Here is a 72089-nt window from a genome sequence, read left to right on the forward strand (position 1 = left end):
CTCCTTTCAACACAGACACAAACTGTTTTTACATTACAAAAGTGAAAATAATTTTACAATAGGGTCAAATAATATACAAGTATATACGCTGGAGGCCCCGGGTGGCTCAGTTGGTTAAGCGTCTGCCTTCGTCTCAGGTCAGGATCTCAGAGTCCTGAGATCCAGCCCGGCATGGGGCTCCCTGCTCAGCTGGAGTCTGCTTCTCCCTCTTCACCTGCTTGTGTTCTCTCCCCTTCTCACTCTGTCAAATAAATAAATAAATAAATAAATAAAAGTATATAAACTAAAAAAACTAAGTATATAAACTAAATATAAACTATGAACTATAAATATAAACTATTATAAACTAAAAAGTGTTCTTCTGTTCCCCCTTCAATTCCTAGCCTTTAGAACTGTTTGATGTGGACCTGGCCAGATTTCTGTGTACTTGTGTATGTACACACACATATAACTAGTCTCGTACTGTTGGTTTTGTTTCGCAACTCCTTTTAATTCTCAACGTTATACTGTGAACAAAGTAATTTAGAGCTACCTCATTTTGTTTTTTGAGCTACCGCATTTTGTAAGTGGATACATAGTGTTCTGATATTACATGGACTAGAATTTATTCAAATATATTCTTATTGATAGGCATTTGGGTCGTTGCAATTTTTTGCTGATACAAGCAATTCTGTTGTGTTGCTGTTATTTCTGTAGGACAGGTTCCTGGAAATGTGAGAACTGGGTCAGAGTGCAGGTACATTTAGAATCTTGACGAATTAGCAGTACTCATCTCTACTCTCATAGTGTAAGGGAATACCTATTTCCCCAGTTTTTCCTACATTGGATATGATCAATATTTTATCTTAATTTATATTTTATTATACTGCCATTCTTAGTGATTCATCATTTTATATACTTATCTATATTTTCATCTTAATCAGTCCATGAATTGCGCATTGAATCGCCCATTCATTTCCTTTTCTCATTATTATATTGAGCTGTTTTCTTTTTATGAGTTTGAAGTAGCTTTTTTTTTTTTAAAGATTTTATTTATTTATTTGCGAGAGAGAGACAGTGAGAGAGAGCATGAGAGGGGAGAAGGTCAGAGAGCGAAGCAGACTCCCCATGGAGCTGGGAGCCTGATGTGGGACTCGATCCCGGGACTCCAGGATCACGCCCTGAGCCGAAGGCAGTCGTCCAACCAACTGAGCCACCCAGGCGTCCCTGAAGTAGCTTTTTTAAAAAATTTTATTACCAGGTGGTGGGTATTATAGAGGGCACAGCTTGCATGGAGCACTGGGTGTGGTGAAAAAATAATGAATACTGTTTTTCTGAAAATAAATAAATTGGAAAAAAAATTTTATTTATTTATTTGACACACAGAGAGAGAAATCACAAGTAGGCAGAGAGGAGGAAGCAGGCTCCCCACTCAGCAGAGAGCCCGATACAGAACTCGATCACAGGACGCTGAGATCATGACCTGAGCCAAAGGCAGAGACTTAACCCACTGAGCCACCCAGGCGCCCCTACTTTTCACGTTTGAGACAATTTAAAACTCATAAAGGCAGTGGAGAAAATAGGACCGAATTCTGGTATACCTTTCATCAGACTTCTCCGAACATTAACACTTTCTTTAACTACAGTACATTGACCAAAACCAGGAAATGAACATCAGTTCACTGCTATTAACCAATCTGTAGAATTATCCGAGTGTTTCAGCAAGCGTGCCAACCGGTGTCCTTTTTCTAGGCCCTAGTCCGATCCAGGAAACAGATGTTTCCCTGCCTCCTTAGTCTCCCCCAACCTGGGTCCAATCGCTTAGTCTGTCTTTCATGAACTTGGCACATCGGAAGCTCCTGGCTAGTTACCAGATGACTCCCTTTTAAGTCTGGCTTGGTCAGAATTGGGTAACCTGTTGTCCTGTCATTGTGTGGTACTGATCTGGTCTGTTAGCATGTTTTAGAACACTGTGTTTCCAAGGGTGCCTGGGTGGCTCAGAAGGTTAGGTGTCTCCCTTTGGCTCAAGTCACGTTCCCCAGGGGTCCTGGGATCCAGTCCCGCACCAGGCTCCCTGCTCCTTGGGGAGCCTGCTTCTCCCTCTGCCTCTCCTTCTGTCTCTCGTGAATAAATAAATAAAATCTTTTTAAAAATAAAACAAAACACTGTGTTTCCGATCAGGACATAACCAGGCCATATGCTTTCATCTCCCAGGAGAAGCAGAACTGCATATTTTTATGACATTTGGCAAATTAATCTTTTTGGGACATGCCATTGAATCCTGTTACTGCTTGTTTTCTGGGGGGTGACCGCTGGTTGGATAAGTGCGGGACCTCCTTCTCCATGGAGCCCCAGGTTCCAAGGACCGTTTCCTGTTTTTGCCATGGCTCCTACTTTTTCTCAGGACCTCTCCACTTCCACATAGTTTCCTTTATGTATTCTTTCCTGCTTCCTGAAAGAAGCACATCTGTATTGTTATACACAGATCTAATGAATACAAGAAATCAAACACGCTTTATTCCTGACATTAAGATAAAGATGAAACGTATCGTATTATAACCTCTGTTCTTTGGCATTACAGAGGTCTTTGTTCACACCCGATACTAACTTTGTGTTTTGGGGGATTGTTACAAACTTTGAGGCTTTTATAGAGTCCACTTGTTGGACCTGTCAAAGTCATGTGGCTCAAATTGCCAACTTGACCAATGGGGACAACTCTTCCTCCTTTAAGAGTTTAAAGGATATTTTTTTAAAAGGATATATTTTTTTTAATTTTCTTTATTTGTCAGACAGACATCACAGGTAGCCAGAGCATCAGGCAGCTCTCTAGAGAAAGAGGAGGAAGCAGGCTCCCTGCCCAGCAGAGAACTCCATGCAGTGCTTGATCCCAGGACCCTGAGATTGTGACCTGAGCCGAAGGCAGAGGCTTAACCCACTGAGCCACCCAGGCGCCCCAAAATATGCCTTTTTAAAACACATTTTTTGGGGCACCTGGGTGGCTCAGATTGTTAGGCATCGGCCTTGGTCTCAGGTCATGATCTCCAGGTACTGGGATCGAGCCTGCACCAGGCTCCCAGCTCAGCAGGGAGTCTGTTTCTCTTTATCCCTCTGCCTTTCACCCTCCTTGGCTCTCACTATCTTTCTCTCTCTTAAATGAATAAAAACAAGGGGCGCCTGGGTGGCTCAGTGGGTTAAGCCGCTGCCTTCGGCTCGGGTCATGATCTCAGGGTCCTGGGATCGAGTCCTGCATCGGGCTCTCTGCTCAGCGGGGAGCCTGCTTCCCTCTCTCTCTCTCTGCCTGCCTCTCTGCCTACTTGTGATCTCTCTCTCTCTCTGTCAAATAAATAAATAAAATCTTTTTTTTTTAATAAATAAAATCTTAAAAAAAATGAATAAAAACAAAAAAACCACATTTTTTGAGGTATTATTGATATACAACGTAGCCTAGTTGTACATGTACAAGATAATGATTTGACATACACCTATATTGTGAAATGAAGAGTATGGTTAGCATCCATCACCTCACATAGTTACAAAATTCTCTTTTTTTTTTTTTTAGATTTTATTATTTATTTGACAGGAAGAGATCACAAGTAGGCAGAGAGGCAGGCAGAGAGAGGGGGAAGCAGGCTCCCCGCTGAGCAGAGAGCCCGTCCAGGCTCCATTGCAGGACCCCTGGATCATGACCCCAGCCGAAGGCAGAGGCTTTAACCCACTGAGCCAGCCATGCACACCTCCCCCACACCGTTTTCATTTTTAAAGCGAAGTTTGGTTCTCAGACGCAAGCATAGCTCACAGCCATGTTTCTCAAAGTGTGATTTCCCCACCAGTAGCGTCAGCACCATCCAGAATTTCTTAGAAATGTAAATTCTGGGGCTCCCAGCCTGGATTTAGGTATCAGAAACTCTGGGGACCGGGTGAAGCAGTCTGGTTTATTAAGGCCTCGAGGCGATTCTGAAGCCCCCGCGAAGTGTGAGAACCACGGTTCGCATCTCTCTCTCCCTAACCGGCTCTGCTCGTCAACTGCCAGCCACTGGGTTTCCAACTTTTCTGTGCTTGTCTCCGTCCTCCCCCTCGTGCATCATAAAACACGTCGAGCCAAGGCCCTTGTGTTCCACCTGCTTCTTTCAAAGTAAAAGGGCCATTTGAAAGCCTGGAGATTGACGGACTTCTCGGGAGCAGAAACTTTGCCAATTGACTTTTAAACGCTGCATGAAGGAGAAATGATGATAAAATGTGAGTTTCCCCTGCTTTCCCGGATAACAGTACTTGGATAGTTCTTCACATTGTAAGGTGTCCTTCAAATGCATCCCTTCACTTGACCCTGACTCTCACCCACGAGCTAAGCAGTAGTATGGGCTCCATTTTGCAGAACGGGTGCAGCAAGGGAATTACTGAGGGGCGAGTCGCTGGCTGCAGCACAGCCTGGTTTCACCCCACACCCTCCTACTCTGGCCCCCCAGCCCTTTCCCGACTTCTGCTGGCTGAGCCAGGCAGGTGGCCGTGGGTGTGGTCCTGGATAGGGCAGCGGAACTGGGTAGGGTGAAGCAGCCCTGCTCCCTGGGGCTCTCCAAACGGTGCGAGACAGTGGGAAAGGGAAGTAGAGACTGAGGCCATATGGGAAGACCGTCTAATTGGAATCCTGAAGAACACAGGGCAGAAAGGACAGCCAGGGGACTGGCACACAGTCTACAGGCTGCTGGCAGCCTGGATATCTGAGAAATCTCCAGGTGGACCTCTCAGCCCCAAAGCCTCTTTCAGTACCAGTGGTGCTAGTTCCCCATCATTGGCTTATCCCCTCTGGTCACCTTGCAGGTAAGATGCCGTGTGTGTGTGTGTGTGTGTGCGTGTGTGTGTGTGTGTGTGTGTGTTGGTAGTGAGTGGAATGCAGAGGCAGCAGAAAGAAATTCCATGCTCACCTAATTTCATTAATTAGTCCTCATAGGACAGCACCCTGCGGGGTGGGGATTATGTATCTTCTACAGATAAGAAAACAGGGGCTCAGGGAAGCATGAGTACCTCGTTCAAGGTCACACAGCTAGTAAGGAGCAGCAATGGGGTTCCAGCCAGTCTCTCTGACTCCCAGGTTTGTGCTCCCCCACAGGGACACCACTGGCCCTCAGCTAATCAAGGCTGAGCTGGATGGGCAAAACCGCTTTGATGTATGTCAGCCTCACTGATTAATTTGGACCTTCAAAACCAGCCACTTGGGGCGCCTGGGTGGCTCAGTGGGTTAGGCCCTTGCCTTCAGCTCAGGTCATGGTCTCAGGGTCCTGGGATCGAGCCCGGCATCGGGTTCTCTGCTCGGCGGGGAGCTTGCTTCCCCCCCTCTCTCTGCCTGCCTCTCTGCCTACTTGTGATCTCTGTCAAATAAATAAATAAAATCTTAAAAAACCCAGCCACGTTAGGGGCGCCTCTGGGGCTCAGTCAGTTAAGCATCTCGCTCCTGATTTCAGCTCAGTTCATGATCTCAGGGTTCTGAGATTGAGCCCCACATCAGGCTCCCTGCTGGGCGTGTGGGAACTCTTTCCTCCTGGCCACCCTCCCCAAGAGTTGAGTTTGTTTATTTCTTTATTTAGTAAAGATTTTATTTATTTATTTGACAGAAAGAGAGATCACAAGTAGGCAGAGAGGCAGGCAGAGAGGGGGAAGCAGGCTCCCCACTGAGCAGAGAGCCTGATGTGGGGCTCGATCCCAGGATCCTGGGACAATGACCTTAGCCGAAGGCAGAGGCTTAACCCACTGAGCCACCCAGGTACCCCTCCCCAGGAGTTTAGAAGCTAACCCACCTTCACCTTTTCTCCAGATACTGATTCAGGCAGAAGAGACCAACCTGTTAGAACTGATCTCCTTTCCAGCCTGATTCCTGTCCCCAGCCCCGACCCTTGTAGGAGACTGCCTTTGCCACCGAGCCAGGCAATGATATCCTATACCTTTCTCTAACTGTGCCTGGTCTCCAGACGTGGGCACCAGAAATGCTCAGTTACACCAAACATTTTGGCGTAATCTAGGGAAATCATTACATCGACAAGAGCAGTGACAACTGGTCTCACACATCTGATCTCATCCTAGAGGGAAGCTGTAATTTTTTAAAATTTTTATTTATTTGACACAGGGAGAGAGAGATCACAAGTAGGCAGAGAGATAGGGAAGCAGGCTCCCTGCTGAGCAGAGAGCCAGATGTGGGGGTCGATCCTAGGGGCCATGACCTGAGCCTAAAGCAGAGGCTTAACCCTCTAAGCCACCCAGGTGCCCCCAGGAAGAGAGAGCATCTTAAGCAGGCTCCCAAACAGAGCTTGATCTCATGACCCTGAGACCATGATCGGAGCCCAAAACAAGAGTCAGACACTTAACTGACTGAGCCACTCAGGTGTCCCGCGTGTCTGTCATCTTTAACCTCAGGTTCCCAAGTTTTGTCTTCATCATTCTAGTGTTTTTTCTTCTTTTCTGTTCTATTTCACTCTCTAAAAATGCCCTGTACACATAAAGCTCTGTAATAAAGCAATTAGTTATCAAAATTGTGGAAATACCTTGAGATCAACGAATGTAGATATAACTAATTTTAAAAATCACTCTCATGCTGTTCCACAGAATGGTTATATCACCATTTATTCAACCATTCCATTAATGATCATTCACTTTGTCTCCACTTGGTTTTCTACTTTGCCTCTACAAACAATAGTTCAACAAAACTCCTTAATTGTATTTTTATGCATTGAAGATGTTACTTCTGTGGGGGCAGATTCCCAACATGAGACTGCTAGGTCAAAGTATTTTTATTTTAAAAATTTAAAAACTTACATATTGCTGAATTGCTGGTGGAAATATAAGTTGATATATAACCTTTTTGTAAAAGTAGATGGTTTCCCAAAACGCACTAGCAAAAGATCTCTTAATTTTTGCCAACTACACGAAGTCAAAGTGATAGCTCATTGGTTGGGGTTTTTTTGTGTGGTTTTTTTTGTTTTTCATTGGTTGTTTTAATTCACATTTCCCTGAGAACTTCTTAGATTCATTAACACTTTCAGAGATTAATCGCCATTTGCTCTTCTATGATTAGCGATCTAGTCCAGATGGATTAAAGACTTTAATGTAAAAAATAATCAAAATTTCAGAAACAAATTAGGGATTAAGGAGACCATTTTAACTTTTTAAAAGAGTAAAGTAACAATCTAAAAAGGAGAATATATAAATATCTTACTGTGAAAAATTAAAATGTTCTTGTAGTATATAAAAAAGCATAAAGACAATCACTAGATTAAAAAATTTGTAACACACATGAAAAAAGACTAATATTTCAAACATATAAAGAGCACCTCCAGATTTATAAGAAAGACAAACCAATACAAAAATAGGCAAAAAATATATAGGCAATTCACTGAATATGATTTGTTGAGTACAGTATGAAATCTGGATGAATATTTTCATTTGTCCATTATTTTTCTCTATTGTGAATTTTCTTAGAACTTCTAAGATTTAATATGATGGTATGCTTTAACACATTCTTATGTTTCTAAAGTACCTCTCTCTTTTTAAAAGACTTTATTTGAGAGAGAGCATGAGAGAGCAAGAGCAGGGGGAGGGGCAGAGGGAGAAGCAGACTCCCTGCTGAGCAGGGAGCCTGATGTGGGGCTCGATCCCCAGAGCCCAGAATCATGACCTGAGTGAAGGTAGATGCTTAGCCAACTGAGCCACCCAGACAGCCCCTCTAAAGTATCTCTTAAGTGTGTATTTTCTCTGGTGAATTGTCCATAAAAGACACAGCTGGATTCCTCTTGTGGTGCCAGCATCTGGATGAATGCTTTATTAATCTTTATATTAGCTGAGTTTCTCTTTGATGGATTCTTTGATGTACAGTAAGGCTGGAGCTACTCCTAAAGGCTTTCCCACACTCATTACATTTATAGGGTTTTTCTCCAGTATGCTTCCTCAGATGTACAGTAAAGTCCGAGTTGGTTCTGAAGGCTTTTCCACATTCCTCACATTTATAGGGCCTTTCCCCAGTATGAATTCTCTGATGGAGAGTTAGCTGCGATAGAGTGATACAACCTTTTCCACATTCCTTACATGTATAGGGTTTTTCTCCAGTATGTGTTCGCCAATGCACTGTAAGGTATGAACCTCTCCTAAAGGCTTTTCCACAGACATCACATTTATAGGGTTTCTCTCCGCTATGGATTTTCTGATGTTCTGTGACATGTACCATCTGGCTAAATGCTTTCCCACAGTCATTACACTTAAATGGTTTCTCTCCAGTATGTGTTCTTTGATGGGTATTAAAGCCTGAGTTACTTGTGAAAACCTTCCCACACTCATTACATTTATAGGGTTTTTCTCCAGTGTGCCTTCTTTGATGTACAGTAAGTTGTGACGTATTAGTGAAAGCTTTCTCACATTCAGTACACTTATATGGTTTTTCTCCAGTATGGGTCCTTTGATGTACAATAAGATATGACTTAGTCCTGAACGACTTTTCACAATCACAGCATTTATAAGGTTTCACTCCAGTATGAATTTTCTGATGCTCTTTGAGATTTACCATTTTGGTAAATGCCCTCTCACAGTCGGTGCACTTATATGGTTTCTCTCCAGTATGAATCCTCTGATGTACAGTTAGGTGTGATTTTATTCTGAAAGATTCCCCACACTCATTACATAGGTAAGGTTTCTCTTCAGTATGAATCCTCTGATGTATAATTAGGGATGAAGAACGCATGAAGGCCTTTCCACATTCATTACATTTATAAGGTTTCTCTCCTGTATGCATTCTGTGGTGTACAGTAAGGCATGAATAATTAATGAATGCTTTCCCACATTCATTACATTTATAGGGTTTTTCTCCTGTATGAATTCTTTGATGTTCTGTGAAATTTGCTATACGATTGAATGCTTTCCCACATTCATTACATTCATAGGGTTTTTCCCCAGTATGAGTTCTTATATGTACAATAAGGCTTGAATTACTTCTGTAGGCTTTCCCACATTCATTACATCTAAAGGGTTTCTCTCCAGTATGAATTCTCTGATGGACATTAAAAATTGTGGTATTCTTGAAAGATTTCCCACATTCATTGCATTTATATGGTTTCTCTTCAGTATGGGTTTTCTGATGTACACTAAGATATGACTTATTCCTAAAGGCTTTCCCACAATCATTACATTTGTAGGGTTTCTCTCTATTGTGAGTTTCCAGATGTCTTGCAAGTTTTGATTTATCACTGAATGCTTTCCCACATTCACTACATTTATAAGGTTTCTCTCCGGTTTGAATTCTCTGGTGTTGATTAAGGCGAGCACACTGGCTAAAAGACTTTCCACAGACATTGCACTGATAAGGTTTCTCCTTAGTATGAATTCTCTGATGTACCATAAGTGATGAAGAAGCAATGAAGGCCTTTCCACATTCATTGCATTTATAGGGTTTTTCTCCTGTGTGAATTTTTTTATGTTGACTGAGATATGAAGGCTGGCTAAACATTTTCCCACATTCATTACATTCATAAGGTTTTTCTTTAGTGTGAGTTCTCTGATGTTGAATGAGCAATGACCTATAACGAAAGGACTTTTCACATGTACTACATTTATAGGGCTTTTCTTTATTATTGTACTTGTCCCCTATGGTAAGTTCTGAAGTAGGCCTTATGGCTTTGCTGCCTTCTGTATCCTTGCAAAGTTTCTTCCCCAGATGGGTATCTGTAATCAAATCTAAATTCTCAGTGAAATTCTCATGTGTTTGACATTTGCTGTGGGGTTCTTCTGTGATAATGCCTGCTTCAGGAAAAAGAAGAGATCCAAATCTAAATCTTCTTTGACCAGAGGGAATTTTCTTGTGAGTAACTATTTTTTGATTCAAATGATTTTCCTGACTGTTTTGCAATTTTAATTTCCTTTCACTCCATTTCCATAATCCTCCCATTCTTGAGTTCCATAGACCATTCTCTGTGAGTTTATCTATTATGGTCTCTTGTGATACATCTTCAGAAACATCCTCTGTTGATACAGCATTCTTGGTTGCAGGTTTGGTCTCCAACTCTGGGGAAAGAAAAAGATAAATCAAATGACTCCTATTTCTGAACTTAGGAAGATCTCAGTAAACAAAAAAATAAAATGGAAACCTTAGCTGATAATGAATGTAAAGTTTTAACTGCTTGCAAACTGGCCTTGTTTTTAAGAAGAAAGACATATGTTTGAAGGAGGCCAGTTGAGCCAAGAACCATAGCAGCAAATTCACTTTTCCCCTACAAAAAAAATTCATTCATGGTAACCCTCCTAGAATCTAGGTATCTCAAATCCTTCTCTTTTCATCCCCTTTATAATAAACTTTTTTTTTCCCAGACCATTCTTCATAGGTTGTCATTATTTTTTTGATTCCCATTTACTCTACAAACCAGACGTTGCTCCCAACCATACTTTCTATTTATTCTCACTCATTTGCTAGCTTTTTTTTTTTTTTTTTAGATTTTATTTGTTTATTTGACAGACAGAGATTACAAGTAGACAGAGAGGCAGGCAGAGAGAGAGAGAGGAGGAAGCAGGCTCCCCGCCGAGCAGAGAGCCCGATGTGGGGCTCGATCCCAGGACCCTGGGATCATGACCCGAGCCGAAGGCAGAGGCTTTAACCCACTGAGCCACCCAGGTGCCCCTCTTTTTATGTAGTTTTTAATAAAATGTTAATGGAAAACAGCACTTTGATTTTTCAGAAAGTAGGCTGAACAGTAAATTAGTCAAAATTAATGTTTATAGTTATTATTATTTCAAACAGTGATAATAATTATGAAGGGTAGTTTTGCAACCTTCTTATGTCTTAAGATCATGCCTAAAAGCCTGTCCAAAAAAAACTGGATAAAAACAACTTACACACTGAATTTTAAAGCCATGAAGCATTCCACTATCCACAAAAGGTTTTGATTTAATTATTTTTTAAACATTTAGAAATAATTGCCTGAAAATTAACTAGAAATTTAAAAGAAGTATAAAAATACAGAGCACCTGAGTGGCTCTGTACTGACTCTTGATCTCAGCTCGGGTTTTCTCAGGGTTGTGAGTTCAAGCCCCACGCTGCATTCAATGTGGAGCCTACTTAAAAAAACAGAAAGTATAAAACTGTTCTAAAAGTAAACTATTGGGGGGCCGGGGTGGCACAGTTAGTTAAGTGTCCAGCTCTTAATTTAAGCTCAGGTTGTGATCTCAGAATTGTGAGATCGAGCCCCAGGTTGGGCTCTGTGCTGTGTGGAGTTTGCTTTAGATTCTCTCTCCCTCTCCTGCTTCTGCTTGTGTTCACTCTCAAATAAATCCTTTAAAAAAAGGTAAAATATTGGGGCATGTGGGTGGCTCAGTTGGTGAGTGTCCAACTCTTGGTTTGGCTCAGGTCATGATCTCATGGATTGTGAGACTGAGCCTTGCAATGGGCTCCACACTCAGCAGAGGGTCTGCCTGAGGATTCTCTCCCTCTGCCCCTTCCCCCACGTGTGCACGCACGCATGTTCAGTCTCCCTCAGATAAATAAATTTTTCGAAAAGAGTAAACTTTTAAATTGTATATACAAGCAAGTTTTAAGACGACCATCCCACAGTGTAACCTTTTTTAAAAAGACCAAGATTTGAGGGCGCCTGGCTGGCTCAGTTGGTAGACAGTGCAACTCTTGATCTCAGGGTTTTAAGATTGAGCCCCATGTTGGGTGCAGAGATTACTTAAAAATAAAACCTTAAAAAAATAAAAAGGACAAAGATTTGAATTCAAAGACACCAAAGAGGAGAACCCTAGAACCCAGTTCACTTAAATGTCTAATTCAATTAAGGTAACTGGGGATGGTTACAGCCTTTACCCTAGCAGCCCACCAAAGCAAACAATTCTCTATGGAAAAAAGGTTACACAATCCAGAACTTCAAACTATTTTTACAGGTTCTCATATCAATGCTTGATAATGAAAAATAATAAATATATAAGAAGATAAAAGTCTTGTTTCTCTTGACATGTCAAGTCTCTCGACAATAAAGTCAAGAGAGGGGCACCTGGGTGCTGCAGTTGGTGAGTGTCCAACTCCTGGTTTCGGCTTGGAGGGTTGTGAGATCAAGCCCTGCACTGGGCTCTTTGGTGAGCCAAAGAGTCTGCTTAAGTCTCTCTCTCTCCCTCCCCACCCCCATTCTCTTTCTCTCTCAAATAAATATTTAAAAAAAGAGAGAGAGAGAAAAGAAAAAAGTCAAGAGAAAAAAACAGATGATACAAACAGATTTAAAAGGTATCCAGACAATTGAGGTTTCAGACATAAACTTAAAATAATCATGATTATACATTTAAGAAAATAAGACAAGACCCATAATTTCACCAAATAATTGGAAAGTTTAAAATAAGAATCAACTGGCAATTCTAGAACTGGACAATAAGAACTCAAAGACTAAAAGCACAGTAGATATGACACATGAGCGTGTTAACAAAATGGAAAATAGGTCAATAGACAATATGCATATTGAAGTACAGCATGATGAAAAACTTGAAAAAATTATTTTAAAAAATTATAGAGACATAGAGGATAGTGTGAAAAGGTCGATCACAGATGTCCCAGAAGACTAGAAAGGTGAGTGAGACAGAATGAGATGAAATCAAATTCAAAGACATTAACACCAAAGCATTTTCCAAAACATTTAAAAAATATCAAGCCATAGATATTAGAAGCCAAATGAATCCCATGTAGGAGAAATACAAAGGAAATATAATATATTATGAATCATTTAAATTATATGAATTTCAAATTTCAGTGTCCATAAATAAGATTTTAGTGGAATATAACCATATTCCTTGGTTAACACTTTGTCTTTGGGTGCTTTTGTGCTTTTAATTGCTAAATGGTGTAGTTGCAACAGAGCTATCATATTCCCCAAATGCCTAAAATATCTATTGTCTTACCTTTTACAGAAAAGGTTTGCTGAGTCCTGAATTAAACAGATGGTTTACTTGTCAACAGGTATGATATAAGACAGAAAAAAAATGGAATGATACCTTCATAATACCTCCGCCCTCTGTTCCTCCCCATTCATGCCCATAAGAATTCAACACAAACCTAGAAGTCTAAACTTACCAAAAATATCATCCAAAAATGAAGATTAAATGAAGATAAAAAGAAAAATGGAGGGAATATGATACTGGCAGGTGAATAAAATTAAAGATTAGAGGGTATTCTTTAAGCAGAAGAAAAATAATCACAGGTATATAAGTTTAGAAATGAGGAAAAATAAAAAGAGAAAGTATAGGCAAAATTATAGGTAAATCTAAATGAATACTGACTGCATAGAACATAGTCTTATGAGATTTGACATATAAACAGGATTAAAATACATAATTTGAACAACATAGAAATTAGGTTAAGTAAGTTATTCTAAGATCCCTGTGTTGTTTGGTAAGAGAGAAAATCTAATCTAAGAGAGAAAATCTAAAATGAATCACTGATGCATGCTTTAATCTCTAAGTTAACCACCACAAAAATAATTCTAGAAATTTATAATTACCAAGTGATTAGGGAGGAAAAAGAAAAATAAAAGTTAATGAACCTGAAGGCATAAATGGGGAAAAAGAGAATATAGAACAGGAAAGAGACTTTCATAGTCAGATGACAGATTTAAACACTATGTAATTGCATTACGTAAATATAAACTAAATACTCCAAAAGATATGGACATTCCCTCAGGTTATTTAGAGGTAATTTTGTACCATCTGCCTTAAAAACAAAATCTGGTTAAAACAAAAATCTAATATGCTACTTATAAGAGAAACAAAATACAAGGATATACAAAAGATAACAGTGAAAGAATTAAAATGAGGCACCATATACACAATAACTGAAAGAAAGATGCTACTGTGATGTGAGTATGAGACAAAATAGACTTTAAGGCAAAAACCATTATAGAGATAGAGAAGACACTTCAGAAGAATAAAAGGTCCAATTTAACTGAAAGAACAGTTGTAACTTTGTATTTGCCTAATAACACTGCCATAAAATACATAAACCAAAAATTAAAGTAACTAAAATAAGAAACAGAGAAATCTACAGTCTTACTGGGAAACATTAAAAATCTCTCTCAGTACCTGACAGATAAAGCTGACAATCCGTAAGTACATAGATTTTAGCAACATAAATAATTTGATATCGCTGGGGTGCCTGCGTGGCTCAGGCAGCCAAGCCTCTGACTCTCGGTGTCAGCTCAGGTCCTGATCTCAGGGTCGTGAGACTGATTAGGAGCCACAGTTGGCGCAGAGTCTGCTTGGGATTCTTTCCCCCTTTTCCTGCCTCCGCCCTCTGTTCCTCCCCATTCATGTGCTCTCTCAAAAAACAAATGAATAAAATTTAAAACAAAAACTTGTATCTAAAACTGCACTTAATACCTACAGACTACTCATTTTCCAAGTGCACACAAAATGTTCTCAAAATTGTCCATGTGGTGAAGAAAATTTTAATAAATTTGTAAAGACTGAATTCATACACAGTATCTCTGATCACAGGAAAAATTAAGGTAGCAAAATTACCAAAAAATCCCCAGATGGTACAACATTAAGAAAAATATTTCTGAATAACTTGAAGGACTAAGACATCACAATGGAAATTATCAAATGCTTTAAATTCAGTAATTATGAAGTTGCTAATCTAAAAAAGGTGTGACATATGGGTTTTTACTTGTTAATTTTTTTTTGTCTTTTTTGGGATGTGATCTAGATAGCCTTAAATAAGTTATAAAAAAAAGAATGTCTGAAAATCAATGATACAAGTATCCAACTCAGAACTTAGACAAGATCAGCCAATTAAATGCTAAAAAGGTTAAAAACAATAAAGAGAAGAAAGTAATGATAATAGAAGTCAAACATACAAAAAAGATTCTTTAAAAGCCAAATAAGATTGATTAAACCCTAGGCACGACCTTGATAAAAGAGAGAAAACAAAGAAACAAAAAATTAATGTCAGGAATGAAAAGGGAGACATCACTTTAGATCCATACCTACATTTAAGAGAAGATAATATGCCAATAAATTTAAATTTTAGATAAAATGGATCCATTGCCAGATAAACATGACTTATTAAACTGAAACAAAAAGAACCAAGACATATCAATATTTCTATAACTACAGAAGGAATAGAAGCTATAAATACCTTCCATAATAAAAGCATCAGGCCAACATGGCTTCCCTAATGAAATCTATGTGTCTTAAAATATCTATCGTTCCCTCTCTCACAGCTCTTTCTTTACTCCTCACCATAAGCTGATGGTCTTGCTTCTTATTTTTCTATCAATTCAGAATCTATTATAATAGAATGCCTTGATCTTCCTATCACGGGTTGACCTATCATCTGCACCTGCCTTCTCCATCCTTCCAAGTGTTACAACCAAAGAGGCGGCCTCTGCCTATAAATGGTAAAACCCTCCTTTTCCTTTCTTGAGTTTATGCACTTTAACCTTCTCACACACTTTAGTTTTCATTCTTCACTGAGTCCCATCTTGGTCTTGCAACATCAATTTCGCCCTCTCTACTATGGCATTATTCTTATCAGCACTCAAATATGCCATAAAAACTCCCATCTCAAATATAAGACAAAAGAGTTTTGTTCTTCATTCCGTACTTTCCTGTAGCTACTGCCCCATTTCTCTTTCCCTCTTCATGGTGGTGGGGGGTATCTTCTCTAAAGAGTCATCTAAACTATCTCTAATGTCTACTTTTCATTCACTCTTTTACTGCAGCATTTTTTACAATAGTCAAGCTATGGAAGCCACCCAAGTGTCCACTGACAGAGGAATGGATAAAGGCGATGTGGTGTGTACATACAATAGAATATTACTTGGCTACGATAAAGAATGAAATCTTGCCATTTGCAACAACATAGATGGACCTAGAGGGTATTATGCTAAGTGAAATAAGTCAGTCAGAGTTTAATACAGGAAACAAAACAATGAACAATGAAAAAAGAGATTAAAGAAAACCCCAGACTCTCGAATACAGAGAACAAACTGGTGGCCAGCAGAGGGGAGGCAGGTGGGGAATAGGTGAAATAGGTGAAGGGGAATTACTGAATCATTACATTGTATACCTGAAACTCATTTAAACTATGTTAATTATACTTGACTAAAAAAATCTGTAATATTGATACATGAAAAGAATATGTGTAATACCTACTGAGTTACCGATGGCATCACGATAAAATTCTCAAGGGAACTAGAATCCAACTCGTGGATTCCATCTCCACTATCAGCTTAACCCAAGATACAATCTCTGCCTAGACTATCGTAACAACCTCATTACCTGGTTTAATGTCCTCAAGCTCGATTTCCACACACACAGTTACTTCCGAAAAATCCTTGATTAAAGTCCTTCAATGCCTTCACAACTTGCTTTGATTAAAATCCAAATGGTTACTATCACCTACAAAGCTCTGAGTAGGCAGGCGGTTGTCTACGCAGTCTCCTGCTTACTTAGGCTTCATTCATAGCAGCCTCCTTTTCATTTTGAGAACACATTTCATTCCTTTACTTTTTAAAAAAGATTTTATTTATTTGACAGAGAGAGACACAGCAAGAGGGGGAACACAAGCAGAGGGAGTGGGAGAGGGAGAAGCAGGCTTTTTGCTGAGCAGGGAGCCTGACATGGGGCTTGATCCCAGGACCCTGGGATCATGATCATGCCTCTCCGAAGGCAGAGGCCCAATGACTGAGCCACCCAGACGCCCCTCATTCTTTTCTGTGTCCAGTCCTTTGCCTGGAATGCTTCTTTCCCCTTCCCTTGGCTGGTTGCTTCTGAATCTTCAAGGCAGATGTCGCCCCTCAAAAGCCTTCCTTGACCAGGGAGGAGGCACCCTCATCCCCATCCCAGTCACTCTTTTATACCCCCCAATTTATCTCATAAATGAAGACTTACAGCCATTATTTAGCTTCTTTTTATTTCTATACTTGTTAATTTCTCAAAATTTAATCTTCATGATGGCAGGGACCTGGTCCATCTTACTCATTGCTCTAGAACTAGTAACTAACCCACTACGCAGAATACAGATATCCAATAAATATTCATTAAATACATAAATACTGTATTTTTGACTTTCCACTGGTTCCTTGTTTGTATTTTCAATTAGCAAAGAATCTGGAGGAGAAGAGGAGCGTGCCCCCAGAATTGCAGCAGGCTTACAGGTGAAGAAAGTTAAATAATGAGTAAGTAGGTCTGGCTTAAACGGAAAGAGTGGGGACCCTTAGGAAAGCGTTTTCAGGAAAAGTAATGAAGGAAGAGATGTCAGAAAATGGTTAAACAAATGAGAAAAGTGTAAAGTTAGAGTTAACTTAAGAGACAGAACTGAAAAGGGTGCTTCCTGCATGTCTGAATGAAGGACTAATTACGAAGATCATGTCCTCAAGATAGTAAAGTAGGATGGGAATCAAAAGTAGAGAGGAGACCAACAGGACAGGGAAAAGGAAAGTGAGCACGGGAGGGAGAGACTCTTTTCTTCTGAGATCGTTTTGAGCAAGGATACTGCCCAAAATATTTCAGAGGTTCTGCTCCATCCATAACCCATGAACTTGAAAGAAATCCAGTCCTCCTGGTTCTCATGCACTCACCTGGGTAGGGGGTTCTTGCAATTTCTCTCACTACCACCCATGGTCCTTTTCCAGCCTCCAAATGAGATATCATGTCTGGTTTGGAAACTGCAAGCCCTGTTCAGAGAAAAAGGAATAGGACTTGACTGTGTCTAGGAGTAAGAACTACTGCCAAATTTAGTCTCAGCTCTTAATCTTCAGTGCAGAGTAGTTATTATGGAAAGTTCTAGAGATGCACTGCCCAATACAGTTGTCAACAGCCACAGGTGGCTATTTAAATTTAAGTTAGTTAAAACTATATAAAATTTAAAATTCAGTTATTCCATTGGACTAGCCAGATTTCAAGTTCTCAGTAGCCCCAAATATCTAGTACCTCTCATACTGGACAGCACAGACACAGAACATTCTATTGTATGGTGGTGTTACAGATGATTACAAAGGAGCCCAACACTATGATCCTAGGTTTTCTGGGATTATAGATCATGGGAATAATCTGCATTTGGAAAGAAAACGAACACATCTGTTCCTTTCTTTCTGGAGGTACTGATAACTCCCATTTATAAAAAATGATCAGAAAAAACTTCAGTCTTAAATCTGGGGAGCTGTCAACAACCTCCCAAGATGCCAATGAAATATGTATTTCTTACTCTACAATGGGTGGACCACTTAATTAAGAGCAAGGGATAGCATGATCCCAACAATATCCCCCTAATATGAGATTTTAATGCCTAAACTCTAACCCCAGTTCAGTTAAGTACTTTAGAGGCTCTGTATCTTCAGCATACCTGATCAAGTGGGTAGGTATGGGAACTGGAAGTTATTCTTACCCAGGGAGACAAGATTCCTATAATTCTCTAGCATCACATCCTTGTGTAGGTTCCTCTGTGAAGGGTCCATCAACCTCCACTCTTCTAACGTGAAGTCTATAGCCACATCTTTAAACGTCACGGGATCCTAAAATAAATACACTGTGATCACCCAGGCACTACACAGGGAGACCTGTTGGGCAGAATGATACATATAAAACTGGAGGAATACTCCAGAAATCAGAATCACCAAATGACCACTGAAGTCAACCAGTTCAACCCTCAGAGCCTGAGGGAATCTCTCCAGCGATAAGAACTTAAAACCACAAGACGAAGCCCATTCGATTTCCTGAGTTTGACTTGAAGCAGGATTTTCTTTTCAGACTAATTAAAATCTGGCTTTCTCTAATTTTGAAATATTGGTCTTACTATATTATCTGGAGTAAAACAGCATGGTTTCCTCCTTCCCTAGAAAGTCCTAACATCTGATAACAGCTAGTAGTTTCTACCCAAATCATCCTTTTTCCCTCAAAACTCTGGCTTAGATATCTATACTATCTGCTCTTCCTCAGTACCAAATCTACATAATATGACTTAATAAAACATACAGTTTATCATTCAGATTGTAGATACAGAATATCATAAGCTCTGTCTTTGAGCAAGAAAAAAAAATAAGAAATCATGGGCACTGTGGAGAACTTCTTTGGTCAGGATATGAATTATACATGTGCTTGTATAAAAAAATGCAAGAATGAGCCATAAAATTTTTTTAGTGGTTACCTGTTAGAAGAAGAAGGGAACAGAGAGAGTGCAGAGGACTGGAATTAGAAGCTAGACTCTTTTGAATATTTCTTGTTTTGTAGACCATGTCAGTGTATTATGAAAAAAATTAAAATCTCCAAAAATTAAAAGGAAAATGAAACCAGTTTGAAGCACAGACATTCATCAAAGATGAAATATTTTAAGTGTCTTTAAAACAACAATTTTTTATATATCCTTTGTGAAATATATCCCGAGAAGAAAAAGAACGGCAAAAAGCAAAAACTGTTTTGTTTTGTTTTGTTTTTGGTTTTGGCCAAACTTTTTTAGTATTCTGTAGTTGCTTAACACACACTTAAATGGTCTTATTGGTGGGGGGGGGGGGAAGGGGAGGTTCTTGTAGATTCCCAAGGAAATGTCAGAAAGATAAAATATGGCCAGCATTATCCATTCAGTTTTTTGGGTTTACTGGGTGAATAGCACTTTCCTTACATAAGCATCTGATCTCAGGTTTTTCATACTGAGAACATTGAGATTTCAGTTTGAAAACCCTCTGAAATCCTACGAGTAGCATACTCCGACCACCCTCTAACAGCTAGCTTGTTTGTATAGGCAGAAGGATTCACCTCTCCATTTTAGATGGCTAGATGTTTATGGAAGGTCTTAGAATTGCTTTGCCTCACTTACTGGGAAAAATCGAACATAGGAAGTGGCCTTTAGGGACACTTTTAACTTGAAAAATTACAATACTAGTACACAAGTCAAGTCTTACCACATTTAATATTTACTTATTGAAAGCAACGTCATAAGGTCAAATAAGATTAAACAGGTTTTACTTTTTTTCCCTCACAAGAACATAAAAATTATCAAAAACTATGTTTTCAATAAATAATCATACTATTGGTGGTAGTGAAGAAAAGGCTATTTTGTAACTGCTGTGTGCATAGTGTTCGCTAAAGCAAATTAGTATATTGACGCCAATGAGAACCAATAAAATTAGCATGATAGAAAGAAGATATATGATATTGGTGAGATGATGTAATAACTCCATAGATCCAAATTTGAATTGGAAGTATCAGTATAAACTCATGAATTATTTTAGTTTTAAGGAAGAAAATAAAATATATTTCTTAGTTTCATCCATGGAAAAGGCCTAAAAATACAAACAATAACTAATAAGGTAACATGATACAAGCTAGAATGTGGCCTCTAAATATTACTTATCACTAAAAGGAACAAAGGCCGGGAACATTCTGTGATACCAAAGGCAAGGCAGCTATCAAAGACTACTAAGATCATATCTAAGATGCAGGAGAAACTTGAAGAGACTCCCACTACTTAATAATAATGGGATAATTTTAATATCAGTGAGGATAATAAATATAATGGGTTTCAAAAACACATTTAAATTCACGATTCCATATACTACTATAAAAATACTCAATATTTTTGGAGGATGCCTGGAAACTGATAAATAGAATTAACCTTTTGTCCATTTCTTATGGAAAATATTTATGGCTTGCATAGTAATCAATTGTGATCACACAGTTGGTGAGGAGAGATTTCTCTTTATGGAAGGTTTCCAGCTAATACATGAAAAGGAACAAAGAAAATTCAAATATCATCATTTTGCAAGCTCTAATAAATTAAAGGGTCATCAGTGACTGCTAATATACCAAAGAGGCCTCAACTAGGCATTATGTGCCTTCTGGGGGTATATACCAGGTATCTGCCAAAAACATTTTGAAAACAATCATATCAGAATCTGATTAAGCCTCCAGATCCAACTAACAATATCCGGGGACAGAGAAACATCTTAAGTAACCCTTATTTAACAATCAATAAAATCCATGTTGTATGAAATGCTAAATCAATACTGTCCAATAGGAGTATACTGTCCAATAGAAATGTATTGCAAGTCACATACATAATTTAAGGTTTCTAGCAGACCCATTAAAATAAAAGGAAAACAACTGAAATTTTCAATATTACTCAGCCTAATATATATGCAATATTATAATCTCAACACACAAAGTAAAAATTATTAATGAGACACTATCTTTGGTACTAAGACTTTGAAATATGACACACATTTTATTTATTTTTATTTTTATTTTTTTAAGATTTTTTTTTATTCGACAGAGAAAGATCACAAGTAGGCAGAGAGGCAGGCAGAGAGAGAGAGAGGGAAGCAGGCTCCCCACTGTGCAAAGAGCCCGATGTGGAGCTCAATCCCAGGACCGTGAGATCATGACCAGAGCTGAAGGCAGAGGCTCCCAGGTGCCACTGAGCCACCCAGGTGCCCCATGACACGCATTTTAAATTTACAGGGCATCCCAATTTGGACTAGTTACATTTCAGGTGCTCAATAGCCATATGTAAGTACATAAGTAAGTACAAATAACAGTACAAAGAAAGCACAAATAACGTGGGTTTCTTCAACAAATTATTACAAGGAGAAAAAAGAGGGAAGCGGGAAATTCTAGCCTAAAAGTGACCTAGGAGACAATATTAACCAATCATAACATATGAATCAACCAGGGAAACAAATACCAAGTCAACATTTGAAAATATTAAGGCTTTTTGCTGATTTTTCGCTGAAACCATGGTAATATACTTAACATTAAAAGACATGTTAAAAATATATGACAAGATATTTGTTGATGAAATTATATAACGTATATGCTTAAAAATAATTAATGAGAGAGGGTAAGATTACAAATGAAATATGATTATCCAGTGGCTGATCATTGTTGAACACAAGCATTAGGTACAAAGGGATTCATGAAACCACTCTCTCTTCTTTTGTATAGATACAGTGCATAATATTTGTCAGGTACTGATCTAAGGCCTTGTTATATAATGACTAAATCTTCCAATAACAAAGGTGCTAATAAGAAAAGTGAAGCATGAAAAGGTTCCATATCTTGTCCAAGTTCTCATAAAGGTAAAGTCTAGATTCAAATTCAGGCAGTTTGACTTCAGAATTCAAACTCATAATCCCTAACTCTATGATCTAATAAACTAAAGATCCTGATTAGCTGATTAGCCAAAAGCCTCAAGTTAGATTTTATTTGTCTATGATTCGCTCTATATCAGAAGAAACAGATTTCCTCTGGGGTGTTTTACCACTGTATAGATCTGTATACTTGTCAACTGTTTAACCCCTTTATTTATTTGTACCTGAAAGTCCATGAAACAAACTTTTCATTCTGCTAATAATAAACGATAGCTAATATGGGAGAGAATGACAGTACATAAACTTTACTGTTAAACACTTCACATGTCACTCAAAGTGTAATGAACTTACTGGGCTTTATTTTCTTTTCCCACCAAGAGCTAAGCCCCAAATTAGGAAGGCCCTTAGCTCTCACCTTTGGCTTACCCTGAGGTTTTGTGAAAGCAAGAGTTGTAAACTCCTACTTAAGACTAGGAAGAGAAGGTATGCCCAGCACATACAAAAATCTTCTGACAAGTGCTAGAAGACTTGCTGGTTTAAGACGTTTAAGGAAATCTGTGTTCAGTCATTAATTACTATGTCAACCAAGCAGATATTTCAAAGACTGCACATGACAAAGAATACAAACTTTACTGAATTAGTCCAGAAAAGTCACAAAACAGAACAGTGTAGCAGCAGCAGCAGCAACAACAAACCCTGGGGACCAGAGAATCTGATTTCTAGAGTTGCTGCATCATTTTATTTAAATATGTGTTTTGAGGGACACCTGGGTGGCTCAGTGGGTTAAGGCCTATGCCTTCAGCTCAGGTGATGATCGCAGGGTTCTGGGATTGAGCCCTACATTGGGCTCTCTGCTTAGCAGAGAGTCGGCTTCCTCCCCTCTCTCTCTCTCTCTGCCTGCCTCTCTTCCTACTTGTGATGTCACTCTCTGTCAAATAATTTTTTTAAAAAATATGTGTTTTGAATAAGAATTATAAAATACAAAGAAACTGGGGCACCTGGGTGGCTCACTGGGTTAAAGCCTCTGCCTTCGGCTAAGGTCATGATCCCAGGGTCCTGGGATCGAGCCCCACATCAGGCTCTCTGCTCAGCAGGGAACCTGCTTCCTCCTCTCTGCTTGCTTCTCTGCCTACTTGTGATCTCTGTCTGTCAAATAAATAAAATCTTTAAAAAAAAAAAAAAGATACAAAAGAAACAAGAAAGCATGGGCCAAGCTTTAAAAAAAGTCAACGGAAAATGTCCTTAAGGAAGCCAAGAAATTATACTTACCAAATAAAGATATTAAATGAATATTAAAAGTATACTCAGGGGAACCTGGGTGGCTCAGTGGGTTAAAGCCTCTGCCTTTGGCTCAGGTCATGATCCCAGGGTCCAGGGATCGAGTCCCGCATCAGGCTCTCTGCTCAGCAGGGAGCCTGCTTCCCTTCCTCCCTCTCTGCCTGCCTCTCTGCCTACTTGTGATCTCTCTCTCTGTCAAATAAATAAATAAAATCTTTTTTAAAAGTATATCCAAAGATCTAAAAAACTCATCTAAAGAATTAAAGGAAATTATGAAAATGGTATCTCACAAAATAGAAATTCTGTAGTTGAAAAACATAATAACTGAAATAAAAAATTCACTAGAGAGGTTTCCTGAAAGGAAAGAGCAAATTGAGCAGCAGTAGAGTGTGAACGTTTGTGTCTCCTTCTCCTTCCCCACTTTCATGTGTCAAAATCATAATGCCCAGTGTGATGACATTAGGAAGTCTGGCCTTTGGGAGATACTTAAGTCATGAAGGTGGAACCCTCATGAATGGAAGTAATGCCTTAGTAAAGTAGCTCCAGACAGATCCCTAGCTCCTTCTGCGACGTGAGAGTACAGTGAGAAGACTGTGACCCAGAAGAGAGCCTTCATCTGAACATGCTGGCACACTGACATCAGACATCCAGCCTTCGACTGTGATGAATAGGTTTCTATTCTCTATAAGCCACCCAGTCTTTTGTCTATAGAAGCCCAAACAGACTAAAATACGCAGGCAAAAAAAGAGAGAGAGACTCTCTCTCTCTCCCTCTCTGCCTGCCTCTCTGTCTACTTGTGATCTCTCTGTCAAATAAATCTTTAAAAAAAAAAAGAGAGAGAGAGAGAGAGAGAGAGAGAGAATTGGTAACTTGAAAAAAGATAAAATGACATTATTTAGACTGAGGAACAGAGCAAAAAAGAATGAAAAAAGTAAACAGAACTTCAGAGACTTGTGGAACAATGAGCATACCATTATATGCATGATGGGAGTCCATGAAGGAGAGGGGGAAAAGAGGCAGAAAAAATATTCAAATAAATAATGGTTGGGGCACCTACAGGCTCAATGGGTTGAACATCTGCCTTCTGCTCAGATTGTGATCCCAGGGTCCTGGGATAGAGTCCTGCATTGGGCTTCCTGCTCAGTGGGGAGCCTGCTTCTCCCTCTCCCTCTGTCCCCCTCTCATGCGCTCTCTCTCTCATTGTAAAAAAAAACAAACAAAAAAACAAAACAAAAAAAAAAACAACTCCCCAAATTTGGTGAACATTAATCTGTACATACAAGAAGCTCAAAGAACACAAAGTAGGATAAAATCAGAGACCCATGCCTACATATGTCATAGTCAAACTGATGAAAAGATTAGGAGAGAATCTTGAAAAAAGCAAAACAGAAGGGACTCCTTATGTGCAAGGGATCTTCAGTAACGATGTCAGTTGATTTCTAAGCAGAAATCAGTGAAAGTAGAAGGCTGTGTTACAACATTCAGAATGCTGGAAGAAAAAAAGTCAACAAAGAATTCTACAACCAGAAAAATTATCCTTCAAAATTGATATATAAAAAATGAGAGAATTCACTGCTAACACATCTGGCCTGCACTAAATTCATTTCAGGTAAAATGAAAGGACACTAGACAGTAACACAAGTCCACATAAAGAAATAGTAAACATAACTCTACAGATAACAATATAAACATATTTTCATTTGTAAATTTTTCATTTCTTATTTTCTGTTATTTTTTATTTTTCAAAGATTTATTTATTTGTGGGGCGCCTGGGTGGCTCAGTGGGTTAAAGACTCTGCCTTCAGCTAAGGTCATGATCTTGGGGTCCTCAGATTGGGCCCCACATCAGGCTCTCTGCCTGGCAGGGAGCCTGCTTCACCCTCCTTCTTTGCCTGCCTCTCTGCCTACTTGTGATCTTTCACTCTCTGTTAAATAAATAAATAAAACCTTTTTAAAAAATTGTTATTAGAAGCAAAGAAAGCTATTTTGTAATGATAAACTGGTTAATTTATTAGTAAGACATAAAAAATTTAAACATATATTCCCTTAAAGGAATCTCAAAAAACAAGAAACAAAATTCACTGAATTGAAGAAACAAAAACATTATCCAACAATAGACTTCAATGCCCCATTTCCAAAAACAGTACAAGTCAAAAGATCAACAAGGAAACAGTCGTCTTGAACAGACATCTGTAGAACACGGAGGCATCCAGTTATTGCGGAACATACATTCTTCTCAAGTGTACGTGGAATATTCTCCAAGACTGACCATATGTTAGGACACAAAAGCAACTCTCAAAATTTAAAAAGACTGAAATCGTACAAAGTATCACTTCTGATTACAATGAAATGAAACTTCAAATCAATAAGAAAAAAACTAGGAAATTCAAAAGCACGTAAGAATTAAATAACTCTTAGTTATTTAACTAATAACTTAGTTATTTAGCTCAGGTCATAATCCCAGGGTCCTGGGATTGAGCCCCACATCAGGCTCTCTGCTCAGCAGGGAGCCTGCTTCCTCCTCTCTCTCTGCCTGCTTCTCTGCTTACTTGTGATCTCTGTCAAGTAAATAAACAAAATCTTTAAAAAAAAAAAAAAAAAACCTAACGAGTCAAAGAAAAAAATCACAATAGAATTTAGAAAATAATTTGAGAAAAATGAAAATGAATTCCGTTCTATCAAAACTTGTGGGATAAGTGCAAGAAGTGTGTAGTTGGAAGAAGATGCAGTCTAAGAAGTGTGTAGTTGGAAATGTATAGCTGTGAATGCCTACATTAAAAAAAGAAAGATATCAAATCAACACTCTAAACTCATACCTTATGGAAATAGGTACTATGCAGACCCGTACTCTGAAAACTATAAAATGCTGATGAAAAAAAACTGAAGACAACACAAAGAAATGGAAAGATATTCCATGTTCATGGACTGTAAGAACAAACATTGTTAAAATGTCTATACTAACAAAAGCAATGTACAGATTAAACGCAACCCCATTGAAAATACCAGCAGCATTTTTAACAGAACTAGAACAAACAATTCTAAAATTTGTATGGAACCACAATAGACCCTAAATAGCCAAAGAACTCTTGAAAAAGAAAAGTGGAACAAGGTATCAAAATTCCAGACTTCAAATTATGTTACAAAGCTGTAGTAACCAAAGTACTATAGGACTGGCATAAATACAGACACATAGATCAATGGAACAGAATAGAAAACCTAGATGTAAAACCATAATTACATGGTCAACTAATCTTCAACAAAAGAAGAAAGAATATACAATGGAAGAAAGACAGTGTCCTCAGCAAAAGGGATTGGTAAAACTGGACAGCTACCTGCAAATGAATGAAACTGGAAGACTTTCTTATACCATACAGAAAAAATAAACTCAAAATGTACTAAAGGCCAAAATGTGAGAACTGAAACCGTAAAAATCCTAGAAGACCACACGGATAGTCATTTCCTGACAACAGCCATAGCAAAATTTTAAGATATGTCTCCTGAGGCAAGGGAAAGAAAAGCAAAAATAAACTACTGGGACTACTTCAAAACCAAAAGCTTCTGCACAGAGAAGGAAAGAACCAACAATCCAAAAACAATGTATTGAATGGGAGAAGATATTTGCAAATGACATATCCGATAAAGCACTAGTATTCAAAATATATACAGAACTGATACAACTCAATAAAAACACAAATAATCCAATCAAAAAATGGACAAGAGGGGCGCCTGGGTGGCTCAGTAGGTTAAAGCCTCTGTCTTCAGCTCGGGTCATGATCCCAGGATCCTGGGATCGAGCCTCACATAGGGCTCTCTGCTCAGCAGAGAGCCTGCTTCCCCCCGTCTCACTCTTATGCCTCTCTACCTACTTGTAATCTCTCTCTCTGTCAAATAAATAAATAAAATCTTTTAAAATTAAAAAAAAAATGGACAAGAAGACTTTAACAGACATTTCTCTAAAGAAGACATTTGGCCAACAGACACAGGAAAAGATGCTCAACATCACTCATTAGGGAAATGCAAATCAAAACTACAATGAGATACCACCTCACACCTGTTAGAATGGCTAAAATCAAAAATCCAAAAAGAACTGCTGGTGAAGTTGTGAAGAAAAGAAACACTCAAGCACTATTGGTGGGAATGCATCCTGGTGCAGCCACTGTGGAAAACAGTATGGAGCTTCTTCAAAAAGTTAAAAATAGAACTACCCTATGATCCAGGAATTGTATTTCTGGTTATTTATCTAAAAATATGAAAACTAATTCGGAAAGATATATGCACCCCTATGATTACTGCAGCATTATTTACAACAGGCAAATTATGGAAGCAACCCAAGTTGTCCACCGATAGATGAATAGATAAAGAAGATGTGATATACATGTGTGTATACATAATGGAATATTATTCATTCATCAAAAATGAAACCTTGCCACTTATAACAACATAAATGGATCTAGAGAGTACAATCCTAGGTGAAATAAGTCAGTCAGAGAAGGACAAATATCATATGATTTCACTCATATGTGCAATTTAAGAAACAAAACAAATGATTAAAGGAAAACAGAGAGAGACAAACCAAGAAACAGATTTTTAACTATAGAGAACAAACTGATGGTTACCAGGGGTGAGCTGGGTGGAGAGATGAAGGAAATGGGTGATACGGATTAAGAGTACACTTACCACGATAAACACTGAGTAATGTACAGATCTGTTGAATTAGTCAGTATATTGTACACCTGAAACTAATACAACACTGTATGTAACTATATTGGAATTAAAACTAAAAATTAATACAAAATAAATTTATACCTTAAGGAACTAGAAAAGGAACTAAATTTTTCTTTAAAGCAGAAGAAAATAATGAATATCTAAATGGAGATAAACAAGATAGAGAATAAAAAAGGAGAGAGAAAATCAACAAATGCATAAGTTGGTTCTTTGAAAAGATTACAAACCCTTAGCTAGACGAAGAGATAAGATTCAAACTGCTAAAATCAGGAATGAAAAAGGAGACATTACTACTGACCTTACAGAAATAAAAAGGATTATAAGAGAATACTAGGAACAACTCTATGCCAACAAATTAGAAAACCTAGATAAAATGGGCAGATTCCTAGAAACACACAAACTACAAGAAGAACTGACTCAAGATGACAGAGAAAATACAAATAGGTCTATAATAATTAAACTTCCCACAATAAAAGCCCAGGTTCAAGTGGCTTCCCTGAATTCCAACAAACATTTCAAGAAGAATTAATACCAATCTTACACTAACTCTTCCAAAAAACTGACCTCAACTCACTCTATGAGGTCAGTGTTAATAAAACAAGACAGATGCAAAATTTAAGGAAGAACCAGGCAGAATTAATTTAGTCTGATTCAGTTTGAATCCTGCAACAAAGAAAACAAAATATATGCCATGGCAAATGTGATTTACCCCAGGAATACAAAATTCATTTAATATCTTAAAATCAACCAACATAACACATAATATTAGCAGAATAAAAAACAAAACCCACACAATTATCTTAACAGAATCAAAAAATTATGTGACAAAACCCAACAAGCCAGAAATAGAAGCAAGCTTCATCAACGCAATAAAGACCATCTATGAAAGCACGAATCTATCATCATACTTAACAGTGAATGGCCATATGCGTTCCCCCTGGGATTACAAATTTCACAAAGATGTCCTCTCTCCTCACTTCTATTCAACACTGTACTATATGTTTAAGCAAGAAAAACTTGAGAAGAAAAAGAAATAGAAGTTATCCAGACTCAAAAGGAAAAAGTAAATTTCTATTTGGAAATGACATAATCTCTGCTTACAGATGGTATTATCTTGCATACAGAAAACCCTAAGGATTTCACACTCATGCACATGCACATACAAACAAACAAAAACTCTTTTCCTATGAAAAAAACTAGATTAGCAAGGTTCAGGACACAAGATCAATATACATAAGTCAACTGTTCCTATACATTACCATTGAACATTTCAAATAAGAAATTAAGAAAAAAATCCATTTAAAAGAACAAAAAGAATAAAACACTTAGGAATGAATTTAACAAAAGATGTGCAAGACCCATACATTAAAAATACAAAATATCACTAAAAGAGACTGAAGGACACTTAAATAAATGAGAGGACATTCCATATTCTTCTTACTAGAACGCAGTATTTACACAGGAATATTTCCCAAATTGATTAACACTTTCAACACAAGCCCTAAGAAAAGTCTATCTGCCTTTCTTGGAGCTATAGAAATGTTAAAAAGTATCATCGAAATACTGGTTCTACTCAAATTAAAATTAAAACTAGGGGCACCTGGGTGGCTCAGTCAGTTAAATGTCTGACTCATGATCTCAGCTCACATCTTGATCTCAGGGTTTTGAGTTCAAGCCTCAAACTGGGCTCCATGGTAGGCGTGGAGCCTACTTAAAAAAAAATATTAAACAAAACTAAGCTCAGTACTTATAAACAGGATGCAGAATTTAAGAAAGAGTCAGACAGGGGGGTGCCTGGCTCAGTGGGTTAAAGCCTCAGCTTTCCGCTCAGGTCATGATTCAAGGGCCCTGGGATAGAGCCCCACATCCAGCTCTCTGCCCAGCAGGGAGCCTGCTTTCCTTCCTCTCTCTGCCTGCCACTCTGCCTACTTGTGATCTCTGTCCCTCAAATAAATTTAAAAAAAAAAAAAAAAAAAAGGAAAGAAAGAGCCGGACAGAATTAACCTTCTCCCAAGGACTCCCCGTCAGAACAAAAATAAACCCCATGAATTTTTCACCATGTCGAAAATAATGGTATTTTCCGACAGTTCATGGTTCAAAGCCTGAAACTATTAATATTTTCGCCTTAAAAATTTTTAAGTCTAAACTGTCATATGTTCAAGGACAAATTTAAGAAGGATTGGCCCAGTATTAAATTTCAAAAAGACTATATAAAAATTATGTGTAAGAGTCTCAGAATGTATGTTGTCACAAAAGCAAAAAGAAAAGCCCAGTTTCCCATAAAATATTCTTAGAATAAAGCCAAATTCTAAAGTGTAATTATGTAAAAACTTAAAAACATAATTCTGGGGGGAAAAAAAGGAGCTGAACTTCAACATACTCTTTTTTTTAAAACCATAATTATCTATAAGAGAGGAAGTAAGAAGATAAATGTGGAAAAGACAGTCTCTTCAATAAACGGGTGTGGGGAAAGCTTGACAGCTATATGGAAAAGAATGAAGCTGGACAACCTTCTTATACCCCACACAAAAATAAGGTAACAACGAATTAAAGACCTAAATGTAAGACCTGAAACCATAAAACATCTAAAAGAAAACAAGGACAGTAAACTCCTGGACACTGGCCTTAGCAACAGTTTTCTGGATCTGTCTCCTCAGGCAAGGGAAATAAAAGCAAAAGCAAACAACTGGGACCATGTCAAACTTAAAAGCTTTTGCACAGAGGAAGAAACCACCAACACAAAAATGGAAAAAGGTATTTGCAAACGATATATCTGATAAGGAGTTAATATCCAAACTATAAAAAATGCATACAACTCAGCAAAACCCCAAGTAACCCAATTAAAATTCCGCAGGGGACCTGAACAGATATTTTATCAAAGAGGACATACATATAGATGGCCATCAGACACATGAAAGGATGCTTAACATCATTAATTACCAAAGAAATGCAAATCAAAACCATGATGACAAAATACAGCTGTCAGAATGGCTAAAATAAAAAAGACAAAAAATAACAAGAATTCGCAAGGGTGTTGAGAAAAGGGGCCACTTGGGCACTGTGGGTGGGGATGCAAGCAGGTGCAGCAGCTATAGAACAGTATGGAGGTTCCTCAAAAAATTAAAAATAGAATGACCATATATGATCCAGTAATTCCACTGCTACTTACCCGAAGAAAATGAAAACACTAATTCAAAAAGACATGTGCACCCTTATGATTATTGTAGCATTATTTCCAATAGCTAAGATACAGAAGGAATCCAAGTGTCTACCAAAAGATAAATGGATAAAGATGTGAGATATATATACACAATTCAGCCATAAAAAGGAAAAAAATTTTGTCACTTGTAACACCGATGAACCTAGAGGGTATTAAACTAAGTGAAATAAATCAAAGACAAACACCATATGACTACACTTACATAAGAAATCTAAAAAAACAAAACAAAACAAAATGAACAAACAAAAACCAGAAATAAGCTCCAAAATATAGAGAACAAACCAGTGGTTCCTAGGAGGGGAGGGTAAAGAGTGAAAGAGGTGAAGGGGATTAGGAGGTACAAACTTCCAGTTATAAAATAAATAAGTCACAGAGAAGAAAAGTACAGTATAGAGAGTACAGGTAATAATACTGTCACAACTTTTTATGGTAACAGATGGTAACTACAGCTACTTCGGTGAGCACTGTGTAATGTATAGAGTCGTCCGATCACTAGGCTAGACAACTGAAACTAATAAACTTTGTACATCAACTAGACTTCCAACAAAAAATTTTTAAAAAATTCAAACCCCACAATTCTAAAATCAAAAGAAGCCAAAGATTAATGTAAGTCATTAATCAGAGATCAGCTGCTTGACAAATCTGGTTCAAAGTGGATACAAAAACAGGTGTCTACTGACAGCAGAAAAAAGAATGCTAAAATAAGACATGTCTAATATGACACTGAAAGGGTACACATTAATTTTTTGTCTTATTTCTTATTTATAAGTTTTAGATAATTTTTCTTAAATAATTCATAAATTTCGGACTTCGTTATTTTTTGAAAAAGTCGGGTGGATTCTGTACTCACAAATAAGAAAGCAAGCATATGATAATGAAAGAAAAAATCTAAACTAAGTTAAACACATCTTAAGAATGTTTCCACTCACATTGATGCATTCTTGTTTTTGTATTTTTTCTTATGTTTATTTATTTATTTGAGAGAGACAGAGTGTGAGAGACAGGAGGGGAGGGGGCAGAGGGAGAAGGAGAAACGGACTCCTGGCTGAGCAGGGAGCCAGATTCCAGGCTTGATCCCAACACCCTGGGATCATGACCAGGGCAAAGGCAGATGCTTAACAGACCGATCCACCCAGGTGCCCATTCTTGGTATCTTTAATGACATTGAGTCTCACAATGCAAATCGAGAATCAGAGAATGTCATAAAGAATACTTCATCAATTAGCAATGACAATGTGACCATCTGCCACATTAGGGCTGCCACCACTGACAGAAATGAAATCTGCCAAATGGATGGGACCAGCCCTGGGGTTACCACACCTATCAAGCGAGATGGTGTTCACTGTAAACTTGCAATGAACTAGGAACATTAAGAACCAGGGGCAGTAAAAGAGACCCTTCTCCATCCCCTTACATACATGTTAAGTTATTACCTTTACCAGCTCTGGCTCTTCTGGCTGAAGGTGAGGATCGTTACCTGCCTGCGAATCTTCAGGATTCTGAGGGGATACAGCATAAGATCTTTCAGTGACAGGCTGCCTATGACCCTTAGTAGAGCCAACAAGCAACATCCGTCCACGGTGGATATGGCATATACAGGATAACCTCTTTTGTTGTTTTATTTAGGGCTGAAATTAATGTCCTGGCGTAACATCCAATTATAATTTTCTGTGACTTTGTTTAAGACAAGGACAAACATAAGACTGAGACAGATACAGGGGTGTCTGGGTGGCTCAGTGCGTTAAGCCTCTGCCGTTGGCTTGGGTCATGATCTTGGGGTCGTAGAATGAAGCCCCACATCGGGCTCTCTGCTCTGCAGGGAGCCTGCTTCCCCCTCTCTCTCTGCCTGCCTCTCTGCCTACTTGTGACCTCTGTCTGTCAAATAAATAAATAAAAGCTTAAAAAAAAAAAAGACTGAGACAGATATAACTGCATAGTTTCTAAAGCAGGCTTCCAACAAAGAACCTACCACAACAAAAATAAATTTACAAAAAGAGGCCTTCAGATGCTACACAATTTTCCCTTTAGATGTAGGGTTGAAATGTATTTCTCAGAAACAATCTCTCTCACTCAAGAAAAGTACTCAATACCTGTCAACACTACGTATTTTTCACAGCTGAAAATCATTACAGTGTTGTCGGGGGTCCAGGGGACCATCTCATTCAGGAAATATTTCAGGGACTCTCACTATATTGTTTTCTTCCAAACCTTATAAACTGTATCCCCATGAGGGCCTGATTTTATAGATGAAATGATCTTTTATTGTATCTTTCCATTAGCACTTAACAATTTTAGGTTTTATGTGTGCCATTTTAAAAAGTATGGGTAATATAACTATCCAAAGTCCATTGAGAAAAAAATGTTATCTTTCTCCCCTCCAAGTTCTTATCTAAAAAACGTAAACCTCAACATCTGGTAATTAGGGATGGGTTTGACCATGTCAATACTAGACAAATGCTTTGGATCTACTGATCAAATGCAATATTTTGCTTTTTATTTATCTTTTCGCTTTTTCAAAAAAAAGGATCCATGTGGAGGACCTGAACGCAGGACCTGAACCCAAGACCCTAGATCAAGATCTGAGCTGAAATCAAGAGTCAAACACTTGAGGCACCTGAGTGGCTCAGTTGGTTAAGTGTATGCCTTCAGCTCAGGTCGGTATCCCAGAGTCCGGGGATCCCACCCTGCATCAGGCTCCCTGCTCAGCTGGAAGCCTGCTTCCCCCTCTCCCTCTGACTGCTGCTTCCCCTGCTTGTGCTTTCTCCCTCTCTCTGTCAAATAAATAAATAAAATCTTACGAAAAAAAAAAATAATCAGACGGGCGCCTGGGTGGCTCAGTGGGTTAAAGCCTCTGCCTTTGGCTCAGGTCATGATCCTAGGGTCCTGGGATCGAGCCCCGCATCACATCGGGCTCTCTGCTCAGCAGGGAGCCTGCTTCCTCCTCTCTCTCTGCCTGCCTCTCAGCCCACTTGTGATCTCTGTCTGTCAAATAAATATACAAAATCCTAAAAAAAAAAAAAAAATCAGATGTTCAACCAACTAAAGCACCCAGGTGTCCCTCACTTACCTTTCAAGGGTATGTTTTAAGGACTATTTTCACTGTACATCCGAACAACAAAGAATAAAAGATCACATATGCAGGTTACTGTGGATTATTACTAGAACAAATTATATTTGTTGGTATCATCTTTCTTCGGGATCTCCTATATCAGAAAGTCATGCTAAAATATAGCTTTTATCACATTAATACCTATCTCAAACACATTCACACACACATACATACGTACACTTAAATGTCTTCAGGGAAACATTAAAAGATTCAGCTTTAATATCTAACTCCCAGGCTTCTTTTTCATAACTTTCCCACTGGAATCACTAGCTCACTGCACTGTTCTCTGCCACAGAGCCTTGCCCTTGAACTCCCTTCTCACCTAAAGTACCTTCACAAACACTTCAAGACTATTTAAATCATTGAATCATTGTCTGGGTACCACCTTAAGTCTCATTGCCCTCATGAGCTTTATCATAGACCAATTTTGCCCGTACTCATGTCCCATTTCTTTTCTTTCTTTTTTTTTTTTTTTTAATATTTTATTTATTTATTTATCTGTCAGAGAGAGGGAGAGAGAGAGAGACCGAGCACAAGCAGGCAGAAGGGGAGAGAGAAGCAGACTCCTATGCAGGACTCAATCCCAGGACCCTGGGAACACGACCCGAGCCAAAGGCACCAGCCTAACTGACTGTGCCATTCGTGGGGTCCCCATTTCTTTTCTTTTATAGCAATCATCTCTTTATCATATGGCTAAGCAACTACCATTCACCTAAATAAATTATAGAACTATTTCTTTTATATGCCTTACTCAATGAGACTATAGTTCCCTACAGCCAAGCACTGTGTCTTAAACATTTTCTTTCTCTCCATGTCATCTATTAAGCTCGATCACTTCTTAATGGGTAGAAAGAGGAGATCACTGAGAGTGGTGGGCACAAGCAGAATGGTCCCTCTTAATTAAGATGGTGTGTGGGTGTGTCTGTGTGTGTACATATTTTTCCAAAATTTCCTAAACAAAATTTCCAATTTAAAATATTCCATTCTTTGGGGCACCTGGGTGGCTCAGTGGGTTAAAGCCTCTGCCTTCAGCTCAGGTCATGATCTCAGGGTCCTGGGACTGAGCCTTGCACCGGGCTCTCTGCTCAGCAGGGAGCCTGCTTCCTCCTCTCTCTTTGCCTGCCTCTCTGCCTACTTGTGATTTCTGTCTGTCAATTAAATAAATAAAATCTTTAAAAAAATAAAATAAAATATTCCATTCTTCTATCCCATAAATATCTGAAATTTCCTGGGAACTATACAAACTGAACATCAAAAGTAAATTTCCTAGGCTCTCTATCAAAACTAGCAAAAGTATTTTTTGAAAGCTCATGTACCTTGATAATTGGTTCAATATGTATAATGAATCTTTTTACAGAGTCCAAGCTTTACTATAATGAACCCAATATCCATGGGTGAAACAATTTGATTCAGTTACCAGAAGGGATGTGGGTAAGGTAGAGAAGTCACAGACTTCAACAAAAACCAACATGCTCTCAACCCACGAGGCCGGTTAGGACCCGAAAAAATCCCAACTTACCAAAGGTCCAACTGAAAAAACCATGGCAGCCATAATCTCTTCCTCTGTGTTCCCCTCTCTGGCAAGAGTGGAGTCCTGCAGGGGCATACCTGAGAAAGAGAAATAAGCCATGAAAACCCATGCTGCCTTGGAAATCATAAACTTACCCAGCTGGAACCCTGACATTACAAGAAAGCAATGACTTCCCTAAAGAACACAAGATTAACCCTCCAAAACCAGCGAGAAAAAATGATCCTTGATCCTGGCGATCTTGTCATTTTAATGCCCTTAAATGTAGTCATGGCTAGCAGGCCAGACATTGTACAAGGTTCTTTTAATTTGAACTTCACATCAGTCCAATGGGAATTATATTGCCATTCCACTGATCCGGAAAATGAAGCTTAGAGAAATAATACTATTTATCCAAGGCAATGCATGACCCCAAATCAGTCTAACTCCAATGCACAATTTTTCCATTAAATCAGCTTGCTACGTGATGTGGAAGAAAACAATATAATCTTTCTTTGCCACAATCACCTATTCATTTAAAAATGAAACATTCGGGGCGCCTGGGTGGCTCAGTGGGTTAAGCCTCTGCCTTCAGCTCAGGTCATGATCTCAGGGTCCTGGGGTCGAGCCCTGCATCATGCTCTCTGCTCAGCAGGGAACCTGCTTCTCTCTCTCTGCCTGCTTGTGATCTCTGTCAAATAAATAATTAAAATCTTTAAAAAAAATAAAAATAAATAAAAATGAAACATTCTAAGAATCTCTTCTTCCTATCTTTCATGTGATGATTAATTTGCTAACATTTTCAGAGATTTCAGCTACAAATTCCAAATTTAAAAGAAGCCCTGATATGTTTCTCTCAATCTCATATTCAAACAGATCTTTATCTAGTCATTCTGTATCAGGCAAACCCAAATAAGAAGGAAGCAGAGGGGGGAAAAATAAAATAAAGAATATGACCCAGCTAATGCTGAGTTTGGTTGCAAAACGAGAGTCTGCAAACTCTTACAAAAATGTTTATAAATGTTTGTAAACATTCTCTTAATTAAAGGGCAAAGTTTCAGGATGATGCTGTAAGACATATAAAAGGGCAGTGGTGCAATAAGAATAAAGCTCCCCAGATTTTGTGAAATTCATTTTAATGAAGTTTCCCAGGAAGTTTGATGCTCTCACCATGCAGTAGGGCTTGTGGGGCCCAAGGGAATCTATGCAGAATCATGCTGAATCTGTCCCTGCTTTACAGAGTCCATTTGTCTCCATTAAGAATTCATATCCAAGACCTTTGTATTCAAAAGCGTAGTCCAAAGAACAGCAGAATAAATATTATTGGAGAGCTTGTGAAAATGTAAAATTTGAGGTCCAACTCCAGAACCGATTAAATCAAGAATCAACTTTTTAATAAGATCTCTAGCTGATTCATGTGCACACATCAAAGTTTAAGACAATATGGATCTAATAAAGATCATGCCAACAGGGGGGACAAGATGGCGGGGTACTAGGAAGAGGCGTCTTTTCAGCTGGTACCCCAAAGTGAGCTGATTACCTACCAAAGAACTCTGATCACCCATGAAATCAGCCTGGGATCAGAATTATACACGTCTGGATCTCTACAGGGGCAGAAGACGCCAGTGAGCAGGTAAAGCGGAATGGGAACAGCGGACTGATATCGGAAGATAAACAAAAGGGGGAGGGAGCCACCAGAGGCGACCGGTGCGAAAGTAATACCCCCATACGAGCGAGAGTGTCCTGCGTCTGGGGACCAGCATTAACTTGGAGACTGGTTGAAAGCACTCCAAAAGAGCAAAGGATCGCAGGGTCAAATTGTGGGAATCGGGGCAGCTAGGGACAGGGGCTTAAGTCCCCGGTCCCAGACGGCCTCCCCGGCGCGGAGGCAGAGAGAGTGCGGCGGAGAAACCGGCTCCTGGTCCCTAAGCCGCCAGCGCGCCCCAGAGCGCGGGGGTTCCGGCTCCTGTGAGGGGATGGGAGCTGCGCTGGTCTGCAGAACGCGCGCTAGCCCTACCACAAAGCTTGAGATGCGCGCGCACGTCTCTCCAGCTCTCCTGGGTTTCTAAGGCCCTGGGGCGCTTCTTGACCCGGGCCATTGTTTCAAAGTCTAAGCCGGGCGCGCGCGAAACTCTTCCCCCGACAGAGGCGCGCAAAAGCCCAGCCCGCGGCTTACGGACCAGCGCCCCGTTCTCAGTGCCCCAGACGCGCGCCCGACCCACAGCTGCCTCTGAAAAGAGGTGCGCGCAAGCCGGGCACTCCCAGCCCCCGCCGGCGGCAAAATCTCAGTGTGTGATCGCTGCTTGGAACCTCTCTGGTGGTCAGGAGCTCCCAGACAGCCGCCACTGCCTTGGCTTTGGGGACAAGCAAAAGATCCTGCGCCCCCAGGGTCTTTAACTTGGAACCTGCACTGCCAGCGTCCAAGGGGGAATTTATTCAGCTTCTGCACCCAGACTGAGGCTCCTCTCTGAGACGGAGATCAGGAAGTGTTCCAGGGTGCACCTTGACTGCACCAGAGTTGATACATCCAGCTACATCTGTTCAGTCTTCTCCCACCAAAATGACTAGGAGGAGGAATGCCCAACAGAAGAAAAATACAGAGGATGGACCTTCTGCAACAGAGCTAACGGCTATCAACATAGACAATATGTCAGAAAGAGAATTCAGGCTAACAATTATCCAGGCAATAGCTAGGTTGGAGAAAGCCATGGATGACCAAACAGAATTGATTAGGGCCGAACTGAAAGCGACCAGACAGGATGTTCACAATGTTAGGGCAGAGCTTAAAGCTACCAGGGAGGAGGTCCACAATGCTCTCAATGAGTTCCAATCCAATCTAAACTCTCTCAAAGCTAGGGTAACTGAGACAGAAGATAGAATTAGTGATCTGGAAGACAAACAGATAGAGAGAAAGGATCAGGAGGAAGCCTGGAACAAACAGCTTAGATCCCACGAAAGCAGAATTAGGGAAATAAGTGATGCCATGAAGCGTTCCAACGTCAGAATTATTGGAATTCCTGAAGGGGAGGAGAAAGAAAGAAGTCTAGAAGATGTCGTGGAACAAGTCCTTCATGAAAATTTTCCGAATCTCGCGAATGAAACCAGCGTTCATGTACTAGAGGCTGAACGGTCTCCACCCAAGATTATACACTCCAAAAAAACATCACGACACCTGATAGTCAAATTGAGAAATTATAATTGTAGGTATAATCTCTTGAAAGCTGCCAGGGCAAAGAGGCTCCTTACTTACAGAGGGAAGCCCATCAGAATAACGTCAGACCTGTCCACAGAGACCTGGCAAGCCAGAAGAGGCTGGCAAGATATATTCAGGGCACTAAATGAGAAGAACATGCAGCCAAGAATACTTTATCCAGCAAGACTGACATTCAAAATGGATGGAGAGATAAAGAGTTTCCAAGACCGGCAAGGCTTAAAAGACTATGCAACCACCAAGCCGATACTGCAGGAAACATTAAGGGGGGTGCTATAAAAGAGGAAAAATCCAAAGAATAGCATTGAACAGAAATATAGAGACAGTCTACAGAAAGAAAGACTTCAAAGGTAACTCGATGTCAATAAAAACGTATCTATCAATAATCACTCTCAATGTGAATGGCCTAAATGCACCCATAAAACGGCACAGGGTTGCAGATTGGATAAAACGACAGGACCCATCCATATGCTGTCTACAAGAGACCCATTTTGAACCTAAAGATACACGCAGACTGAAAGTGAAGGGGTGGAGAAGCATCTTTCATGCCAATGGGACTCAAAAGAAGGCTGGGGTAGCGATTCTCATATCAGATAAATTAGACTTCAAACTAAAGACTGTACTCAGAGATACAGAAGGACACTACATAATCCTTAAAGGGACTATCCACCAAGATGATCTAACAATTGTAAATATCTATGCTCCCAATATGGGAGCAGCCAATTACTTAAGAAAACTGTTAATCAAGATAAAGAGTCATATTGATATGAATACACTAATCGTAGGTGATCTTAACACGCCTCTTTCAGAATTAGACAGATCATCGAAGCAGAAAATCAATAAAGAAACAAGAGCATTGAATGACACATTGGACCAGATGGACCTCATAGATATATACAGAACATTCCACCCTAAAACAGCAGAATACTCATTCTTCTCAAGTGCACATGGAACCTTCTCCAGAATAGACCACATACTGGGTCACAAATCAGGACTCAGCCGATACCAAAGGACTGAGATTATTCCCTGCATATTATCAGATCACAATGCTTTGAAACTGGAGCTCAATCACAAGGAAAAGTTCCGAAGGAACTCAAACACCTGGAAGCTAAAGACCACCTTGCTTAAGAATGCTTGGATCAACCAGGAGATCAAAGAAGAACTGAAACAATTCATGGAAACCAATGAGAATGAAGACACTTCGGTCCAAAACCTATGGGATACAGCAAAGGCGGTCCTAAGGGGAAAATATATAGCCATCCAAGCCTTGCTCAAAAAAATTGAAAAATCCAGAACACACCAGCTGTCTCTACACCTTAAAGAACTGGAGGATCAACAACAAATCAAACCAACTCCACACATAAGAAGGGAAATCATCAAGATTAGAGCTGAGATCAATGAGGGAGAAACCAGAGATACAGTAGAACGTATCAATGAAACTAGAAGCTGGTTTTTTGAAAGAATCAATAAGATCGATAAGCCACTGGCTACACTAATCCAAAAGAAAAGAGAGAAAGCCCAAATTCATAAAATTATGAATGAAAAGGGAGAGATCACAACTAACACCAAGGAAGTAGAAACAATCATCAGAAGTTATTACGAACAGTTATATGCCAATAAGCTTAGCAACCTAGATGAAATGGATGCATTCCTGGAAAAATATAAACTACCAAAATTGAACCAGGAAGAAATCGACAACCTGAATAGACCGATATCTAATAACGAGATTGAAGCAGTGATCAAAAATCTCCCAAAAAACAAGAGCCCAGGACCTGACGGGTTCCCTGGGGAATTCTACCAAACCTTCCAAGAAGAAATAACACCTATTCTCCTGAAGCTGTTTCAAAAAATTGAAGCAGAAGGAAAACTTCCAGACTCTTTCTATGAAGCCAGCATTACCCTGATCCCCAAACCAGGCAAGGACCATACCAAAAAGGAGAATTTCAGACCAATATCACTGATGAATATGGATGCTAAGATTCTCAACAAGATCCTAGCCAACAGGATCCAACAACACATTAAAAAGATTATCCACCATGATCAGGTGGGATTCATCCCTGGGCTACAAGGATGGTTCAACATTCGTAAATCAATCAATGTGATACAACAAATTAATAGGAGAAGAGAGAAGAACCACATGGTCCTCTCAATTGATGCAGAAAAAGCATTTGACAAAATCCAACATCCGTTCCTGATTAAAACGCTTCAAAGTATAGGGATAGAGGGAACATTCCTGAACCTCATCAAATCTATCTATGAAAGACCCACAGCAAATATCATCCTCAATGGGAAAAAGCTTGCAGCCTTCCCGTTGAGATCAGGAACAAGACAAGGATGCCCACTTTCACCACTCTTATTCAACATAGTATTAGAAGTCCTAGCAACAGCAATCCGACAACAGAGAGAAATAAAAGGTATCCAAATTGGTAATGAAGAAGTCAAACTCTCTCTCTTCGCAGATGACATGATTCTTTATATGGAAAACCCAAAAGACTCCACCCCCAAACTACTAGAACTCATACAGCAATTCAGCAGCGTGGCAGGATACAAAGTCAATGTGCAGAAATCAGTGGCTTTCTTATACACTAACAATGAAAATACAGAAAGGGAAATTAGAGAATCGATTCCATTTACTATAGCACCAAGAACCATAAGATACCTGGGAATAAACCTAACTAAAGAGGTAAAGGATCTATACTTGAGGAACACTCATGAAAGAAATTGAAGAAGACACAAAAAGATGGAAGACCATTCCATGCTCTTGGATCGGAAGAATAAACATTGTTAAAATGTCTATACTGCCTAGAGCAATCTATACTTTTAATGCCATTCCGATCAAAATTCCACCGGCATTCTTCAAAGAGCTGGAGCAAATAATCCTAAAATTTGTATGGAATCAGAAGAGACCCCGAATCGCTAAGGAAATGTTGAAAAACAAAAATAAAGCTGGCGGCATCACCTTACCTGATTTCAAGCTTTATTACAAAGCTGTGATCACCAAGACAGCATGGTACTGGCATAAAAACAGACACATAGACCAGTGGAACAGAGTAGAGAGCCCAGATATGGACCCTCAACTCTATGGTCAATTAATCTTCGACAAAACAGGAAAAAATATACAGTGGAAAAAAGAGAGTCTCTTCAATAAATGGTGCTGGGAAAACTGGACAGCTATATGTAGAAGAATGAAACTCGACCATTCTCTTACACCGTACACAAAGATCAACTCAAAATGGATAAAAGACCTCAACGTGAGACAGGAATCTATCAGAATCTTAGAGGAGAACATAGGCAGTAATCTCTTCGATATCAGCCACAGCAACTTCTTTCAAGATACGTCTCTAAAGGCAAAGGAAACAAAAGCGAAAATAAACTTCTGGGACTTCATCAAAATCAAAAGCTTCTGCACAGCAAAGGAAACAGTCAAAAAAACAAAGAGGCAACCCACGGAATGGGAGAAGATATTTGCAAATGACAGTACAGACAAAAGGTTGATATCCAGGATCTATAATGAACTCCTCAAACTCAACCCACACGAAACAGACAAACACATCAAAAAATGGGCAGAAGATATGAACAGACACTTCTCCAATAAAGACATACAAATGGCTATCAGACACATGAAAAAATGCTCATCATCATTAGCCCTCAGGGAGATTCAAATTAAAACCACATTGAGATATCACCTTACACCAGTTAGAATGGCCAAAATTAACAAAACAGGAAACAACATGTGTTGGAGAGGATGTGGAGAAAGGGGAACCCTCTTACACTGTTGGTGGGAATGCAAGTTGGTGCAGCCTCTTTGGAGAACAGTGTGGAGATTCCTCAAGAAATTAAAAATAGAGCTTCCCTACGACCCTGCAATTGCACTCCTGGGTATTTACCCCAAAGATACAGATGTCGCGAAAAGAAGGGCCATCTGTACCCCAATGTTTATAGCAGCAATGGCCACAGTCGCCAAACTATGGAAAGAACCAAGATGCCCTTCAACGGATGAATGGATAAGGAAGATGTGGTCCATATACACTATGGAGTATTATGCCTCCATCAGAAAGGACGAATATCCAACTTTTGTAGCAACATGGACGGGACTGGAAGAGATTATGCTGAGTGAAATCAGTCAAGCAGAGAGAGTCAATTATCATATGGTTTCACTCATTTGTGGAGCATAACCAATAGCATGGAGGACAAGGGGGGTTAGAGAGTAGTAGGGAATTTGGGTAAATTGGAAGGGGAGGTGAACCATGAGAGACTATGGACTCTGAAAAACAGTCTGAGGGGTTTGAAGTGGCGGGGGGGGGGGGTGGGAGGTTGGGGGTACCAGGTGGTGGGTATTATAGAGGGCACAGCTTGCATGGAGCACTGGGTGTGGTGAAAAAATAATGAATACTGTTTTTCTGAAAATAAATAAATTCGGGGGAAAAAAAAAATCATGCCAACAAATGGACAACCTAGAAGAAATGAGTAAATTCCTGAAACATAACAATCTACCAAGACTGAATCATGAAGAAAGAGAAAATCTGACAGACTGAATACTAGTAAGGAGATTGGATCAATAATAAGTCTCTCAAAAAACAAAGTCCAGGACTAGATAGTTTCATTGGTGAATTCCACCAAACATTTAAGATATGAATTAGTACCAATCCTTCTCAAACTCTTCCAAAGAACATAGAGGAAGGAACACTTTCAAACACATTTTATGAGGCCAGAATTATTGTGAAACCAAAACCAGGCAAAGACACCACAAGAAAAGAAAATTAGACGTCAATGCCCCTCTTGAATATAGATGCAAAATTCCTCAAAAAAATTAGCAAACTGAATTCAACAATACATCAAAAGGATCATACACAATGACCAAGTGGGATTTATTCCAGGGATCCAAGAATGGTTCAACATCTGCAAGTCAATCAATGTGATGTTCACCACATTAATAAAATGAAGAATAAAAATGATATGATCATCTCAAGAGATGCAGAAAAAGAGTTTAGCAAAATTCAGCATCCATTTATGATAAAAAACTCTCAATAAAGGCCATATATGACAAGACCACAGCTAACATACTCAGTGGTGAAATGATAAAGCTTGTAGAACAAGACCAGGATGCCCATTCTCATCATTTATATTCAGCATAATATTGCAAGTCCTAGCCACAGCAACTTGGCAAGAAAAAGAAATAAAAACTATACAGATTGGAAAAGAACCGTTACTATTCACAGATGACATAATATCATATATAGAAATCCCTGAAAACTCTGCCAAAAAAACTGTTAGGATAAACAAAAAACGGTTAGGATACAAATTAACTTAAAAAATCAGTTGTGTTTCTATACACTAATAAACTGGAAGAAAGAGAAATTAAGAAAATAATCCCACTTAGAATTGCATCAAAAAGAATAAAATACCTAGGGATAAATTTAACCAAAGGGCTGAAAGACCTGGTGCATTGAAACCAGAAGACATTAAATGGAAAGATATTCTGTGCTCAAGGATTAAAAGAACCAATATTGTTAAAATGTCCATACTACCTAAAGCAATTTAGAGGTTTAATACAATCCCTATCAAGTACCAACAACATTTTTCACAAAACTAGAACAAAGCATACTAAAATTTCCGCAAAAAAAAAAAATAGTACTACATTTTCCAGCAATTCCACTTCTGGGCATTTATCTGATGGAAACAAAAACCCTACCTCACAAAGATATCCACACTCATATGTTCACTGTAGCATTAATTACAATAGTCAAGAAATGGAAGTGTTTGTTGACAGCTGAATAGATAATATAATACCCTCAGAGGAATATTATTCAGCCATAAAAAAGAAGGAAATCTTGCCATTTGTGAAAAACGTGGATGGACCATGAGGACATTATGCTAGGTGAAACAAGTCAGACAGATGTAGACAACTATCACCTCACTGCTATGTGGAATCTAAAATAAAAAAAAAAAAAAAAAACAACCGCCTATTGCAAACTTGAACTCACAGATACAGAGAACAGATTGCCAGAGATGATTGCCAGAGGTGGCAGTGAGCAGTGGACGAGATGGGCAAAGGTGGTCCAAAAGCTATAAACTCCTAGTTACAAAATAAGTCAGTCCTGGAGATGTAATGTACAGAATGGTGACTATAGTTAATAATATTGTATTATATATTTTAAGTTAATTAGGGTAAATCCTAAAAATTATCATCACAAGAAAAAAACCTGTGATTATGTGTGATGATGGATATTAACTAGATTTGTAATGATCACTTTGTTATCTATAATGATTATTTTATATACCTGAAACTAAGATAATATTTATGTCAATTACATTTCAATTAAAAAATGAAGTACTAAGTATCTCTGTAGATGAAAAAAAGAAAGCAAGCTCTCATTATAAACACACATACATACACTAAAATAAATCATCATGCCAGGGGGTGGGGAGGTGGGGGGCACATGAGTGGCTCAGTTGGTTAAGTGACCAACTCTTGATTTTGGCTCAGGTCATAATCTCAGGGTCATGGGATTGAGTCCCATGTGGGGCTCCATGCTCAGTGTGGAGTCTGCTTGATTCTCTCTCTTCCTCTCCTTCTGTCCCTCCGCCCGCTCTCATATGCTCTCTCTAGAATAAAATAAAATAAAACCTTAAAAAAAACCTGAATATATGACGTTCTCTAACCATGATGTAGTAGTATTACAAATTTAAGTTTGGAGGGGGGGGAACCCAATCACCAGGAAATTAAAATAGATCCTCCTGAGTACTTATTAAGTCAAAGAGAGAACTTTAACTGCCAGTGAAATAGAAAATGAAAGAATTATAGGTTAAAAACTCATGGGTTGCCAAAACTTTCAGAAAGATAAAATTTATATCCCTAAATACATGCAACTGACATTTTTAAAAATAAAAATATTAAACATTCAACTATATAAAAGAAATAATTAACAAGCAAACCATAAAGAAAAAATAATAAAGAAACTAGTAAGAAAACAAAACAGTTGACAAAGGCAGGAGCTGATTCTCTAAATAATGAAATACATATGCCACTGGCCAAAGAACAATACCAGTAAATCAAAAATAGAAACAAGAAAGGGGCTATAACATATAAATCATCTTAAAACCGTATGTCAATAAAAAGAAAATTTCTCAAAGAACAATTTTTGCTTAAAAATTTGTAAGACTGACTCAAACAGCAGGAAACTTGTGTAGGCCAAAGTAGCAGATAACTGCTAAGTGCCTTCCAACATCCAGTCTCCCCTTTTATACAGGCAAAGGCTTGAAATCTCAGCTGGACACAAGGCCACCCAGGTAGAGACATTTCCCAGCCACCACACAGGCAGGTGTGCCCATGTGACTAAATTATAGCAAATGGGATTTAAACAAGAGAGCTGACGTCACATATTTAAAAGGGAGCTGCACGGCCTCCAGTTCCTCATTTCCCCTTCCAAAGGCCTGGAACGCAACCAGCTGAGAGTGAGCCAGCCTCTGCCATAGGAAAGCCAACACACCCAGGAGGTGCCAAAGCGAAAAGCTGAATGGAAACTGGGTTTCCAGAAAACCTAATGGATGAGAGCTGCCTACCCCTATCACCTTGGGCCACCTAACAGCTCAGACTTCTGTATCAGAAAGAAATAGGCTTTCTTGTTCAAATCACACAGACTGTTAAAGCTGAGAAATTAATTTCCTAGTTAGTAGAATGAGTGGCCCTGAAAGAAAAATGGGAAGTTCTCAGGTAAGCAGGGGCGAGTAAGGTTTTAGTTAAATCAAAAAACATGTGGTGGGGGGGGCCTGGGTGGCTCATTGGGCTCGGGTCATGATCTCAGGGTCCTGGGATCCAGTCCCGCATCAGACTCTCTGCTCAGCAGGGATCCTGCTTCTCCGCCACCCCACCACCACCCGCCTCTCTGCCTACTTGTGATCTCTGTCAAATAAGTAAATCTTTAAAAAAAAAAAAAAAAAAATGACCTGAAGAGTCCGTGGGCGGGTGGCTCAGTGGGTTGAGCATCTGCTTTCAGCTCTGGTGGAGATCCTGGATCCTGGAATCAATCCCTAAACTGGGCTCCTGGATCAGCCCAGAGACCACTTCTCTCTGTCCTTCTGCCCCTCCCCCATCTGTGCTCTCAAATAAATCTTAAAAAAAAAAATTAAAAAAAGAATGACATGTGGCATCATTGCTTTTTAAATTTGTAAGGATTAATAAACTCCCCCTTGGCAATATGCCATACAGATAATGCTAGCTAAATATGGTTAATACCAAACTGTGCCATAAACATCTTTTAAAGTTTTATCATAGAATAAGCAATGCTACCTAAAATTCAATAAATTCAGCCTGATCTCAGTTATGTAAAAATAATGCACAGAGACAAAGACAGCATGTGAATAAGCCAAAACTCCACTGTGACCTGAGCGTTGGGCCCCAGGTGTTTACCTTCCTTCCGGTTTTCTTCACTTTCCACGTTGACAATAAGGAGGAGTTTGGTGTTGGTTCTAACTTCGGTTTGGCTACTGTGGAGACACGCCCACAAGCAAACCACCTGAGCTCAAGGCAAATCATCTGAGCAGTTGCTCCTTTCACCTCCGACAGGACACAGAAGATATCCAGGCCGATACTTCATTCACCAGTCATAATTTCCTAGATGTTTTCTCTGGATATTGCGACTTCACCCAAGCCCTGTCTACCCAAGCACTGCGGAAGTTATCAGGGACGTGAGAAATTTCTCTCGCTGTGGCTCCCAAGCCAGCTTTGTTATTCTAGTATATGTGCTGCCGAAGCGAGCATAGCTTTGTTATTCTAAAATAACGACGGGAACCATATTCTTTGTGAGAACTTCAGCGCCTGGGACCAGTGCAGCATTTCCCAGCCAAAGCAATGATGCCATTACCACGTCAGGGAGAGACAAGGGACTTAAAAGTGATGATGTGAAATGCCATAAAACGAGGCAGAGAAAAACTGCCCCGGGCACAGAAGGACAGGAGTTCGTCCGCCTATCAGGTCACCAGGTGTGAAACCGGTCCGTCCCCGCCGCTTCAGGAAGACTCCTTCCTACCCCGTCGCCCCCTTCCCCAAGGAGCACATCTGGCGTCCCCCTCCTCCCTCCGTCAAAGGCGCGGGACTGGGAAGAGAAGGCCAACCCCGGTCGAACCACGCAAGCCGGGGCCCCGCGCCCGATCCAAGGACACCGACGGCTCCCGAGCCAGGCCAGCGGGAGACCGAGCGGAAAGCGAGGCAGGAGGCCCAGCCCCAGTCGCCTCTCAGGTGGGCGTGTCGGCTCAGGGACAGGGACTCCGGAGGGACCGGCCTCGCCCCGGACGCCGCCGGGAGCCAAGCGCCGAGGGAGGCGCAGCGGAGAACCGGGGCCTGGCGCCGGGGCCAATGAGTACCTGGCTGCCGAACTGAGGACAACTGCGGGCACTCACAGAGCCGGACGAGACCGCTTCCATCAATGGCGCCGGCTTGGCTGGGCCGGCCACCAGGCAAGCCAGTGCGCCTGCGCAGTCGGGCTTCCGAACTACAGCGCCCAGAATCCTCAGCGCGGAGCGTTTTTGGTTTTGGTTTTTTGTGGGGTTTTTTGGCCCCCCATTTCTCTTCTTTTTCTTCTACTTTTTTGTCTGCGTTTAAGAGGAAATTGGATGTGTTTATCGACAGTTTGGGTGACTGAAAAAATCTATTCAAATTGAACAAACTTGTATTGAGAGGCTATAACTATGTGTCAAGCATTAGCACGAAGGAGGCAAAAGATGACACCACCTCTTGACTCTGAACGTTTCAGGGTGACTAAAGAAATAAAGTCAATTATGGAAGATACAGGCCTTTTGCAAATTAGCTAAAACTTCGGATGCCAGTAGAGTTGGTAAGTGCGTGTGCGCACTTTTGCTTGTCTTTCTTGAATGAAAAATTCATAATGCTTTCATTATAATTTCTGGGTTTTTGATCTAGAACTTCCTCAGCTCATCCAAATTTAAAAATAATAAATATTTATATTAATTTATAGTAATATTTTTATCTTATTATTCATATCGATTTTTATTTATTATTATATATTATATATGATAAAGCATGCATTTCTTTGCCTCAGTTCCATGGTTTAACGCCCAAAGGCCTTATTTTCCATAGTGAAACAGACTTCATAAAGTCTCTAGGGCATCTTCCCTCAGTGAAACCATTTCCTCCCTAACCCAGTCCTACTCTGTGTGCCTTGGATTGTATGCTGCTGTGATTTTATATGGGGCCCACACAGAGTGAGCATAGGGGGAGCATATGACATATGGGGATCTGCAGGGAAATAGCTCAGTGAAGCTGAACGTTGTAGAACTGGGTTCTTGGGATCTCAAAAAGCCAGTGGATACCTTTGGAGAAAATATGACATGTGACACTTGAACTATGAAAGGAAAAAATGTAAGTGGGAAATCAAACTATTGGAGATAACAAGTATATCTGAAATGAAAAAAAAAAAAAAACAGAAGATTAAGAGCTAATTAGACACTGCAAAAGGAAAGAATCATGAATTCAAAGGCACAGAAATAGAAACTGTCCAAAATGAAACACAGGGAAGAAAAATAGAGCATCAGTGAGTTATGGAACAACATGAGGTAGCCTAATTGTGTGTAATTAGAATGGTAGAAGGAGGGGAGAGAGATAGGGAGTAGAAAAATACTTGAAGAAATGACTAAATACTGTCAAAATTTGATGAAAATTAGAAACCCACAGATCCAAGAAGCTCAGTGAAATTCAAAGAAAACACATGAAGAAAATCACACCAAGGCACAGCATAATCAAATTGCTACAAACCAGTAATAAAGGAAAATCTTAGAAAAACAAAGGTATGTATTTACTGGGTTCAAAGATAATTAATTTTCATTAAGGGGGGGAAAAGGCAAAGCAAGCCAGAGGACAATGGAGTGCTTTTAAAGTACCGAAAGGGGGGCCGCCTGGGTGGATCAGCAGATTAAACCTCTGCCTTCAGTTCAGGTCATGATGTCAGGGACCTGGGATTGAGCCCTGCATCAGGCTCTCTGCTCAGTGGAGAGCCGGCTTCCCCCTCTCTCTGCCTGCCTCCCTGCCTACTTGTGACCTCTCTCTGTGTCAAATAAATAAATAAAATATTTAAAAATAAATAAATAAAGTACCGAAAGGGGGGAAAAAACCTGTCAACCCAGAAATTTATACCCATCAAATTATTCTCATGAATGAAGGTAAACTGATAGTGAGATGAGATGGAATAGGAACACTTCTCTCTGTATCCATTAATTACAGCTAAAAACCCTTGATACTCTATATAAAACAAATTAGGAAGACTCTGAAAGTTGGACAGGAGGCAGGCCAGCTAGGGATCTTGCAACCTGGGGAAAGACACAGTGGTAGGTTTTCTACATTTTTGTTTTGCATCCTGTATCCTGAGCTGGGTGCTGGAGAAGCTGGCAATCCAATATTCCAATGGGTGCAGATACAAAAAAAAAAGAAAAGAAAGAAAGAAAGAAAAAGATAAAAAGCTCCAAGGAAAGCTTGTCGTACTCCAGCTAATGGACGAAGAAAAGAGCAGCCTAGAGTGGCAAAAAACCTTTAAGAAAATAACCACTCTGCTTCAGCCAAACACCACAGAAAAAACTGTGGTCCTACTTCATCCCCAACAACAAAGACTGAAATGGGGTGCTCTTCTGTCCTTGCAGGGATAGTGTCAGAGCAGGCAGTATGGGCAGCTGCAACCTTCATTCCCACCCAGCTAGTAGTATTGAGCCTCCCTACACACAATGTCAGTGACAGCTACATGGAAGTGGTAAGAGATGCCTCTCTCCTCCTAGAAAAGGTGTCATTAATGGTGATGGTTTAGTGAGGAGCCTGAAATTCTACTCCTGACCAGCAGGAACAAGAAATAACCCTCCTCAGAGCTGTTAATAGAAGCTGAGTTTCTTGGACTCGAATTCCCACCATAGAGGTGAACATCCTTCTCCCACCAGAGTGTTGTCAGGGGAGGCCTGCTAAAACACAAATTTGACCAAAATTTGGTCTCTAAATTTGACCAAAGACAAAAGTTTTCATATGAAAGATGCTAATAAAATGCCAACTGCAGTCTAAGACAGATCATAATCAAATTCTTGAGAACTAAAGATGAAGAATCCTGGAAGCAACAAGAAATAAAGGACACTGTACAAGTAACGGAAAAACAATTCAAATGACAGTAGACTTCTCATCAGAAACCATGGGGGTCAGAAGGAGATGAAACAACATTTTTTAAGAAAGAAAGTAATTGTAAACCCAGAATCTGAATTTAGTCAGTGACAATGAAGCAAACATTCTTCCCATCATGTTTCTACCCTTGTACTGCAATTTAAAGGTACATGGAAACAAGAAAATACATTGTTTGATATAACATGCTAAGATTCTTCCTGAAGATGAGCCAAAAACTATTTGATGACAACACTCAATAATTTAAAGAAGAGAAAGTGGAAGAGAAGCTTGAAGTGAAAGAATAAGAAGCGGTATGGGTTAAAAATAGATGATCTAGGAGAAAAGTAAAGTTCTCCAGCATGTAGTATATAGTTAAGCATGTGCCTTCTGATTGAAATGGTGACAGATGGTCTTTATTTCAAGTTGTTCAGATGCTAAGATAGTTCATGAAAGAGGTTTGCCAAGCACGGAAGGGTCAGAAGTGTTGTCCTCTCTTGGACCCCCTGGATGTCAGAGCTGGTTCAGAATATGCATAGCTGTGAAAACCTTGGGTGCTCACTGCAGACATGCTGAGCTGGTTTCCCAGATGAGCATTAGCTTTTCATGGTGGAATGTGTCCGGAGTGGGGATGCCTTTTTTTCTGGATAGTTGGGTGCCTAGGTGGCTCATTGGGTTAAAGCCTCTGCCTTCGGCTCAGGTCGTGATCCCCGGGTCCTCCGCATCGGGCTCTCTGCTTAGCAGGGAGCCTGCTCCCTCCTCTCTCTCTCTCTCCGCCTGCCTCTCTGCCTACTTATGGTCTCTGTCTGTCAAATAAATAAATAAAATCTTTTTTGAAAAAAAGAAATGAAAATACATACTTCTTTTTGCCATACAAATCAGTTACACTAGAAAATCAAAGTTTTCTCTCTCCTAGTTTCATAGAAATAGCAAATTTCTGCATTACCTCAAGATTCAGTATTCAAACAATAGCGAATTGCCAGATTTCATTTTTATAAATATTTCACCGCATATGTGATGGTGTCATCACAACAATAGGATATTCTTAAGTAAGAATATTTCACATAATCAGAGCTACAGAGAAGCAACTTGGTCATCATCTTCATGTTCTCCCAAAATGAAAGTTTTGACAACTTAAAATAGATGGTTCTATGATATCAGTATTTTTCAAAGGCACAGTTTAAAAGGTACTACACATTTAAGACTTTACAACTCTGGAAATTATTCCCAAGTGTTACCAGCATTAAAAAAAATCATAGAAATTGTTCTTTGCTTTTGTATTCTAAAGAGCTTGGAAAAATTAACTTGATAATCCTTAGCCATTGTTCTTTTCTAGAATTTTCCTTACATTTGTTAATGACGTACATGTATATATACAATGTCCAAATTCTTTTATGCATATCCAAATCCTTGTTTCCAACTCTTTTGTATAGCACCAGGATTTCAGGAGTAAGAGAGTAGGAGAAACTTATTTTAAAAAGATCTTTCTTTAAGAAAAAAAAATGGGGGCGGTCTTTCTGTACTTTGAAATTAGAACTAAAAATTGTTATTATATTTTTATTTGCAGAATTTCTTTCTTACTCAGCCTCCCTGTTGCTGTTGAACTTAAATGAACTGGACCTTGAATGTAATAAAAATAGTATCTAAGAATTCCATATTTTCATGGATGGTTAGAATGAGATCATTTTAAGTTACATTAGTTTTTGGCCCAATGCAAACTGCAGCTGCCTTTAGGCATAATGTAACCAAAAAAATCCTCTGTGTGTTGGCTATGGCTAGGATGTTCAGTTATTGACTTAATATGGATCTAAGAGCTTAAAGGAGGCAATACTGAGAGGATTTTAAATGAGTCTTTTTTTAAGTGCACACATTATAAATATTTCAAAAGTGAAATACAAGTTTTCATCTTGAATGTGTCTATATATTTCATACATTTATTCGCATGTATTGAGCTTTTTTGTCTAGGTGGAAGAGTAAGAAAACGCTTTAAACTTATTGCATTGTCTAGTCTGTCTTCCTCAGGATGGACATTATTTTAACTTATTAATTTTTGCTTGAAAGTTATCTGAGATGTCACTGTGTTTTTTGTTTTGTTTTGTTTTGTTTCGTTTTGTTTTTTGTTTGGGGGGTTTATTTGAGAAAGAGAGAACCTGAGTGGGGGGAAGGGCAGAGGGAGAGGGAAGAAGAGACACCTGAATGCAGAGCCACTGGACAATCCCAGGACCCTGAAATCATGACCTGAGCCTAAGGCAGACACTTAACCAACTGAGCCACCCAGGCATCCCTTACTTATTCAAAAGATGTCTCAAGATAATAGATTCTTGGGGGGAAAAAACCTTCTGAAGAGTGATGTTAAAATGAAAATATTGGAGAAAGCCCCAAGATAACAATCAGATGTACATTTTAAAAGTACATGGCCAAGAATGAATTAGATGGCTCCTAATTTTTTTTCCTCTCCATTAAGGGCATAAACTGGAGAATACAAAAAGACTTTTCAAGATCCCTTATCTGTATTTGATATGCATTCTCTGCAGATGAAGTCTGACCACTGAAGAAATCCAAAGGGTAAGAAATGAGGTGTCTAACGGCTGATATGTATGAGAGAAGTGGTTGCACGAGTGCCTTGCACTTGCAGAGTTCCTTAAGGCAAAGTGTGCATATCATGAACATGCGAGAGATGGCAATGGGGTCATCTCTAAGATGAGAGGTAGAGTACATGGGCTTTTAGCAGAAGCAGCTGAAGTTACTACCAGCTTCCTAAGAACTGAGGAAGGTATAATTGCTTAGTGCTCAGATGCATGAGCACATACTAGAATTCCAGAAACATGAGAAGATTCCAGAAAGATGGGAAGATTGCTAAAGAACCTGTGGAGGGGCCCCTGGGTGGCTCAGTCATTAAGCATCTGGCTTCTGCTCAGGTCTTGTCCTGGGAACAAGCGTGTGTCTGGGCTCTGGGCTGAGCAGGGAGTCTGCTTCTCCGTCTCCCACTCTCTGCTTGTGTTCCCTCTCTTGTTGCTCTGTCTCTATTAAAACACACACACACACATACACACACACACACACACACACACAAAACAAACCCATGGAAGTGTTGAGTCACTTTTACACCTCTACAAAGTCCAAAAAGCACAACAGCAGGCTACAACAGCACCAGCCAAGGGCTTTTCTTAATTATATGGAACCAGTCATTTTCATTTCTAAGTTGTGACTACATTTTACAAATACAATTACAAAATCTCTTTTCCCCGAAATGTTATGGGGCTCCTTTTCCCCAAATTGTGACGGACAGGATTCCAGATGACTCTATTGGCATCCCTCTCACATGTGACCCTCATTTGGTTCATATTCATGTGATGTGATGCAGACTTTGCCTGAATTTTCAGCCGAAGGAAAAACCAGCCATCAATGAAATTTCAACTGAAAGTGACACATAAAAATAAAGTTGCTCCCTCCTCCTTCTCATGATTTCTGTTTAACACCCTAGTTACACTTCACACCACAAAGGGGAAATATATTTATGATGTAATGTTATGAAAACATCTGCATAGTGAGATTTCTTTTAAGTTCATTTACTCTTGTTTAGTAACCATTACACCCAATGTGGGGCTCAAACTCATGACCCCAAGACCAAGAGTCATGGGCTCTTCTGAGAGAGCCAGACACCCCCTCATCTGTGTAATAAGATAAAAACTACAATATAGGTACATAAAAATAAAGCCTAGAATAAACATGTTATACTACTTATTTCTGGGTGGCAAGATTTAGGTTGTTTACTTAACATTTTTCTCTATTTTTACCCTTATTATAATGTTATTTTTACAATAAAACATATGGCTATTTTATTTTTAGGAAAGACTTGAGGGGTGCCTGGGTGGCTCAGTTGTTAGAAGTCTTCCTTCAGCTCAGGTCATGATTACAGGGTCCTGGCATCAAGCTCCACATGTGGCTCCCTCCTTGGAGGCGGGGCTGGTTCTCCCTCTCCCACTCCCCCTGCTTGTGTTCCCTCTCTTGCTGTCTCTGTCAAATAAATAAATAAAATCTTTAAAAAAATGATTTGAAATAAATAAGCAAAATTTATGAAATGATTATTAGGATGGTTGGGTTATAGGGAATGTTTTCTTTTTTCTATACTTCCTTAGTATCTAGCATCTAGTTTTATAAAACTAGTATCTAGTTTTATAAGATAAAAATAATTTTTAAAATTTTGCATATCTTTCTGTGGTAGATTATACACATTTATGGGGTTTCTCCCCAGTTTGAATTCTCTGATGTTCTACACCATGTATCATCTGGCCAAATGCACTTTCCATAGTCATTACATGTCAGTGGTTTCTCTCCTGTATGTATTCTTTTTTTTTTTTTAAGATTTTATTTATTTATTTATTTATTTGACAGACAGAGATCACAAGGAGGCAGAGAGGCAGGCAGGGGGGTGCGTGGGAAACAGGCTCACTGCTGAGTAGACAGCCCGATGCGGGGTTCGATCCCAGGACCCTGAGATCATGACCTGAGCAGAAGGCAGAGACTTTAACCCACTGAGCCACCCAGGCGCCCCACATTTGAAAGGTTTCTCACCAGTAGAAGAGAATTTATGCAGACTGAGCTGGGACATGTTAGCAAAAAAATTCCTACATTTATTAATGTTTTTTCTTCATCGTGGGTCTTTTGATGTACAATTACTCCTCAAAGATTTCCCACAATAGGTACTTTGAGATGGCTTGGATGCAATGTGAATTTTCTCATGCTCTGTGAGACTTACCATTTGAGTGAATACTTCCTCACATTCAGCACATTGGTAAGGTTTCTCCACAGTACGGATTCTGTGGTGAACAATTAGGTGTGATTTTAGCCTGAATGGTTCCTTGCATTCATTACTCCCATAAGGTTTCTCATTTGTATGAATTAACTGATGAACAGGAAGAGATGAGGAACACAAGGAGGCCTTTCCACATTCACTGCATGTGTACAGTTTGTCTCTCATGAATTCTTTGACATACAATAAGGCTTGGTTTATTTCTAAAGTTTCTCCCACATTCGTTACATATATACATGTAAAACCACGTATGTAGCTTCTTCCTTGCATGAATTCTCTGATGTGCCCTGAGGTTTTGCATACAACTAGATGATTTTCCACATTCACTACATTCATAGGGTTTCTCTCCAGTATGGATTCTCTGATGTATGTCAAAATCTGCGAAACTCCTGAATGCCTTCCCACATTCATTGCATTTACGTGGCCTTTCTTCAGAATGGGTCCTCATGTACAGTAAGGTATAAATTATTGCTAAAAGCTTTCCCACAATTGCCACATCTGTAGAGCTTCTTTCCAGTGTGACTTTCTTAATGTCTGGTGAGTTTTGATGTCGGAGGCTTTACTGGAGGCTTTACCCCATTCATGACATACATAAAGTTTCTTCCAGAATGAATTCTCAGTAGTTGGGTAAAGGGTGCATTTCCTGAAGTCTTTTCCACAGACAGTGTGCTCATAAGGTTTGTCTTCAGCATGAATTTGCCGATAAGCGATTAAAGTTGAAGAAACGGGGGCATCTGGGTGGCTCAGTTGGTTAAGTGTCTGCCTTTGGCTCAGGTCATGGCCTCAGGGTCCTGGGATTGAGCCCTACATCAGGCTCTCTGCTCAGCAGGGAGCCTGCTCCCCACCCCTGCCTGCTTCTCTGCCTACTTATGATCTCTCTCTCTGTCAAATAAATAAATGAAATCCTTTAAAAGTTGAAGAAACAATGAAGGCTTTCACACATTGATTACATTTATAGGGTTTTCTTCACTGTGAATTTTCTGTTGATTGTCTTATGTTGATATGAAGGTCTGCAGGTTGACTCAAAACTTTCCCACATTTATCACATTTAGATTCATATAGTTTCTCATAGATGCCTCCTTAGCACAGTAGATTCATATAGTTTCTCTCTAGTATGAATTCTGTGGCATTGAATAAGGGATAACCTAAAACTAAAAGCTTTTCCACATGTATTACATTTATAAGGTTTCTCTTTACCATTACTTATCTTATCTATTTTAAGTCGGGAGGCCTGGCTCACATCTGTGTTGCCTTTAGTAGTTTCGAAAATTGTCTTACCCAGGTTAGTTCCTGATGGAATAATTAGCTCAGAGTTCTCTTGACAACTTTGTCCATATAGATTGCTTAGGTATCACTGTCTTCTATAAGAATTCTCTGTTCTTTAAAGTTTGATGTTGTTGTTTTTAATTTATTTATTTGGAAGACAGGGATCACAAGTAGTCAGAGAGGCAGGCAGAGAGAGAGAGGAAGAAGCAGGCTCCCGGCTGAGCAGAGAACCCGATGTGGGGCTCGATCCCAGGATCCTGGGATCATGACCTGAGCCGAAAGCAGAGGCTTTAACCCACTGAGCCACCCTGGCGCCCCCAGAATTCTCTGTTCTTTAAAGAGAAGAGACTTCTTCAACAAGAAGTAACTTTCTCAGGGACAGTTTTTTCACGGGTAATTATTTTCCATTCAAAATTTCCTAACTGTTCTGTCGCAATAACCTGTTATCTCTTTTCCAGGATTCTCTTAAACTAGGGTCCTGTGGGTCATTATTAATGAATCTTCCTATTATGGTCCCCTGGCAAGTTTCTTCAGAAGTATCTAGGATCAAGTTGCTTAGTTTCAAGTTTGATCTTGTAGTCTGAAAGAGATGGAAAAAGCAGAAAATTATTTCCAATGCAATGGGAAAGTTAACTGCTCTAGTGTAAACATGATAGTGAAAATGAAAAGGATCAGCATTCTACTACACAATTATTACTAAAATGAGTTCCAATCATTTGTTAAAGCACGCAAACATCACAGTGAATTTTCATTGTATTAGCTTTTAGTCCCATGACCATCTACACATGGAATATTATACAGCCACAAAGTATTTTTATTTTTATTTTTTTTTAAGATTTTATTTATTTATTTGACAGACAGAGATCACAAGTAGGCAGAGAGGCAGGCAGAGAGAGAGAGAGAAGGAAGCAGGCTCCCCACTGAGCAGAGAGCCTGATGTGGGGCTCGATCTCAGGACCCTGATCATAAGCTGAAGGCAGAGGCCCAACCCACTGAGCCACCCAGGCACCCCAGCCACAAAGTATCTTCAAAAGACAAAGTAGGGTGCCTGGGTGGCTCAGTTGGTTAAGCATCTGCCTTTGGTGCAGGACATGATCCCAGGATCCTGGGATTGAGTCCTGCATAAGGCTCCCTGCCACTCCCCCTGCTTGTGTGCTCACTCTCTGGCATATAAATAAATATAACCTTAAAAAAAAAAAGAAGTATTGTACTAGATATTTTAAGGTTTTAAAAAATAAGATAAAAGCAATATATGAAGGTATATAAAATATAATCCCAATTCTGTAAAAACAATGAACAATGTCCCCAAATGTGAATATTTATGTACATATATATGTGCATTTGACTACAGAGAAAAATATGTCAAAATACATATGTTTGTTAACATGGGTCACCGGAGGTGGGGAGAGGGGAATAATGGAGGGAGGGCCTATCAAAAGAGAAAAAGAAAATGAAAGACTCTACTAAATATAAATAGTAAATGATTCATGCATTTATTCAAAATTAAATATATTTATGGAAATAAGGGTTTAAAAATTAAATTTATTTTCAACAAATGCAACTTATTTTCCAATATAGCTATTTAAGTGATATTTTGACAACATATTTTACATTTTAGAATCTTTTATTACTTTTAGCATAAAATCCCCTGCTTTACTCATATTTGATACAACTTATATGCCAAGATCACAACTACAGTGAAAAGTATTTATAACTATAATATAGATTTAGGATACAAGAGAAGGGTAATGATATTTTTAAATTGCCCAACTTAGAAAATTAAAAAAATTAATGTGGGAAGTTTATAGAGATAATTAGAGCCCATAAAATCCATCATATATTAACTAATGATGGAAAAAATTTTTTCTCAATAATTTGCTTTATGACAATTCCCTCAAAGTTGAAAGAGACAAAAATTCATGATCATAGTGCCAATTAAGTAGAAAATATATAAAAGCTTGGAAACAAATAGGAAATTTTTTAAAAAGCAAAAATTTTTCAAAATGCGGAGGGAGGAATCAAGATGGCAGAGAAGTAGCAGGCTGAGACTACTTCAGCTAGCAGGAGATCAGCTAGAGAGCTTATCTAAAGATTGCAAACACCTACAAATCCATCAGCAGATCGAAGAGAAGAAGAACAGCAATTCTAGAAATAGAAAAACAACCACTTTCTGAAAGGAAGGACTGGCAGAGAAGTGAATCCAAAGCGACGGGAAGATAGACCCCGGGGGGAGGGGCCCGCTCCCGGCAAGCGGTGGAGCAACAGAGCACAAAATCAGGACTTTTAAAAGTCTGTTCCGCTGAGGGACATCCCTCCAGAGGCTAAAATGGGACAAAGCCCACGTGGGGTCAGCGTGGCCTCAGGTCCCGCAGGGTCACAGAAGGATCGGGGAGTCTGAGTGTCACAGAGCTTACAGGTATTAGAACGGGGAAGCTGGCCACAGAGACAGAGCCAACAGTGAGCTCACAGCTTGGTGTTATCTTGTACCTGTCGCAGGCTCGGTGAGCTCGGAGCGCGGCCAGAGGTCCAGGCAGACAGGAGTTACTGGGCGCTGTTCTCTGAGGGCGCACTGAGGAGTGGGGGCCCCCGGGCTCTCGGCTCCTCCAGGGTGGAGACCAGGAGGCCGCCATTTGTATTCCTGTCCTCCGGAACTCTATGGAAAGCGCTCAGGGAACAAAAGCTCCTGAAAGCAAACCTGAGCGGGTCACCCAGCCCGGCCCTGGTAAGGGCGGTGCAATTCCGCCTGGGGCAAAGACACTTGAGAATCACTACAACAGGCCCCTCCCCCAGAAGATCAACAAGATCCAGCCAAGACCAAGTTCACCTACCAAGGAGTGCAGTTTCAATACCAAGGAGAGCAGAATTCCAGAGGAGGAGAAAGCAAAGCACGGAACTCATGGCCCTCTCCCTATGATTCTTTAGTCTTGCAGTAAATTTAATTTTTTTCTCATTTTTTTCTCTTCTTCTGCTAAAATTTTTTTAACTTTTACCCTTTTCTTTTTTTAACGTTTTTAACTAGTTTATCTAATATATATTTTTTTCTTTTTTATACTTTTCTTTATTCGTTTTCTTTTTTTAATTCTTTTCTTTCTTTCCTTTTTTTTCTTCTTTCTTTCTTTCTGAACCTCTTATTATCCCCCTTTCTCCCCCCTCACAATTTGGGATCTCTTCTGATTAGGTTAAAGCATATTTTCCTGGGGTTGTTGCCACCCTTTTAGTATTTTACTTGCTCCTTCATATACTCTTATCTGGACAAAATGACAAGGCAGAAAAATTCACCACAAAAAAAAGAACAAGAGGCAGTATCGAAGGCTAGGGACCTAATCAATACAGACATTGGTAATATGTCAGATCTAGAGTTCAGAATGACAATTCTCAAGGTTCTAGCCGGGCTCGAAAAAGGCATGGAAGATATTAGAGAAACCCCCTCGGGAGATATAAAAGCCCTTTCTGGAGAAATAAAAGAACTGAAATCTAACCAAGTTGAAATCGAAAAAGCTATTAATGAGGTGCAATAAAAAATGGACGCTCTCACTGCTAGGATAAATGAGGCAGAAGAAAGAATTAGTGATATAAAAGACCAAATGACAGATAATAAAGAAGCTGAGCAAAAGAAGGACAAACAGCTACTGGACCACGAGGGGAGAATTTGAGAGATAAGTGACACCATAAGACGAAACAACATTAGAATAATTGGGATTTCAGAAGAAGAAGAAAGAGAGAGGGGAGCAGAAGGTATACTGGAGAGAATTATTGGGGAGAATTTCCCCAATATGGCAAAGGGAACAAGCATCAAAACTCAGGAGGTGCAGAGAATGCCCCTCAAAATCAATAAGAATAGGCCCACACCCCATCACCTAATAGTAAAATTTACAAGTCTTAATGACAAAGAGAAAATCCTGAAAGCAGCCTGGGAAAAGAAGTCTGTAACATACAACGGTAAAAATATTAGATTGGCAGCAGACTTCTCCACAGAGACCTGGCAGGCCAGAAAGAGCTGGCATGATATATTAAGAGCACTAAACAAGAAAAACATGCAGCCAAGAATACTATATCCAGCTAGGCTATCATTGAAAATAGAAGGAGAGATTAAAAGCTTCCAGGACAAACAAAAACTGAAAGAATTTGCAAACACCAAACCAGCTCTACAGGAAATATTGAAAGGCGTCCTCTAAGCAAAGAGAGAGCCTATAAGTGGTAGATCAGAAAAGAACAGAGACTATATACAGTAACAGTCAATTTACAGGCAATACAATGGCACTAAATTCATATCTCTCAATAGTTACCCTGAATGTTAATGGGTTAAATGCCCCAATCAAAAGAAACAGGGTATCAGAATGGATAAAAAAAACAAAACCCATCTATATGTTGCCTACAAGAAACTCATTTTAAGCCCGAAGACACCTTCAGATTTAAAGTGAGGGGGTGGAAAAGAATTTACCATGATAATGGACATCAGAAGAAAGCAGGAGTGGCAATCCTTCTATCAGATAAATTAGATTTTAAGCCAAAGACTATAATAAGAGATGAGGAAGGACACTATATCATACTCAAAGGGTCTGTCCAACAAGAAGATCTAACAATTTTAAATGTCTATGCCCCCAATGTGGGAGAAGCCAACTATATAAACCAATTAATAACAAAATGAGAGAAACACATCAACAATAATACAATAATAGTAGGGGACTTTAACACTCCCCTCACTGAAATGGACAGATCATCCAAGCAAAAGATAAACAAGGAAATAAAGGCCTTAAATGACACACTGGACCAGATGGACATCACAGATATATTCAGAACATTTCATCCCAAAGCAACAGAATACACATTCTTCTCTAGTGCACATGGAACATTCTCCAGAATAGATCACATCCTTGGTCCTAAATCAGGACTTAACCAGTATCAAAAGATTGGGCTCATTCCCTGCATATTTTCAGACCACAATGCTCTGAATGTAGAACTCAACGACAAGAGGAAGTTTGGAAAGAACCCAAATACATGGAGACTAAACAGCATCCTTCTAAAGAATGAATGGGTCAACCAAGAAATTAAAGAAGAATTGAAAAAAATCAGGGAAAAAAATGATAATGAAAACACAACGGTTCAAAATCTGTGGGACACAACAAAGGCAGTCCTGAGAGGAAAATATATAGTGGTACAAGCCTTTCTCAAGAAATAAGAAAGGTGGGGCGCCTGGGTGGCTCAGTGGGTTAAGCCGCTGCCTTCAGCTCAGGTCATGATCTCAGGGTCCTGGGATCGAGTCCCACATCGGGCTCTCTGCTCAGCAGGGAGCCTGCTTCCTCCTCTCTCTCTCTGCCTGCCTCTCTGCCTACTTGTGATCTCTCTCTCTGTCAAATAAATAAATAAATAAAAATCTTTAAAAAAAAAAAAAAAAGAAAGAAAAGAAACAAGAAAGGTCTCAGGTACACAACCTAACCCTACACCTAAAGGAGCTGGAGAAAGAACAAAAAAGAAACCCTATATGGACATTGGGGAGGGTATGTGCTTTTGGGTAAATTGGAAGGGGAGGTGAACCATGAGAGACTATGGACTCTGAAAAACAATCTGAGGGGTTTGAAGTGGCGGGGGGTGGGTGGGAGGTTGGGGTACTTGGTGGTGGGTATTATAGAGGGCACAGCTTGCATGGAGCACTGGGTGTGGTGAAAAAATAATGAATACTGTTTTTCTGAAAATAAATAAATTGGAAAAAAAAAGAAACCCTAAACCCAGCAGGAGAAGAGAAATCATAAAGATCAGAGCAGAAATCAATGAAATAGAAACCAAAAAAACAATAGAACAAATCAATGAAACTAGGAGATGGTTCTTTGAAAGAATTAATAAAATTGATAAACCCCTGGCCAGACTTATCAAAAAGAAAAGAGAAAGGACCCAAATAAATAAAATCATGAATGAAAGAGGAGAGATCACAACTAACACCAAAGAAATACAAACTATTATAAGAACATACTATGAGCAACTCTATGCCAACAAATTTGACAATCTGGAAGAAATGGATGCATTCCTAGAAACATATAAACTACCACAACGGAACCAGGAAGAAATAGAAAGCCTGAACAGACCCATAACCAGTAAGGAGATTGAAACAGTCATTAAAAATCTCCAAACAAACAAAAGCCCAGGGCCAGACGGCTTCCCGGGGGAAATCTACCAAACATTTAAAGAAGAACTAATTCCTATTCTCCTGAAACTGTTCCAAAAAATAGAAATGGAAGGAAAACTTCCAAACTCATTTTATGAGGCCAGCATCACCTTGATCCCAAAACCAGACAAGGATCCCATCAAAAAAGAGAACTACAGACCAATATCCTTGATGAACACAGATGCGAAAATTCTCACCAAAATACTAGCCAATAGGATCCAACAGTACATTAAAAGGATTATTCACCACGACCAAGTGGGATTTATTCCAGGGCTGCAAGTTTGGTTCAACATCTGCAAATCAATCAATGTGATACAACACATCAATAAAAGAAAGAACAAGAACCATATGATACTCTCAATAGATGCTGAAAAAGCATTTGACAAAGTACAGCATCCCTTCCTGATCAAAACTCTTCAAAGTGTAGGGATAGAGGGCACATACCGCAGTATTATCAAAGCCATTTATTAAAAACTCACCGCAAATATCATTCTCAATGGAGAAAAACTGAAAGCTTTTCTGCTAAGGTCAGGAACACGGCTGGGATGTCCATCATCACCACTGCTATTCAACATAGTACTAGAAGTCCTAGCCTCAGCAATCAGACAACAAAAGGAAATTAAAGGCATCCAGATCGGCAAAGAAGAAGTCAAACTATCACTCTTCGCAGATGATATGATACTACATGTGGAAAACCCAAAAGACTCCACTCCAAAACTGCTAGAACTTGTATAGGAATTCAGTAAAGTGTCAGGATATAAAATCAATGCACAGAAATCAGTTGCGTTTCTCTACACCACCAACAAGACAGAAGAAAGAGAAATTAAGGAGTCAATCCCATTTACAATTGCACCCCAAACCATAAGATACCTAGGAATAAACCTAACCAAAGAGGCTAAGAATCTATACTCAGAAAACTATAAAGTACTCATGAAAGAAATTGAGGAAGACACAAAGAAATGGAAAAATGTTCCATGCTCCTGGATTGGAAGAATAAATATTGTGAAAATGTCTATGCTACCTAAAGCAATCTACACATTTAATGCAATTCCTATCAAAGTACCATCCATCTTTTTCAAAGAAATGGAACAAATAATCCTAAAATTTATATGGAACCAGAAAAGACCTCGAATAGCCAAAGGGATATTGAAAAAGAAAGCCAAAGTTGGTGGCATCGCAATTCCGGACTTCAAGCTCTATTACAAAGCTGTCATCATCAAGACAGTATGGTACTGGCACAAAAACAGACACACAGATCAATGGAACAGAATAGAAAGCCCAGAAATAGACCCTCAACTCTATGGTCAACTAATCTTCAACAAAGCAGGAAATAATGTCCAATGGACAAAAGACAGCCTCTTCAATAAATGGTGTTGGGAAAATTGGACAGCCACATGCAGAAAAATGAAATTGGACCATTTCCTTACACCACACACGAAAATAGACTCAAAATGGATGGAGGACCTCAATGTGAGAAAGGAATCCATCAAAATCCTTAAGGAGAACACAGGCAGCAACCTCTTCGACCTCATCCGCAGCAACATCTTCCTAGGAACATCGCCAAAGGCAAGGGAAGCAAGGGCAAAAATGAACTATTGGGATTTCATCAAGATCAAAAGCTTTTGCACAGCAAAGGAAACTGTTAACAAAACCAAAAGACAACTGACAGAATGGGAGAAGATATTTGCAAACGACATATCGGATAAAGGACTAGTGTCCAAAATCTATAAAGAACTTAGCAAACTCGACACCCAAAGAACAAATAATCCAATCAAGAAATGGGCAGAGAACATGAACAACATTTCTGCAAAGAAGACATCCAGATGGCCAAAAGACACATGAAAAAGTGCTCCATATCACTCGGCATCAGGGAAATACAAATCAAAACCACAATGAGATATCACCTCACACCAGTCAGAATGGCTAAAATTAACAAGTCAGGAAATGACAGATGCTGGCGAGGATGCGGGGAAAGGGGAACCCTCCTACACTGTTGGTGGGAATGCAAGCTGGTGCAACCACTCTGGAAAACAGCATGGATGTTCCTCAAAATGTTGAAAATAGAACTGCCCTATGACCCAGAAATTGCACTACTGGGTATTTACCCTAAATATACAAATGTAGTGATCCGAAGGGGCACATGCACCCGAATGTTTATAGCAGCAATGTCCACAATAGCCAAACTATGGAAAGAACCTAGAGGTCCATCAACAGATGAATGTATCAAGAAGATGTGGTATATATACACAATGGAATACTATGCAGCCATCAAAAGAAATGAAATATTGCCATTTGCGACAACGTGGATGGAACTAGAGCATATCATGCTTAGCGAAATAAGTCAATTGGAGAAAGACAACTGTCATATGATCTCCCTGATATGAGGAAGTGATGATGCAACATGGGGGCTTAAGGGGGTAGGAGAAGAATAAATGAAACAAGATGGGATTGGGAAGGAGACAAATCATAAGTGACTCTTTATCTCACAAAACAAACTGAGGGTTGCTGGGGGGAGGGGGGTTGGGAGAAGGGGGATGGGATTATGGACATTGGGGAGGGTATGTGCTCTGGTGAGTGCTGTGAAGTTTGTAAACCTGGCGATTCACAGACCTGTACCCCTGGGGATAAAAATATATTATATGTCTATAAAAAATTAAAACTTAAAAAATTCTTCAAAATGCAAAGAAAAACTAAAGACAGATTAAAAAACTATAGAAATTCTCCACCGTGCATATACAAGAGAGTTCTTAAAATACAATGACTGAAAGTATTCATTTACAACATTCTTTTTTTATTTTTTCAAGGGCTATTCATCTACAAGCTGTGGTAAGATTTATTTACTTCCTGTTTTCCCTGCCAAAGAGGAAATCTTGGAAACAGAAACTATGTGTCATGGAGTTTATTATCCATGCTGACTACTTGGCAAAGGCTCATATAACAAATATAAGAAGAATGAATTATTTGAAGCCCTCTTTCTTATATATTCCCACATGTAGATATGCTCAGGGAAAGAAGCAGATTCTCAAAGGAGAGTGGTATCAGAGAATAATTAAACAACCTATTTTTCACATAAGACTAGAATAAAAAAGTGTTTGCAGTGAAAAAGATTTTTTAAACGTGCTTCTTTAAGGGATGCCTCGGTGGCTCAGTTGGTTAAGCGTCTGTCTTTGGCTCAGGTCACAGTCCCAGGATCCTGGAATCGAGCCCCACATTGGGCTCCCTGCTCAGTGGGGAGCCTGTTTCTCCCTCTGCCTGCTGCCCCCCCTGCTTGTGCTCTCTTTCTGATAAATAAAATCTTTAAAAATAAAATAAAATTGAAAAAATATTTCTTTAGAATATTCTGAGATTAGAAACTGAGCAAATGCAAATCTGTGGAGACCCCAGTTCACTATAAACTGAACAACAGTGCACCCCTACCCAGCTCAAAAAATAAAACATTACCAAAACAATAAAATAAAATAAAATAAATCATTACCAATACATTTGAAGTCACCTGTGTGGCCTTCCTGGATTTTATCCTTGTGGGGGTAATAACCTATCCTAAATGTTGGGTTAAACATTTCCTTGCTTTTCTTTATAGTTTGACTAAATGTATATGTATCTCTAAACAATACACTGCTTAACTTTGTTTCTGTTACAGAAATCAATTGTATCTATCAAATTTAAGTGACCATCAACTTAATACACACTACTATATGCATAAAATGTTATATATAAACCTAATGGTAACCATAAATTAAAAATCAGTATAGATACGCAAAAATTAGAGAAAAAGTAATCCAAGTATATCGCCAGTGAAAGCCAGAAAACTGTGGGAGAAGAGAGCAAGAGAATAACCATAAAAACAATTATGACAAGTAACAAAATGTACATACCTATAAATGAACAGAATGCTCCAGTCAAAAGACAGAGGGTGATGGAGGGGATTAAAAAAAAAAAAGTATAAGACCCATCTATATGCTGCCTACAAGACACTCATTCCAGACTTAACGACACATGCAGATTGATAGGGAAGGGATGGTAAAGCATTTATCATGCAAATGGATGTGAAAAGAAAGCCAGGATAGCAATATTTATATCAGACAAAACAGACTTTATGACAAAGACCGTAATAAGAGATGAAGAAGGATACTTCATAATCATAAAAGGAAGAAACCCAAAAAGAATATAAAACAATTGGGATGCCCAGGTGGCTCAGTCAGTTAGGTGGCTTCCTTTGGCTCAGATCATGATGGCAGGCTTCTGGGATCGAGTCCTACATTGGGCTCCTGGCTCAGTGGGGATCCTGCTTCTCCCTCTGCCTGTTCTATCTGCATGAATTCCATCTCTTGCTATCTCTCTCTATCAAAGAAAAATTTAATATTTTTTTTAAAGATTTTTTATTTTTATTTATTTATTTGAGAGAGAGAGACAGTGAGACAGAGCATGAGCGAGGAGAAGGTCAGAGAGCGAAGCAGACTCCCCATGGAGCTGGGAGCCTGATGTGGGACTCGATCCCGGGACTCCAGGATCACGCCCTGAGCCGAAGGCAGTCGTCCAACCAACTGCGCCACCCAGGCGTCCCTAATATTTTTTTTTTTTAAATAGCAAAAACCTCATTTATATGAAGAAATCGACATTTTTTTAAAGGACAATAAAAACTCCTTTTCTCTGCTATTGTGATGTGTATGGTTGACTGTTCCTTGCCTTGTGTTCTCAAAAGACTTTCAGGAGGGCACCTGGGTGGCTCAGTTGTTAAGCATCTGCCTTTGGTCTGGGTCCTGCCCTGGGATGGAGCCGTGCATCGAGCCCCACATCGGGTTCTCCGCTCAGTGGGAAGCCTGTTCTCCCTCTCCCACTCCTCCTGCTTCTGTTCCCTCTCTCGCTGTCTCTGTCAAATAAATAAATAAAATCTTAGAAAAAAAAAAAAAGGACTTTCAGGATCAAGGGCTTCCTGGTCATGAAACAAAAGCAGAATTGTCCCATTCCACAGTGGATTCAGATGAAAACTGGTAGTAAAATCAGGTACAACTCCAAAAGGAGGTACTGAAGGGGAACAAGCTGGGTCTATAAGGGTGGCACATAAGACCACACACATATTTATGCTGCTCGAAGGTCACACGCTTCTATCTTGTCACTCTATAAACATCCCTACTACATAAACAACAGACTTGTTTCATCACAGAAGTGATTTTTTTCTGTTACTATGCTTCTGCACCAGTAGGTTGGTTCAGTAATAGATATGTGAGACCTTTTGAGTGAAAAAAAAAGGCATAAAAAACTTGAAAAGTGGGAACCTATATCATTTTTCCTAGGTTGGCAGACTTAATGTCTTATCAATTGCCTCCAAAATAATCTATAAATCCAATGATAATGGAATATTTGCTACATGGCATATTTGCTAAAACTTGGTAAATTGATTACAAAATTCTGATAGTCAATGTGCTAGAGTAGTCAAGAAACTTTCCTTCCTTCTTTTTTTTTTTTTAAAGGTTTTATTATTTCACACAGGGTGGGGAAAGCAAGCACAAGCAGGGGTTGCAGCAGACAGAGGGAAAGCGAGAAGCAGATTCCCCATTGACCAGGGAGTCCAATGTAGGGCTTGATCCCATGACCCTCGGATCATGACCTGAGCAGAAGGCAGCTGCTTAACTGACTGAGCCACCCTGGTGCCCCAAGAAACTTTCAGAAAAGGAAAATATCAGAAATATTTTCTACCAGATATCTGCTAGTGCTTTAAATCTCTATAAATCAGGACTATGTGATGATCCTCGTGCACAACTGTATAAATACATCAGTCAAACAGGTTAAGGAATAAGGAAACACTACCTGGTACATAGATCAAGTTGGTTTATAATAAAGGCAGCATTTCAGACAACTGAGGAAAACATGACTCGTTCAGAAAATATTGCATTGGCTACTCATTTAGCAAGATAGATTTTTACTTCATTGATCTCTAAAAATAAATTCCATAATGTGATATATTTTCTCATCAGTACATGCCTGGCAAAAGTGTTGAAGCTTGACAGCACCTAACATTGATATTTACATGTACTGGAAATTGGTATTCTCATTCTTATTTACGAATGATGAGAATCTTTCAAAAGGCATTTTTGAAGCCTCTATCAAAATCTTTAAGGTGGAAATCTTATGATCTATAACACATTAATACAAGTTTGTAAATGATTTGTGCAAGAATTCTTGCTGTAGCATGGAGTGTAAAAGCAAGGAAGTCAGCCACCAAAAGGGGAATATATGAAGAAATTATGGTACAACCATATGATGCCATATACAATCCCTTAAAAGAAGAAGGTGCTTCTAGAACATTCGAACATACACGCACTCAAACAAGTGGAACAAAATCCCAACGATCACATCCCAAACTTGCTAACATTTATTTCTGTGGGGTGGGACTGAAGGGATGATAAAAGGTTTCACTCTTTACTTTAAAAATTTATTTGTTATTTAATGAAAACCAAAATAGTTGTTTAGAAATGGCAGAAGGTACATCCTACCTCACACAAAACTAATAATGTAGAGCAGCCATACTTCCTATGGAATTCTCCTCTAAATGATGGGGCTCTGGGAAGACTTTACCTGAAGACGAGATAAAAGACATGAAAATCAAGTCTACCTTGAAAGTCCCAGACACTTCGGACTCGAAATCCTGACATACCAGTTCATAGGAGTGTGATGTCCTCACCCAGGAGCACCCATCAGAACCCTCACAGTGTCCCACCTCAGAAGGGTCACAAGAGTTGCTACACTTCCTCACAGATCCCAGAGAGGGGCATCCGTGGTCCTTGCTGCCAGGGGTCTTAACACTGTCACTATTTTCCTAGAGGCCAACAATAACCACAAAGCAGATTAGCTCCGGATATCAGAACACACATACAAGAAAGAGAAGGAAATGTTTGTTGAGTGCCTTCCTTGTTCCATGGAACTCTACTAAGATTTACCTGTATCACTACATCTAATGTTTATTTCATCCCCATACAGAAGCTATAATTTTGCACATTTTCTTTTTTTAAATTTTTTTTAAAAAGATTTTATTTATTTATTTAACAGAGAGAGATCACAAGTAGGCAGAGAGGCAGGCAGAGGGAGAGGGGAAGCAGGCTCCCCACTGAGCAGAGAGCCTGATTTGGGGCTTGATCCCAGGACTCTGGGATCATGACCTGAGCTAAAGGCAGCGGCTTAACCCACTGAGCCACCCAGGCGCCCCCATTTTTTTCTTAAAAAAAAAAAGATTTTATTTATTTATTTGGGAGAGAGCTCATGAGCAGAGGGAGAGGCAGAGGGAAAGGGAGAAACAGACTGAGCTGAGAGTCTGGTATGGGGCTGGATCCCAGGATTCTGAGATCAAGACCTGAGCTGAAGGCAGATGCTTAACTGACTAAGCCACTGATGTGCCCTTAATTTTGCAGATTTTCAAGAAAAGGAAACTGAGGCCGATGGAGATAATGTCCCCAATCTCTGGAAATAACATAACATAACATAACATAACATAACAAACATAACATAACATATAACTATACTTTTATTTTATTTTATTTTATTTGACAGGAAGAGAGAGATCACAAGTAGGTAGAGAGGCAGGCAGAGGGGGAGGGGGATGCAGGGTCCCCGCACCAGTAGGCTGGTTCAGTAATAAATATGTGAGACTTTTTGAGTGGAAAAAAAAAAAGGCATTAAAACCTTGAAAACTTAAAAATTTGATGTGGGGCTCGATCCCAGGACACTGAGATCACGACCTGAGGCGAAGGCAGAGGCTTAACCCACTGAGCCACCCAGGCACCGCCAAAAGATACTTTTATATATTATTTATTAACATATATAATTGATATACAACTCACTATATGAAGATCATATATTTCACCTTTTTTTAATTTTCCCTAAAATTTAGTGGAGAAACAAGTTGTTTCTTTTGGGGAAGCACATAAAGAATCAATTTATTAAGTACTTAGGCAATTTTAGCTTCACACAGAAAACATAGCTTAATTTAATCTCTTCAACAGTTTGTATAATATAATGTTTATCTGTAATTTGAATTAGATGTGTTTGAACTAGCTCATGAAACTATGTGTCATCCTTCCCATTTCTAATGTTTGTAATTTACTAAGGTTTTGGGGGACTAAATACATAATAAATTTTGTGTGTGTTCCACGAATACTCAAAAACCAAGATATATATTTAAATTTACAGGTTTGGCCTTATTGATATGTTATTTAAGCTCTCTACAAACCTATTTTAAAAATCTAGCTCATGGCGGGCATCTGGGTGACTCAGTCCTTAAGCATCTGCTTTCAGCTCAGGTCATGATCCCAGGGTCCTGGGATAGAGCCCCTCACTGGGCTCTCCAATCAGCAGGGAGCCTGCTCCTCCCCCTGCACCCCCCCCCCGCCAACTCCGCCTACCTCTGCCTACTTGAGATCTGTCAAATAAATAAATAAAATCTAACAACAACAACAAAAAGAAATACATTTTGTAAGGTTATAGCTGCCATAGGTAGAGATTGTTCTGATGGATCTGAGCAAAGTAAACTGAAAACCTTCTGGAAAGGATTCACCGTTCTAGATGCAATTAAGAACATTTGTGATTCACGGAAGAGA

At 39.3% G+C, this 72089-nt stretch overlaps 1 protein-coding gene across 10 annotated transcripts; it reads right to left on the reverse strand.

The window, feature by feature from the left end:
- Positions 1-7614: 7614 nt before the first annotated feature.
- LOC122906784 (zinc finger protein 624) lies at positions 7615-48551 on the reverse strand. 10 transcript variants are annotated; one of them, XM_044249152.1, is made up of 8 exons: positions 48478-48551; positions 47525-47601; positions 47062-47226; positions 35916-36004; positions 32721-32786; positions 18368-18494; positions 17562-17657; positions 7615-10011 (listed from the first exon to the last, which is right to left on the reverse strand). In XM_044249152.1, the coding sequence occupies exons 3-8, from the start codon at positions 47099-47101 to the stop codon at positions 7793-7795; spliced, it is 2637 nt and encodes an 878-aa protein (XP_044105087.1). In that variant the 5' UTR covers positions 47102-47226; positions 47525-47601; positions 48478-48551; the 3' UTR covers positions 7615-7792. The 10 variants fall into 10 exon arrangements, with proteins under 10 accessions (XP_044105087.1, XP_044105086.1, XP_044105088.1 ...); XM_044249151.1 differs by lacking the exon at positions 48478-48551 and having other exon boundaries at positions 47525-48461; XM_044249153.1 differs by lacking the exons at positions 47062-47226; positions 47525-47601.
- Positions 48552-72089: the final 23538 nt, after the last annotated feature.

Source organism: Neovison vison, chromosome 5 (genome assembly GCF_020171115.1).
Source record: "Neovison vison isolate M4711 chromosome 5, ASM_NN_V1, whole genome shotgun sequence".
NCBI lineage: Eukaryota > Metazoa > Chordata > Mammalia > Carnivora > Mustelidae > Neogale > Neogale vison.

Excerpts from the sequence above, each read along its gene's own strand:
- LOC122906784 (XM_044249152.1), bottom strand. The coding sequence starts at position 47,101 with ATGCTCAACCCACTGAGCCACCCGCCCACGGACTCTTCAG. Across the intron at positions 36,005-47,061 it reads CCCGCCCACGGACTCTTCAG|GTATGCCCCTGCAGGACTCC; the intron begins GTCATTTTTTTT and ends TCTCTTTCTCAG. Across the intron at positions 10,012-17,561 it reads TGCAAGAACCCCCTACCCAG|AGTTGGAGACCAAACCTGCA; the intron begins GTGAGTGCATGA and ends TTCTTTCCCCAG.